This window comes from Dromiciops gliroides, chromosome 6 (assembly GCF_019393635.1).
Source record: "Dromiciops gliroides isolate mDroGli1 chromosome 6, mDroGli1.pri, whole genome shotgun sequence".
Taxonomy (NCBI): domain Eukaryota; kingdom Metazoa; phylum Chordata; class Mammalia; order Microbiotheria; family Microbiotheriidae; genus Dromiciops; species Dromiciops gliroides.
This window is the reverse complement of record NC_057866.1, coordinates 98,912,019-98,984,107: the sequence shown is the minus strand read 5'-3', so window position 1 is coordinate 98,984,107 and position 72,089 is coordinate 98,912,019. Positions and strand designations below refer to the sequence as shown.

Here is a 72,089-nt window from a genome sequence, read left to right as displayed (position 1 = left end):
TTGATGCTTACAAAAACCCTGGGAGATTGGTGTTATTATTATCCCTATTTTATAGATGAAACGAGATTAAGAGAGGATAAATGACTTGCTTAGGTTCACAGAGCTAAGAGTCTAACATAGGATCTGAACTTAAACTTCTCCTTTGCAACTATCATATTCCCTCTTATAGTTATTTGTATAAACGCCATATCTTTCACCTGCCCTATCCTCTCCCCACCTTTAGACTGTAAAAACTTTGAGTACAGGACTTGGTTGCATATTTATCTTGGCTCTAACACATAGTAGATACTTAGTAAATGGCTGCTGGGTTTGAAACGAAGCTTGGTTACCTGGTTTGTTAGTCCAAAGAAAATCATATGCAGTAAATCAGGAGTAGATGCAATTATTAGCAAAAACAAAACAAAAACCCTCAAACCCCGGAGCAGTATGAGAGGACACTTTACAGACTGCCAAAATATTGTCTAAATATAAAAAAGAAGGGGAAGCTAGATGGCGCAGTGGTTAAAGCACTGGCCCTGGATTCAGGAGTACCTGAGTTCAAATCCGGCCTCAGACACTCGACACTTACTAGCTGTGTGACCCTGGGCAAGTCGCTTAACCCCCATTGCCCTGCAAAAATAAATAAATAAATAAATAAAAAATAAATGTTAGCTATAAAAAAAAAAGAAATAGGAAAGTTTGAAGAGGGTGAAAGTTTTGAGAGGAACATAATGAGTTCAGTATGATCAAGCTAATGAACTCATCATCCTCCCCTCTAAACTTTCCTATTCCTGTAGAGGTCATTATCATCTTCCCAATTACCCAGTATCAAGTCCTTGGAGCCTCTTTTTATTCTTTTTTTCTCCTCTCCACATCCGACCCAATGCCAAGACCTTATTAATTCTGCCACTAACACCATTTCTGCATCCATCCCATTCTCTCTACTCATAAGGCTACTCTCCAAATTCAGTTCTTCATTTCTTGCAAGGAATGCTATAAAAGATGCTTTTTTTCTATGCTCAGAAATTCTGGGCAATTCTTCTCTATGATTTTCTTCATTATGGTATTAAAGTTTTTTTTGTCCTGTCATATTCTTCTGGGAGACCCAGGATCCTTAGGTTGTCTCTGCCTCAATTGACTCTTGGGTGGTCAGAACTGGTCCAGCTGGATGATGTGCACTTTCCCTTAGGTTTCATGGAGTGCTGCAGAGAATCAAGCTTCTCCCTCCATCCTGTCTTGAGGTTCTTCAAAGTATACTTTAGGGAGGATATTGAATTAATCTGACTTTTTCCACTATCCTTCTCTTTCTTTCAAAAAATTGATGCCCCTTTAAAAACATACTCATAAAAGGGCAGCTAGGTGGCAAAGTGGATAGAGCACGGGCCCTGGATTCAGGAGGACCTGAGTTCAAATCCGGCCTCAGACACTTGACACTTACTAGCTGTGTGACCCTGGGCAAGTCACTTAACCCCAATTGCCTCACCAAAAAAAACAACACCCAAAACATACTCATATGTCCCCCTTCCATTAAGTGCTTCCTTGTAATAAAGAAAAACAGTTAAGAAAACCAACCAATAAAGCAAGTCTAATAAAGTACTATTCCCTTTTCTTCTTATTATTAACAATAATAAAATGTGTTAGAAGAATATCTTACTACTAATAATTTCTTATCTGATATGAATGAATAATAATTGATGTTTCTCTAGTTCTTGATGGTCTGCAAAATACTTTGTATATATTTAATTTGATCTTCACAATAACCATTAGTACTGTATCTATTGTATCCATCTCCTACAAGAGGGGAAACTGAGGCTTAGTGACAATAAATTACTTTTTTTATGGTCACACAAATGGTGTGGGAGACTAGATTTAAACCTATTTCTCTACCGACTCCCAAGTCCAGGCATAAATTCATAGTTGGATGGAACCTGAATGACATGTTATTAATTATAGATCGACTATCTCCAAATCTAGGATTCTCTCTACAATCACCTAAGACTAGTCATGTAGGCTCGAAGGTCTCAAGAGACAGATGTCCCTTCTTTGTTAAATCCAAATTGCATGATTCATTTCCCCCTGACACATGCAGTCTGCCATGACTGAAATACCTTCTCATTTTCATCTTTCAGTGTCTTTCTGTTCCTTCAAGACTTAGCCCATGTGTCACATCTTTTGTAAAGTCTTCCACTATCTTCTTCCTCAATTTTTCCCATCTTCTTAAATTGTCTTAGAGAACTTAATCTTGTTTTTTCCTTTTTCCCCATTACAAATTTGCGTTATATGGATCTGTATATATCATTCCTAACCCTCCTTCCCCTTTGTAGAATGTAAACTTCTGGCGTGAAGGAAATGTATCATGAAAAAAAACAAACTTTGCATTTCTAGTGCCCTGAACAAAGTAGGAACACATCTTTAAAAAAATTATGTCTATTAATTTCATTAAATATTTCCCAATTACATGTAAAAACATTTAATACTCATTTAAAAATTTGCATTTCAACTTTCCTTTCTCCTTTCTACCCCTCCCCACTCACATTTTGAATGAATAATATGTTCACTTAGTGAAAATGCTAGATAAAATGAATCATCACCTGCCTGCGGCCACTGGGGTTAGAAGGGTAAAGTAAATAAAAAAACTGTTTCTGAAATAACTGAAGTAAAAATCCTGGATATATTAACATTGCCCAGAAGTAAGACGCGGTTTTTCATGTTTAAGTATTGATAGAGACAGTATTAAGTAATCAAAACAGCACTGGCCTTGGAGTCAGGAGAGAAATGGGTTTGAACTCAGATTCCAACACTAGCTGTGTGCCTATAAAAAAAGTCATTCATGGGGCAGCTAGGTGGAGCAGTGGATAGAGCACTGGCCCTGGAGTCAGGAGGGCCTGAGTTCAAATCCGGCCTCAATCACTTGACACTTACTAGCTGTGTGACCCTAGGTAAGTCACTTAACCCCAATTGCCTCACCAAAAAAAAAAAAAAGTCATTCATGTCATTAAGTCTCAGTTTCCTTATTTGTAGAATGAATACAATAATAACATACTTCTAGTACCAGTCTTACAAGGTACTGTGAAAATCAAATGAAATGGGTACAAAGCATTTTGAAGACCTTCAGGAACTTGAGAAATATCAGTTATTATTATTGATGCATCTAAAGTAAGAAAAAATTATTAATAACAGATTTTCCTAACACTTTTTATTATTGTTAATAATAAATAGAAAGGGGAATGGCACATTATTAGACATGTTTTGTTGTCTGGTTTTCTTCTTTTTGTTTTGTTTTGTTTTTGTAGGGTAATGGGGGTTAAGTGACTTGCCCAGGGTCACACAGCTAGTAAGTGTCAAGTGTCTGAGGCCAGATTTGAACTCAGGTCCTCCTGAATCCAGGGCGAGTGCTTTATCCACTGTGCCACCTAGCTGCCCCCGTCTGGTTTTCTTAATTGGGAAGATTCAATGGAAGGGGGTCATACCAGGAAATGACTATAATTTTTAAAGGGTTCCTGAAGTGTTCACCCACTTTTTCTTTAAACAGACTGGGATAGGAACAGATTGGAAAGAGCAATAGGGGTCAAAGAATCACAGCTTAAAGGGTGAGTCAGTTACTTGGGGAGCCTATCATAAAAATCACCCTCACTTCTTTTCTCTTGGTTGACAAATTTCTTTGGTCTTTGTAAATACAAGTTGAAAATAAAGGGGAATATTTTGTTTTCAATTGAGATGAATATTATAATTATTGTTATTTTGATTCTGGAAATAGTTAAACTAGCCTAAAGGAGGAACTTGAGGAAAACAGAGCTGATAAAAGAAAGCTGAGTGGCAGAGGGGAATGACTGCTAGGAAGCAATTTTTTTTCTTTTTGTACAAAAATAATACTGGATTCTAGCTACAAATGCATCTCTATGTATGAACAAAATACCTCATCTGCTTTTTTTTGGTATTCTCCAAAAAAAAATTCACACAAAAAAGCACAAATACTATTTGAGGCAGCTACAAGTATGTATGTGCTTTTCCTCTTAAAACTAAGATATTCAGCTCTTGTCATGTGAAGCATGAAAAGAAGTATTAAAATTATATTAAATACTCCTACATTGTATGGTTGACTCTAAAATTAAATACAAAAACAATATTGCCAAATAATCAAATTGGTGATCTTTTAAAAAGTAAGCAAAAACTGATAGATTTAAAATTTCAGAAGGGATTTAGTCTTTCAGCTTAGCCCATAGGTTTGAAACTGTCTCGGGTCACAGTGCCCTTATTGTCTAAGTAATTTTTTTCACACCATACCTAAGCTAAAGAAAAACCCAACAGTTCATTTTATTAAATAGTTAGATTCAAACAACTTTAGTAAGTATTTATGTCCTAACAATTTAGTAGTAGTATTTAAAAAAAATACACAAAATTTTTTAAAATTATATTTAAATCTTATTCTTAAATAACCACAATTACTTATTAATGGGATATGTGTGCCTTTGGGGCAATATACAATTTCTCAATCCTCGGAATCAGACTGGACACTGCCTCTTTCATTTCCTGTACCACAATGATTTTCTTGTGGTACATGGTTTTTATCATAGCAACTACTAAAAACCCAGCTCCACAAATATATTATATTATAAATGAAAAAGTTCAAGAAGTTACTAGAGTAGATGAAAGTACAAGTAAACAAAAACATCTCAAACATTCAAGAAATGTCACTGAAAGTAATGCTATGCAATTGAATATTGAAACTGGGAACTACCTGAAACTAGGAGTTTTCATGGTGTCTCCTTGTTGCCAAGTATCACTGCTTCCCTCTAAAATTTAAACTATTGTTTTACCGAGTTTGAAAAAATAATAACAAAATTCATTTGGAAGAACAAAAGGTTAAGAATATCAAATGGAACTAATAAAAAATGTAAAGGAAGGATGTTTGGCAATACCAGACCTTAAACTACATTATAAGGCAGTAATTATTAAAACTATTTGTTACTAGGGGGCAGCTAGATGGCGCAGTGGTTAAAGCGCTGGCCCTGGATTCAGGAGTACCTGAGTTCAAATCCAGCCTCAGACACTTAACACTTACTAGCTGTGTGGCCCTGGGCAAGTCACTTAACCCCCATTGCCCCGCAAAAAACAAACAAACAAAAAAAAAACTATTTGTTACTGGCTAAGAAGTAGAAAGGTAGATCAGTGGAACAGAATAGACATACAATTTACAACAGCAAAAGACTATAGTAATCTTGTGTTTGACAAGTGTAAAGACTTGAGTTTTAGGGGATAAGAATTCATTATATGGCAAAAATTGTTAGGAAAGCCGGAAAGCAGCCTGGCAGAAATTGGGCTTTGTAAAGAATTAATTGTTATTTGAGGTTTTTATGCCTCGGCGCACACTGGCCCAGGGCTCCACAAACCGCACAGTGCTCCACCCACTGGTTGTAGCCGTTGCCGTGGCGCTGGCACCTCATATCATCAACACTCACGGATGCCTACACGGGCCTTGCAAAATTATGATTGGAAGCCTAGTGAGGGCAGTCATGTGACTGTCAGAGAGGCCATCCAATTGGCTGGGGGCTGTGTGGAGTGTGCAGGGAGGAAGGAAGTTTGTTTTTTTTTTTTCCCCCTGGCATTCTGGCTGGAAGCTGGAAGGCGACAGGAGCTCTGCTGTGTATTCTCAGCTGATTCCTGGGCGGTGGTATTTTTCAGGTTGTATAATATCCCTTTCCCCATTTTATTTACTTTCACTTGATCCTACTGATCCTGTTTGTGTTTTTTTTTTTTTCAGTTCGTTCTTGTTAAAGTAAATCCTGTTCTGTTTTGAGGGAGGCTGCCAGTCTCCTTCCTTGCCGCAATACGAGCCGCTTACCTAACACTCCCCAGTTAAAAATTGGTCCCCACAGCTTAGACCTGTATCTTATACCATTTACCAATATAAGGTCAAAATGAATACATGACCTAAATATTTAAAAAGTTATTACAAGAAAATTTGAAGAACATGGAACATATTACCTATCAGACTTACCTTATCAGATAGGCAAACAATTCAAGAATAAAGAAGAGAGCAGAGTGAGAAATAAAATGGATAATTTCTATTACATTAAACAGGTTTTGCGCAAATAAAACAAATTTAGTCAAGATCAAAATGAAAGCAGAAAATTGGGGGAATATTATAGACAGTTACTTGCATAAAGGTCTCATATCTAAAATATATAAAGAACTTCATCAAATCTTTAAGAATTTGAGTTATTTCCCAAATTATAAATGGTCAAAATTATGAAAAGGTAGTTTTCCAATAAAGAAATCAAAACAATTTATAGTCATATGAAAAAGTGCTCTAAATCATTATTGATTAGAGAAATGTAAATAAAAACAACCTTGAGATATAAATTTCACAACTATCAGATTGGCCAAAATGATTGAAGGGGAAAGCAACAAATGTTTGAGGGGATGTGGAAAAACTGGGACACTTATTCAGTTTGTGGAACTGTGAACCATTTTTGAGAGCAATCTGGAATTATGCCCAAAGAGTTATTAAACTGCCTATTATATAGCCTTTAACCCAGTAATACCCCTACTAGGTCTGTTTCCAAAGATAATTAGGGGAAAAGAAAAATAACCCATATGTTTTAAAATATTTAGCAGCTCTTTTTGTGGTGGCCAAGAACTGGAAATTGTGGGGATGCCTGTCAATTGGGGAAAGGCTAAAAAAGTTGTATATGATTGTGAAGGGATACTACTGTGCTATAAGAAATGATGAACTTGATTATGTTAGAAAAACATGGATAGACTTGCACAAAATAATGAAGAACAAAATGAGGAAAAGCAAGAGAACATTGTATACAATAATGGCAATATTATTTTAAGAACAACTTTGAGAGACTAAGTCATTTTGACTATCATAAATACCCAAATTAACTACAAAGGACCTATGGAGGAAGATACTATCTGTATCTAGAGAAAGAAATCATAAATAGAAGTACAGAATGATTTTACCTAGTTATAAATATTTGTGTCTAATGGTAGCCATCTCTAGGGTGGGAGACGGAAGGAAGGGAAGGGGACAAAAAGGAAAAAAGAGAAAGTTACATGATAATCGTATTATGTATTTTAAATGGCAAGTTGCACACAATAGATTTACAGTTTCATGTGCAATCATCTTTTGTATGATACTATGTTTTGGAAATGCTTGTTTTATTTCTTAAGTTCAGAATAAGATAAATTTTTTAAATTGACAATAATAATAAAATATTCTGAGGCACTCCTGAGAGTTCCCTGTGGCACTATGCACTGTGGTTTGCAGTTTGGAAACCATGGTATTAGGCTCTCAAGTGCATTTAATTCAAATAAAAACACTTAAAATAAACACAAAAAGTTGACTTACACAGACTTTCTCTAGCAACTGTGTTGGACAATCAGTTTTGCTATGAATATTTTTAGACAAATGGGTCTTTTGATTACTGTCACTGACCTCCTTAGGGTATAATACTAGTACCGTAATCTATAAGTCAAAGGTTCTGAACAATTTAGAGGCTTTTCTTGTACAATTTCAAATCATTTTCCAGAATGGTTATACAATGACTATTAATAGTATAAATTTTTGTCAAATCCACACAGATTGTAGGTGTCAGGTTTTTAATTTGATTCAAAGACTTTTACAGCATTCAGGTCTTCATTGATTTCTACAAAAATTCTTTTTTGGAATCGTATTTATATAAATCCAGCATTTGTCTTAGTAATTTAATTCCCAGATATTGAATATATTTTGTTGATATCTTAAATAGAATTGATCTTTCTGCACCTTCTGCTCCTGTTTTGTTATTATTGTTGTCAGCAATAAATAGGCATATGATTTTTATTTATTTATTTTGTATCCTGATATTTTGCTGAAGCAATTGTTCTCAATTTTTTGTTAATTCACTGGGGTTTTCTCTATAAAGTTCTATTTGCAAATAAATATAATTTTATCTTTACTTTGACTACACTTATTCTCTCAAATGATTCTTCACATTTTATTGTTCATTTCTTGGCACTCTGCAAAATAATAGTGTATATACTGGTTATCTTCCTACTATCCATGATCTAGGTGGGGACATTTCCAGGTTTTTTCCATTATGAATAAGACTAACTATTGGTTCTGGATAAATCCTTTTTAAAGGTAATTAGCAAAAAAGTTCTTTTAAGCCATGATTTTTAGTAATTTTTACATAAATGTTGTATATAATTTAAAAATTGGCATCTATGGATATCATGTGGTTTTTGTTAGTATAATTCATGATGACGTTTGTTTTTTAATGAAGAATATCCTTGAATTCCTGGTACTACACTGGACATGCAACAGCTTGTCATTATCCTTCCTAAAATGTGATGTTCAGAATTGAAAACAATATTCCAGATATAGTCAGACTAAGGAAAGAGATAGAGACCATCTTCTTCAATAGCTTCCATTCTACATAAAAAAGGACAAAGTCTGGTAGAATTTAGTATCAATAAAATGTATTATTGGGTATGAAGAGGCTCTAAAGCCTATTAACTTTCAGAAATGTTATGATATTTCTGACATATTTGATAACTTCTAGTAAACCTATGTAAGCAAGTTTCAAAAACAGTAATAAGATATACAGTTTACTCTTCACCTCTTCCAGCATTCTGAAATGGAGAGTTAATGTAAGATGTAACTATACTATCTTCAAAAGCAGTGGCACATCAGTGAGTACTTCATTAATTAAAAGCTAGAAAAGGAAGTTTGCTAAATGAAGCAAATGTTCTTATCGCTTCTATCTATATTCATTAAAACTGACAGGAAACCAAATATCACCATCTGTCTACTTGCAATAAAGACACTAAAAACAGCTCTAGGCTAGCAGAGCCACATTAAAGACAAAAGTATAAAACTGCAGATTTTAAAGTTTCATTTGCAAATGGACATGGGAGAAATAAATTTCAAAATAAGAAAAAATGAAATGTTGAATTTTGCATGATGTCTAGAATAAAACAGTCTTCAAGGACATGTGTATATCTATATAAATATATACATCTATATGCATATTATATATAAAATCTATATCACTAGATCAAATACAAGTTTAGCAATTGTGTGTTGTGATTTATATCATCAATTTTCAAAAATGGAAAACTTTAAATATTATTGTGTTTAGCTAAAGAGAAACACTTGCTTACCAAAACATGCTTGCAATCAAAATCCATGTAACAGAATTACAAAAATTCATGCCTTCTTCCCCTCTCTACAACACAATTACATAGCATTATAGAAACATAGATGCCAGGTGGCAATTCCACATAGATATACAGGCTTAAAACTTAAAAATCAAAAGCTTCCCATTTTTTATGGATTATTGTATTCCTAATTTCACATAAGGTAAGTCAGTTTAGCCCTTTAGGAAAGGTAGGCAAGGAAAATCATATAGCCAAATATGACCCACTTCCCCCAGCTTCCCATTAGAATCTCAAAGGTCGCTGAAAAAGGCACTACTCTAAGTGATTTTGTGTACCCCTTGTCACTTCCTACAGTGATTATCTTATTTGTACTATAGAAGAGAGGGAGAAAAAAATTTAAGATTAATATATCAAAGGGAAAATTTTTTTAATGAAGTAGAATTATCTCCACAAACACAAAGATAGAAAAATGATTACAACAGAATTGAAATGCAAGGTAAGTGAGGAGATAGTAAGAAGGTGCTCTTAAGTAAATTCAAATCAAGTAGGCCTGGAATAATTTCAACCCAGAGTTGTGAAATATTTTGCATATATGATTTCTGAACTAATGCTGATGAGAACTTTGAGGAATCATGGATAAGAGAAAATATATTGTTGGACCAGAGACAAGCAAATGTTCCAATTTTCACAAAGAAAAGAACGTGGATTTTTCACACTAGGGGCTGGTGAGCCTGATAGCTATACTTGGATTTTAGGGAGGCGCTTGATAAAATTTTATCAGGCAAGATGGAGTTCTGGGCTGTATAATTAGTGTAGTTAGAAATGGTTTTGTAATTATTCAAATGCTTGTAATATAGAAATATTAATGTGTTGATGTAAACCTGGAGGGAAGTCTCAAGTTGTATGTCACAGGCATCTATCCTTGGCCTTATATTGAACTTTTTAAAACATCAGAGATGTGGTTGAAGATACAAATGACATCCTTATCAAGTCTATGGATACCTGAGAGGTGGGGAAAAAAGAAGTATGGTGTGGTAGATAGAGAGCTTGAAGCTAGGAAGATCCAGTCTGAAATTCTGATACATACTTCTATGATTCTGGAGCAAGTCTCATAGCTTGACAGGGCTAGGAATTATATGTAGCAATGAAATGATAAATCAAGTCCCCATCCCTTTAGAAGTAAAATACATAGTTAATAGGATGTATAGTAAAATCAGGATCCAAAAATAAGATAATAAGCAGAATCTAACATGGTGAAATTTAATAGGGAAAAAATGTAAAGTTCTGCACTTAGAATTGAAATGTCATCTGCAACATGAAGAATTTAGATAAGCATAGAAGATTTAATGATTTGACTCAAAGTAATATAAAGAGAACCAGAAGAATAATATCACACTATTACAGTATAAATGAAAAGATCACTAAAGGCAAGCCAAACTTAACAAGAATTAAAAAATCATTAATGGCTCTGAAGAATAGGTAATGAATCATACCTCCCTTTTCTCAGCCAAGACATAGAAAACTATGGGGACAAAACGTTGCATACATTGTTGGAAGTGGGCAAGGTATAGGTTTGTTTTTGCTTAATGTTTTTGTTACCAGAATGGGTTTATCCCTCAGGGTGAAGAGAGAAGTCTATTTTTAAATGACTATGATGTAAAATGAATAAATAAATCAATCAGTTATACAAGAACAGGATGGAAGAGATTTTTGCAATATAGTATTTCATGTCAAAAAGGCCAGGGCAACATGGTATTCCAAATTTTTTTTGAAGGTTAAATGATCTCAGATTGAATTAATATAATTCTAGTGTTCAAAACAAGGGAGGTGGTAATCCTACTTGTGGTACTTTATTCTAGTTAAACTACATGTGGTATATGTCCTGTGTGTTTGTTGACTGTGTACCATTATTCTGATAGGCATTCACAAACTATACCCCATTATTAGGCAAACAGGATTGTAGAGAGTCTGGAAACTGTCATCATAAATTCATCAGCTGAAGAAATTAAGAGTATTCATTCTGAAGGAGAGAAAAGGGGCTGGGGGGGGCAACATAATAGTAGCCTTTTAAGTTTCTGAAGGACTGTCATATAGAAAGATTAGACATATTTTACAAGGCAGAGAAATAGCCAATGGAGGAAAATCACAGGGAAGAAGATTTTGGTTTAATGTAAGGAAAAACTTTCAAAAAACTAGAGCCATCCTAAAGGGTAGGGCCCAGTCTCATGAGTTAGTGAGTTGATTTGTCACTGAAGGTCTTTCATATGCTGAATGACTTTTGCTACAGAAGTAGAAGGGATTTATGCTGCAGGCAACACTTTTAATTGATGAACTCTGAAGTCACTGCTAATATTAAGTTCCTAGGAGACTATAAAAATATAGTTTTACATTATTTAAAGGGAAACATTAAGTATCTTATACAGGAAAACTCCAGGTATTATAGATGGAAAAGCTGATAAATAAGATTTAACTCACTTTCTTTGGTGCTGAGGTATTACAACCAATTTTGTAACTATTTTAGTTTGGACCTGTCATTTCATCGGTGTAGGGAACTGTTACTATGAGTAAACGCATTAATACAGCTGTAGTCTTAGAAATCAGCTTTGGTCATATGGCTAGGATATAGAATGAGCAGGAACTTGAACCCAGTTCTTTTTGAGTCCAAGATCAACCCTCCATCCACTATGTGACACTCTTTTTGAACATACTATTTTCTGAATACACTATCTCTTTTTTATATACTATCATGCATTTTTTAGGTTTTGAAGTCATGAATGCTGATGAATAAGGGACACTATGGGAACAACAAAATTCCATGTTGATTTCCAGGTCAAACTTAGTTTCTTCAAAAATCCCTACTGTGATGAATTATCATCCTGTGGCAATAACTCTGAATTCTTGAGGGCAAGATGAGAGGCGTTAGGGTTTGGTTCTGAGTACGGTCAGCAATAGGCTGGCCCATGATGTACGCAAGGACCAGGTTAGCTAAGAATAGAGTATATATATGAAGACCAACAAGACCAGTTACTTGGTAATGATTTTTGGGGCCATCATAACCTATTATAAAAACAATTATTAGCTAGCTAATCTTAATCTGAAAAAATTTATAACTGTACTTATATGAAAAATTAGGATTATATGAAAAAGTATAACTTTAGAAAAATTATAATTGGGCCATAAGTCCCTTCGTGGTCGCCATTCAAATGTAGAAATATTTTAACTGACTTGGCCTAATCTGACTGGGGGCCTAATCTGGGACTTTTGACTGTCTGGCTATCTGACTGCTATTAATTTAGCATGGGCCATTTAAAAATTTCTCCACACTACTCCCAAATTGATAAGCAAATCAGAAGCCTCTTAATTAAATAATCAAAGCAGAATTTATTTATAAAAATCAACGTAAATGATAAGGGTAAAGAAATGCAAATTATACAACCTGTCTGCTTTTGATATAATAAGGGCCCTTGCCTCTTACCTTAGGGTATGCTCCAGCTTTCTCTTTCTTAGCTTTTTCTCCATCTTATTTCTGTCCTTCCTCTTCTCTCTACCTTCTAACTGGAAAGCTGTTTCTCCAACTCCTCTGTGTTGACCGCCCTCACTGAATAGCCCCCTGCTTCACTCTTTAACTTCTCTCTCACTACTGTCGCAATGAACCCCTGAAAAGCCCCTTACTCCGTTCTCACCTCTGTTGCCAACCCCCTGGCATCTCTAGCCGTAGCCCTTTCTCGCTTTCTCCAACCTCTTTGCACCATCCTGCTCTCTTACTTGTCTGGCCTCCTTGTATCCTCCTAGTCCTCAGGCGTCACCCCTTCACTATCTGGCTAGCTCCCTGTATATATGTTCCTTCTCTCCATTCCATCCTCCTGCTCCCTGTGCTGCCCCCCCCCCCCCGCCACGCCAAATTAATCTGCTACCCCAGCTATCCCTGCTGCCTGGCGGGGGCTTGAATGTCCAGTGCGTACCACACCCAGGGCTCCAGGGGCCATGCCCCCTGCTGCGCACCTGGGACCTCTGCACCAGCTACGCCAGAGCCTGGCCTGGACAAGCCCAGGATCTCTCAGGGAGATCCTCCCAGGACGGAGGGAGCTGGGGAATTTTCCCCCAGCTATCTGACCTGGCATCCTGTAAAACCCACGGGGCTTTTTGGATCAGCTGAAGCAGAGGGGGAGGGGCATCAGCCCCTCTTACACAGAAAAAAAACCCTGAGTGCCTAAGGCTTTTTAATCTCAGCTCAATGGCAGGGTCCCCAAATCAAAATAAATTCCCACATTATGAAACCAAGAAAAGTAGAAAATGTTACATCACATAGCTTCTAGTAGCTTTTGCAATGAGAATGGTATGGTAGAAAAGGAGGCAGATACCTCTAAGAAGCATAAAATCTTTAAACTATGAGTAAACGTTAATTTAACTGCTAGTACTCCTAATGTAAGATTCTTCATAGTAACAATAAGTGAACATACTACTGAAGGAAGAGAATCATATTAATAGTAACATTTTCCCTATAAAAGAAACTAGAAGATTTAAACAAGTTACAAGTAAACAAATAGATTAGAGGTTCTTGTTGGAGTAGAAAATAAAGGAGTTGCTAAACTAGCTTTTATAACCTGTAGAAAGGAAACAATAATCAGAATTTGATGGGACACTTTTACTTCAAGTCACCTCATACTAGAGTGCTCATGAAAAGCATTTGCAAAGTCTATAATGAAGCTAAATACAACAGATGCACTAACATCTCTTAAAAAGGATAATGAGGTGGAAAAATTTCACAAATAACTAGATAACTTCCAAATTAAATTACTTTAGTGGATCAGTAACTTCAATGCAAAGATAGGCATGGAGGAGGTGAAAGATGCCGGAAAGCATGATTCACAAGTAAGAAATGAAAGTAGCCAAAGGTTTATAGACATGGAAGTTTCATGTCTATAAAATATGAAGGGTTTTTTTTAAGAGCTATGAGGCATGAGAGATGGATAATACCAAGTAACATAACAAAAAATGAAAATAATTATGTTCTAACAAATAGGAAACAACTAGTTACTGAAGTGCTAGAAATCAATAACAAATGAGCCATATGTGTAGCCAGACCATCAAGCTGCTTGAGCAAAGATCAAATTCTATTTCAAATTAGGAAGAATAAAATTATGAGATGACATAGCTGTACAATTAAAAACAAATCCAAATTACTTTATCTTTAAAAAAAACCCAACAAACTGTTGATGCCAGATAACGAGAAATGGCTAAAAGAACAGGAATTAATGCAGATCAAAGAGGTTTAATTGAGAGAAGACAATTGAAACAAAAATTAAATTCAAGGAGTGTTTATTGAGTAGCTACTATTTTCTAGGCACTGTGCCAAGTGTTAAGGATACAAAGACAAAAATGAAAACAAGCGCTAGCTTCAAAAACCAAGCATCCTATTGGGTTGGGGAAGAACAACATGTAGAACATATATACAAAGAAAACAAATCAATTTTGTGGGGCAAGGACTATTAATAATTGGAGAGATTAGAAAAGGTCTTGTGTAGGCAGTAGCACTTGAGCTGAGCACTTAATAGAGCCAAATATTCCTAGAGAGAGACATGAGGAGGAAAAACTTTATAGCACTGGGAATTGCCTATGCAAAGACATGGAATAGATGACTGAAGCTGTGAACCTGAGAAGCACTCTCTTTTTCTTTTTCTTTTTTTTTTTTTTGCGGGGCAATGGAGGTTAAGTGACTTGCCCATGGTCACACAGCTAGTAAGTGTCAAGTGTCTGAGGCCGGATTTGAACTCAGGTACTCCTGAATCCAGGGCTGGTGCTTTATCCACTGCACCACCTAGCCATCCCTCCCCCCCCCCCCTCCGCCCAGGAGCACTCTCAACAGAAATAGGGATGTTAGGAAGAGTGATGGTTTTCTTTGGAGGGGAAGATAATGAGTTCCATTTTGGACACACTGAGCACATGATGTGCATGGGACAATCAGGTGGTAGAGCAGTTGCTAATGGTAGAATGGCAGATCAAAGGGCATAGAAACTACTTTACGAAGAAAATATTTAGTCAAGCAGAGAAATATGGCAGCCAATAGTGTTTGAAAATAAAAATTAATTTGTAAAATCTTACAAAGAAGGATGGTAGATTATGCCATGTTATATCATTAAAAAGCTAAAACAGTGAATGGAAAAACAATCTGTTTTGACTATGTAGAATTAAAAAGGCTTTACATGAATAACATCAGTGAAGACAGAATTAGAAGGGATAAGAGTGAATGAAAGAAAACATTTATAAAGTGCTTACTATATGCCAAGCTTTGTGCTAAGCTTTAGGGATACAAGTAAAAAAGTAAGATGGTCTCTATCCTCAAGGGGCTTACATTCTTGGAGGGAAGATACCCTAAATAAAAGAGTAGTGAGTAGGGAAGGATATTTTGGTTTTGGAAGGCAACTGACAACATCCTTTCTAGAAGCAAAGTATTGATATGATTATTGAAATCCTAGAAAGGGGAAAATATTTTCATCAAATGACTATGATAAAATGATATCCAAAATTTACAGGGAATTGGAACAAATTTATAACACCAAGAACTATTTCCCAAAAGATAAGTAGATAAAAAATACAAACAGCTTTCATGTTCTTCTAGGAGATCTATGTTCCTTAAGTTGCCCCTATAAATCTGGTAATTAAAAATCAATGGCTTTTGTTTATACAAAGATCATATGTTCTTTAAACCAATGGTGTCAAACTAAAATAAAAGTGGATCCCTGCAGGCAGTATATTGATCTATAAAACCACAAATTAACATTATGTACCTTGTTAAAATTTCCCAATTACATTTTTTGTTGTTGTTGTTGTTGTTGTTTGTTTTGGTTTTGTTTTGGTTTTTTGCGGGGCAATGGGGGTTAAGTGACTTGCCCAGGGTCACACAGCTAGTAAGTGTCAAGTGTCTGAGGCCGGATTTGAACTCAGGAACTCCTGAATCCAGAGCCGGTGCTTTATCCACTGCGCCACCTAGCTGCCCCCCAATTACATTTTAATCTGGCTCAGGCTTCAATCTAGTGGTCTGCTTTAAATGTTCTGGCCTTTTGCGTCTCCCATTTTGCCCTTTATTTTAGTATATTTGTATTTTAAATCTTCTGTTCCCTCACTTATTTGGAGAGATTAGCCATCATAAATTCAAGTTTTTCTATTCTACTCAATTGTTTCTACTGTGGAAACCATAAATTCTGCCATTTGTTCCCCTCTAACTTCTTTTTTTCCTTCAAAATTCCTATTTCTCTTTTTCTGGAATATTCTAGAATATCCTGTTCAGTGCTCTCCTGAGAATTAACATGGTTCTGATTCTGTGTTTCATCAAGTGTTGGTTCAATTTCCTTTTTTCATAAAATATTTATTTAGAGGTTTGTAATCTTTTGGATATTTCAGAGCTCATTCTTTCTTCCAACTGTATTATCTTCTCTGTCGATTTACTTGCTTTGTTTTATAGATTTTTAATTACATTTTTCTTTCTCTAGAAATCTTGAGTAATCTTAAGTTTTTTCATTATCTTCCTTGCTATACCCAAGGTCAAAGAAAACAGAAAAGGTGGAGGGCAAAAGTCAATTTTTATGGGCTCTGGGAAGACAAAAAAACTAACTTATTGTTTCAAATTATGTTGTGAATATCAATTTGGAACTATGAAAGAAAAGTGACTGAACTGTCCCTTCGCTTTGACCCTATAATCAGAGAAATAAAGTGAATGCCTATCAACTGGAAAAATAACTAAAAAAAATTTTAAGGTATATGAATATAGTATAATGGGGTATAACTGCATAGTAAAATAATAAACATGAGGAACTTGAAGAAACATGGAAAGAACTGTATGAACTGATTAGAAAGAAAATAAGCAGAAGTAAAAGTAAATTACTAAAAGTAATTTACATAATGAGTACAATAATGGAAGTTAAAAGAGCAGTAAAATAAAGTCAAATTCTAAGTAACTGAAATTAAGATTTGAGAGAAGAAATAGTTCATCTTATTTCCCAAACCCACTAGTTCCCATGATACTTAACACTACCTTACCATTTGTTATGAATGTAATGCTTTATGAACTAAAGTGCTACTACAATCTTTTATATTATTATTTTTTTTTGTATTTCTATTTAATTTTTAAAATTTTTTTTTTAGTGAGGCAATAGGGGTTAAGTGACTTGCCCAGGATCACACAGCTGGTAAGTGTCAAGTGTCCAAGGTCAAATTTGAACTCAGGTACTCCTGAATCCAGGGCTGGTGCTTTATCCACTCCACCATCTAGCTGCCCCCTACTACAATCTTAACAAGATTTTGGCTACAAAGTATAAAATCAAAACTCAAGATGACCAGCCATACTTAGATATACTTCCTTTCTCTACTTCCCTCTTTTCCAAATTTCTTTAACATTTTCTCAGAAAATTAAATTACTGAAAACACTAATATTTGGGGATTCAATCATCATTTATGGCCAAGTTTAAATTAAGCCTTGGATGACATCTGAGATTCCATTCTTCTTCTCTTTCATCATTCCTTTAAGGGTTTTGAAGTCAAAGAAACTGGTTTCAAACACTGGCCAGAGAGAACAAGTGATCCAGGTATGTTACTTAACTTCTCTGAGCTTCATCTATAAATGAGAGATTGGATTAGATAACCTCTGAAGTCCTTTCCAGCTCTAAAATTATAATCCTAAAAATCACAGAATCATAGAGTTTGAAAGTTGGAAAGGATTTCAGAGGAGGTGGCACAGTCTATAGAGTGCAGGACTTGGACTCAGGAAGACCAAAGTTCAAATTCTGCATCAGACACTAGCTATGTTACCCTGGGTAAGTCATTTAACCATCATTCTCATCTGTAAAATGGGGGTAACAACAGCACCATATCTCAAAAGATTGTTTTGAGGATCAAATAAGTTAACAAGTGTAAAGTGATTTGCAAAAAGCACTATATAAATGCTAGCTATTATTATTTTTATTAACCCATGCTCAAAAGGAATAGTCACTATAATATAGATCGAAAGTGATCATCCAGCTTCTGCTTGAAAATCTCCAAGATGGGGCGGGGGGAGACACAGCATTCTGCTTCTGGAGAGCTCTGGTTATTGGGGGACCCCACGCCTGAATTTGCCTCTGTAGTTTTTATCTGCTGTTCAGAATTTTGCTCTCAGGATCTAACCAGAACAAATCTAATTCCTCCTCTGTATGAAAACCCTTCAGACGGCTGTCATGTCCTCCCTGATATGTCTCTTCTCCAGGCTAAGCTCCAGTTCCTTCAACTAAACTTTTTATGATGTAGACCCAAGGCCCTTCACCATTCTGGATGCCCATCTCTAGACATTTAAATTAGCAATGTCCTTCTAAAACTGTGGCCCCAAGAACTCAACACAATACTCCAGAGGTGATCTGGCCAGAGCAGAGGCCAGAGGTACTATCTCCCTCTTCCTTCCTAAAAGCTATGCCTTTCTTAAGGAAAACCAGGATCACACAGCTTTTTTTTTTTTTGATACCACATCATACTGCAAGTTCATAAAATTTACAATCCACTAAAACCCCAAGCTTTTTCAGATAAACTGCTCTCTAACCAGGCCTCCTTGTTCTATACTTGTGAAGTTGATTTTTTAAAAATTTATTTATTTTTTAATTTTTTTCCATTATATGTAAAGATACTTCTCAACTTTTGTTTATACAAGCTTTCCAATTTCAGATTTTTCTTCCTCCCTCCCCTCCCTCCCCCCTCCCCTAGACAGCAGGTAATCTGATATAGGTTTTATATATATATATATACACACACATAATAACATTAATCCTATATCTGCATTAGTCATGTTATAAGAGAAAAATTAGAGCAATGATGAAAAACCTCAAAATAGAAAAAACAACAGCACCAACACCAAAGAAATAGTATGGTTCATTCAGCATCTATACTCCACAGTTTTTTTGTGTTTTTTTCCCCCTTGGATTTGGAGATCCTCTTCTATCATGAGTTCCCTGGAACTCTTCTGTACCATTGCATTGGTGAGAAGAATATAGTCCATCACAGTAGACCAACACTCAATGTTGATGATACTGTGTACAATGTTCTTCTGGTTCTGCTCATCTCACATCATCAGCCCACACAAGACCTTCCAGGTTTCTCTAAACTCCTCCTGCTCATCGTTTCTTACAGCACAATAGTATTCCATTGTATTCCTATACCACAACTTGTCCAGCCATTCCCCAATTGATGGGCATCCCCTCAACTTCCAATTCCTTGCCACTACATAAAGAGCAGCTATAAATATTTTAGTACATGTAGGTCCCTTTCCCCTTTCCATGATTTCTTTGGGAAAAAGACCCAAAAGTGGTATTGCTTGGTCAAAGGGTATGGACAGCTTTATCGCCCTTTGGGCATAATTCCAAATTGCTCTCCAGAATGGTTGGATCAGTTCATAGCTCCACCAACAATGCATTAGTGTTCCAATTTTCCCACAGCTTCTCCAACATTTATTATTTTCCTTTTTTGTCATTTTAGCCAATCTGTTGGTGTCAGGTGGTACCTCAGAGTTGTTTTAATTTGCATCTCTCTAATCAATAGTGATTTAGAGCATTTTTTCATATGGGAATAGATAGCTTTGGTTTCTTCATCAGAAAACTGCCTGTTCATATCCTGAAGTTGATTTTTTTGAACACAAGTAAAAACTTTACATTATCCCTATTTTATTTTAGCTTAGCAATCAGGTAAACTATATGGCATTCCCATAACCAGTTGGCCTGGCAATCCTACCAAAAAAGGAAATAAAGATTTGTTTAGAATGACCTGCTTTTGATGAAGCCACGGTGGTTCTTTGTGGTTCCTTGTCATTCTGGTTCTTTTTCAGATGCTCACTAACCATTCCCTAGGTAAAACACTCTAAAATCCTGACAAGTATTGAAATCAAGCTCAATTGATAGAAATCAAGCTGAATGGGAGTTTACAAATCTCCCTTTCTGGAGAGAGGGGAGTATGAGGGAAAATTAGAATATTTGCCCTCCTCTAGTTCTGTAGTGCCTCTCAGTCTCACATCTGCCTCATCCATATAATAATTTCTGATCTTTCATATGTCTAATTTAGTTAGATTATTGTTGCAAATTGATTTCTATGCATTTCCAAATGGAATATTAGTTTGATTTTTCCTGTGCTGACGTTAGGTAGTTAACATGAACATTTACTGTTTAGATTACACAAAGCCAAGGATGGCTAAGAAGCATACAACTGAATTATTCATTAAAAAATGTACAAGAGGGGCAGCTAGGTTGCACAGTGGATAGAGCACCGGCCCTGGAGTCAGGAGTACCTGAGTTCAAATCCGGCCTCAGACACTTAATACTTACTAGTTGTGTGACCCTGGGCAAGTCACTTAACCCCAATTGCCTCACTAAAAAAAAAAAATGTACAGGACAACTTTTCTGGTTCCTACTAAAGTAATAATTTCCTGAGATCTTGAATCTTAATCACAATGAGTAAATTAGAGCAGTTTGCTAAGACATGCTGAGCTCTCCTCTTTACTACTATAGTAAGTCACAGAATCTTAGAGGTTAAGCCAGTCAGATTGATCTTCCTCACATTGAACACAGGTTGCTTGCTGTTCACATTATACTCCTTTTTTGTTGGTTTTTGTTGGTTTGTTTGTTTTTGCAGGACAATGAGGGTTAAGTAACTTGCCCAGGGTCACACAGCTAATAAGTGTCAAGTGTCTGAGGCTGCGTTTGAACTCAGGTTCTCCTGAATCCAGGGCCGATGCTCTATCCACTGAGCCACCTAGCTGCTCCCTCGATGTTCACATTAGAGCCACCTGAATAACAGACAGGATGCAGAAATCTAAGAACTAATGGATCCCACAACACTTAGAGGAAGGGACATCGTCATTTGCCTAAGGAAAATGTCTCCTAACTCCTTGCAGTTAATAGTTCATTCTGGCCTTACTCTCTATTTTAATCAGTATTACAAAAGCAAAGAATACATGAAAACTGAGAAACTAAACCAAAAGGAACTCCTATCCAGGCTGGATTCCATATTCCCAAGATGTATCCCTTCCAAAATCTCTTTGGAAATCTTAATTGTCAAACTGCTATACCTTAGAGCTAATTTTGACTGGATGCAATAGAAGGGAGTATTACCGAATTTCCTAGTAGGGTATTAGGTGATAGCATGTGACTCCCAACAGAAGACTCCATCACTTTCATCTCTCATTGTCTTTTCACCATCCTCCAGGCTTGAAACTTAGGTGTCTTCTTCTAGTCCTCGTTGCTTCCTCTTGCCATAGTCAGTCACTAAGCCCTTTTGTTTCTATCAACAATAATCCATCATCTAATCAATCTTTGTAATTGTATCAATCAACCAATTTGTAATCATCAACCAATAAACATTTATTAAGTGCCTACCCTGTGCTGGGGATACACAAAAGCAGGCAAAAGACAGTTCCTGGCCTCAAAGTGCTCACAAGCTAAAGGGGGGAGACAAGCAAACAAATATATAGAAAGCAAGCTATGAACAGGACAAATAGGAACTCATTGACTTTGGGAAGGCACTTGAATTAAGAGGTGTTGGGGAGAGTATCTTATAGAAGAAGGAATTTTAGCTGGGACTTATTCCAAGCCAGGGAGGTCAGTACTTGGAGAAGAGGAGGTAAAGATTCCAGGAATAGCCAAGGGGCTCTAGATCAGAGTACCAGTCAAGGGGTAAGGTAGGAGGGGGCTAGGTTAGAAAGGGCTTTAGATGAGCTACTGGAGTTTATTGGGGGGGGGGGCGGGCAGAGCAATATGTATGATAAGATGTGACCTTGTGACATCTCTTCTACATGACCTTCTCTCCCCTGTAGTAACTTACTATTCCCATTCTGGTGTAAGCTCTCATTGCCTCAACACTCAGACTATTGCAAAAGCCTGCCAATCATTTTCCTTGATTCAAGTTTTTTGTTTCCCCACTCCAGTATACTCTACTCTGTAGTCAGACTGCTCTTCCTAATATGGAGTGAAGTTATTTATTGCAAGTCTTATCTTTTCTACTAGGTTCTAATCATCCCAAAGGTATTCTTATTCATCTTTATATCTACCATTAACATGTCCTCAAAAAATTGTTGAATAAATATCCCCACATTTTAAAATTCTCAGAAAAGAAAAATAGTCAATCTGTTGAGACTATTTTTCATTAGAATATTTAACATGCAATATTTGAGACCAGTAAGCCTTAACTCAAGAAGAAATTATGGGAGACTATACCATCAAATTGATTTTTCCCATTTTGTTTGAATATATTTGGTTAAAATGTACAACTACAAGAATTATAATTATTTTTGTTTATGTTAAGTAAATAAGCCAATAACTTATGAACACTAACTTGTCATATCCTTAGAATTTAAGGAGTTAAAATTTTAAACTGTAGGGGTCTAGATAAACAAGCATGCAGAGAAAGCAAAAAGAAAAAAAAAAGACCTAAAAAGCAAGATTGGTATCTCCACTAGTCCCTGTGATATAAGGATCATGAAATCCTAAACCACCCCTCAATGTTGATACACCTAGCACCAGAAATTCTGCTTATTAACTTGGTAGCCCAAGATCTGTGCAAGGTAACAGATTTAGTACATTGTTACTACCCTGAATGGCAAAAATTACAGATATTTAAACCCTCTTTATCACCTCAGCTTTTCCAGGTCAATAAAATAAGCTTTCCAAAAGACACAATTACAACCACTGGAAAGCATCTGTCTTCAAAGGGACAGATTTGCACATTTGCCATGTCCCTCTCAGTGTATCCGTAGCAAGAACAGATGGTACATGTTCCCTGCTGAAATCAAACATTTCAAAAACTGAGGAAACTTGACTCAGTTATAATCACAGAGATTTCTATCAGCAATGGCACACTTTTACTGTCTAAGGCAATTCTGAAAAATAAATATGATGAAGACACAGCCCTGGCTGAATGTTACAAAACTAAAACAAACGGAGCCTGGTTGTACTAGTGGCATCGGATATATAAACATAGAAAAGCAGGGATATGCTAGTATAATATTTATTACAGAACACCAAAAAAGTCCCCCTTGGTCAGCTGAATTTTTCCCCAAGAGGGTACTGTAACATTTGTTTAAATACTTCCAATAGCTCAAAGAACTGTCATTCATCAGTATGGGCTCTCCCTCCATTGATGCAGATTGCAACAGCTCTCTAACTTAGTAAGAATGACCTGAGGAGTTACTCTGGCCAAAAATCTCATTACCCTATAGCCTGCCTGGTGATGACTCAAACACTGGCTAAGTGGACGGGAGACAATCAGCATGCAATCAAACCATTACTGACCACACTGGAAGCCTTTCCAACTTGGTAGGCCAGTATTGTCTGTTACCCAGCTATAGCTTCAGAGAGCCCAGAGTCATCTCCACTCCATAATAAGGCATCAGAGTAGGGCATGTTTTAATGCCAGTTGCAAATTTCACACAAAACTTGGAAGAAAGTTTTATACCAAAGGCAAAACACATTGACAATGTAATTATAAAAACACTTGCAAGTTTAAAACTAAATAATGTTTTCTGAAATCACTCACAAAGAACAATGGCAGAGAAGGACTTTAAGGGAGGCTCTGAGGTTGGAACAGAGGAACAAACGAAAGAGGTGGGTTTCTTTTAATCTTCCATTTTATGTCCCTCTAATTGCTAAACTGAATTTTTGCAACAGGTCAGGGAGGAGCATCTCCAGACTCCCCTAACGGTTTCCAAATAAAAATCCAAAGTCCTGGGATTCATTCCTACCTTTAATGCTGTTGCTGCAGTTACAACGAAGTGTAAAATGTATTTTTTCTGTAAACCCGAAATAAATCTGCTGAATATATTTTGCTGCGACAGAAGGAAAACGATGAAACCCAGGCTTTGGATGGCATTTAATAGGACCACTTTGACAAATTTCTCTTTAGAATCTCACTGTTAGTCACTGATAATAGCTACCACAGTAGAAAGCAAATGCAAGTGACAAACCCCACCTAAAGAGTTACGAGCACCCAGGCCCACCCGCTGGCTCTGGAGGTGGGGAGGGAGAAGGGTGGGGGGAAGGTGGCAGCAGGAAGTCCAGGACTGGCTGCCATGCTGATCAGTCCACCTGAAGAGCAAGGCTGAGGGGCTGGCCTGGCTCAGAATGGCGCCAGCCCTGCTTGCCACTATCACTGTCACGCAGCAGAGAGCCGCTGGCATTGCCCATTTTAGGAAGGCACTCTCCCTTTCTTTCTCCAGGAAAGAGACTGGAAACAGGCACTGAAGCTCAAGTCCTGCCTAGAGGAAGGTTCTGGGCACAAACTTGGAACAATAGCCTTTGTATCTCCCCTCTGGGGTATTTACATAAAGGGTTTTTATTCTCACAACAAAGAATCCCTTCAGCAAGCAGAGCCTGACCACAGATCCGAGCAAATACTCCCGCATCCTAGTATCTCCAAGGAGCAAGCAAGGAGGCCTGGGTCATTTTGGGCAAAGCATCCCAAGCCCCCGAGTTCAGGGAGGCAGAAAGCAGCAGGCCGGTTGGGGACAGCTCAGCTCAGCGCCGACTCATCACATCTACCGGCCTCCCCTCTGCACAAGGCGCTCTCTGCTCTTGGCTTTCTCCTGGCCCCGCCGGCCGGTGCTGCTGCGGCTCCTGGGGCTCTAGGCTGCGGCTGCGGCTGTGCCCGGGGATGGCGGGGGTGTGTGGGGGGGGTGTGTGGGACGTGGTGGTCTGGCCCGCGCGGGGCCACCCCTGGCCCGCCCCCGGGCCTCTCCCAGCCCCGCAGCCAGCCCCCTACAGCAAGCGTGGGGCCCTGCGGGGAGCCAAGGCCAGCCTTCCAGCGCCTCATTTGGGGGAACAATTCAAGGAAAAGGAAAAAAGGATTACAAACCTTGCATCCCCACCTTCAGTTTTTCAACCAGAATATGATAGTGCTCAGGAAAATATGAAGCAGTGAGGCTATGGACCAATGAGGAGGTACAAGCATTCCAGGCTGGCCATTCATCAGGCGCTGCTGCTGGAAGCGGGCCAGCCACCTCCTACCTCACCACTAAGTCGGATAGCCCAAGGCATGGGGCGGGGCCTGAAACACACATGTTCCCAGCCTCCCCCACCCCACCCCACCCCACCCCAAACCCTATTGGAAAGGAGGGAGGGGACACTCTGGAAAGGGATGCAAGGCTCCTGGCCCCGCCCACCACAGGCTGTGAGTCCCGCCCCCCTTATCTCCCCAGGAAGGGGGGTGGGGGAGGTGGGAGTCCCGAGATAGGGGAAAGGAGTGGGAAGAGTAGGCTGGCTTCATGGGCCACAGCATGCACAGGTATGGAAAAAGCTCCTTATACACGTGTGAGGAGGACGCGGGCTGCTGTAAGTAGAGAGGCTCTGACTCAAAAATGAACCTTGTTTGTCCCTGTTTGTGGCAGAGAAAGATAAACATTGGTGGAAGTTCCCAAAGGCCATTCTTAGAGACCTTCACTCACCACAAAAAAACAACCAACCCCCCCCCCCCCCCAATTCAGGCAGAGGAAGACTTCATTAGAGTACAACCTAGTTTACTTCAGGCAGCTGCCTCTACTGTAATGAGGAACTATGTTAGGTACTGGGCAGTCCCTTAGGGATCTACTGTTTAGTGAGCCCAGTGCACACTTCGTTATCCATTTCATAATCAAAACATTAAGCATGTGAATAGTCGGTACTGGCACCTCTTACTGATTGTTACAAGTTCGATTTTCCTTTGAAATAACTATTACTTTTTAAAAATTTAATCCTATGGTTAATTTGTAAAACTAAATAATGATCTTGTGAAATAAAAGAATATATTACCTATCTTAACTTCATGTTAAGAAAGACAAGTAGTCTGAGATAAAATTATTTTATTTCAACACATTATATCCATGGCCTAGAAGTTAGGAATTAAGTTTCCGAAAGGAGTCTGCTTCTCTTTAAGAAATTCCATGGCTAATAGGTATCTCTAGAAAACCCATGAAGACATTTTTTCAAAGCTTGCCAGTTTAGAATAAACAAATCCAATCTGTATGTACAGATCTATATTACACATACACATACACATACACATATAAACCCCCTCACATATATAGTGCTCGAGCTTCTCACAATTTACTGGAGTTCTGAAAACAAAGGAGACCTAATATGTAACTCTATGCACAATTCTAGAAAATGTTCACAAATCCAATCCCTGATCTTTCCTCTATATGCCACTCATTACTGCAAAAACCAAGTTATCATACAGATATGCTACTGTACAAAGAAAAGAGTGACGATATCAACAGCCTTTTTATTAACAACTTACAATACAAAAGATTTTCCTTTGCACATCAAGACAGACATTTCTAAGAAGCCCCACAAGCCAAGTATTCTCTGGTGCTGACAGGCAACCAATAACTGTGACAAATGATACATTCGTGGCATTTGTGACAATCGATAGAGTGACTTGCCAAATTAATAAAATATAGATCACAAAGCATACATTTTTATTAAAGAATAATTTCATGATAACTAAGTAACATGGAAGCTTCCAAGCATAAGATTAAATTACATGCTGAGTAAATCTGGCATTTTGTGATAAACGGCAAAAATAGTCTTTGCAACAGCAACTGGGGAAGAACATTGCTGACACAGTCTATAAACATGTTTTACAAGCGTCAACCAAAACAACAAAAAAAGCCCGGAATGGGGGCTTAGAGAATCTGCTATTGGATCCACAGTAATTATTTTCTTGCCAGTCCTTTGTGTTGGAAATTACTTTTAATAACATCTTTGGATCTTAATGATAAAAGTAGATTTTCATTTATTATTCCCATCATTAGGAGTCACTACAGAGCAAATTATATTTTCAAATCATCTGACATTATCAATAGAGATCATCACTGACTGGTTTAAATATTTTTTTTCCTACTACAACTGTAATGAAAATTTGTATTAAAATGTACAGGATAAATATTTGTGCTTGAAAAGTATAACGCCTATTAGTTTGGAGATGTTTAAGAAAAAAATGCTATTATCATAAACATTTCCATAGCATAATTTGTTTGTTCTGGTCTCTCATATAATTTATCTGAATCCCTATCCCCCAAACCATACCCAGTTCCACTCCATCATCAGCCATACTACTCAGCAGTCCTTTGCGGCATGTATATATGAAGTACAGCAACAGTAACATTTTAGAGTCCTCCAGTCTACCAAAGGAGACATATAAGGGGTGTGTGTATGTGTGTGTTTAATGAAAATGGGTAAAGTACAATAATGTAAATATCTTACTTTAAATAGGTTAAGAAAATTTCCTTGGATGTTTCCAGGTATTACCAAGGATACTGCCCTGTAGTAGAACTCTCAGCTCTCTTGAACTGGATTGAAGTGGCTGATCCACTTTGTGACAATAACAGCCTTAAAAACCTCCCAGCATCCAAATTGGCAAAATGGTGACCTCCAAATCATAAAGGAAAACTATGAAACAGGATAAAATAGGTTATTTGAGAATACACTAGATAGGGTTTAGAATTTATCAGTGGAGAAAGGAGCTTTTCTAGATATACGATATAGGCAAAATATAAGGTGTGCACTCCTGTAAGGCAGGACTAGCTCTTAAAGGTCATTCTATCAACGTAGAAGGCCCCATTTGGAGAGCAGTTCACAAGAGCTATAACTATTGATTGTTGTCTCTAGTTGGTCCACCTCTTTTAATTCTATGATATGGATTTTCAAAAAGGCCTCTTTGTTCACAAAGAGAAATTATTATTACTATTTGGACCTCCCCTAAAATTGATCTAGAGAAACACTTTACAAAGTGGGGCTTCTGTGCCACAGAAAGGAGACTAGCCAGATCTTTGGTATTGCCTCATTCAAGCCACCAGTAGGTGGTAAAGAAAGAAATACATTTTTTTTTCTACAAACAACAAAAAGGCAGCTTTACCAAAAGAAATGATTGTAGAATAACCCTGAATGCATTAGCCCAGGTTACGGTTTCTCAGGTGACATTTTAGGGAAGTTGCTTCCTTCATTCTTTTTATGAACACATCTCCAAACCTCATTTCTAAGGAGCTATATCCTTAGCAGAGAAGACATCAGGGTCCTGGTCTGAGCTCTATGACCTCGGGTATATTTGCCAGCTCTTAGCTTTAGTTTTCTCATAAATAAAATACATAAAATGGAATAATTTAATCTCTGGTTCATTTTATCTAGGACTCAATAACTAGCTTAGAAACAGAAAGAGTTGCAAGTTGGTAATGAACCATATCTCCTTCCTCAATTGAAAGATGGGGAGGGGGCTGTCTACTATAACAGAATATTTTACCAATTGTCAGTGAATATATCAGATGTATTTGCTTTATTATTATTATTTTTTGTCACAAAGGAGGATTCAATCTGTAAGGTTAGAGAGGGTTTCCCATCGAGAAATGGATGTGATGCAAAGGTAAAATGAATCAAGCATTTTAAAGATAAATGAAAAATCAACAAATTTAATTGTTTTAAAAGAAGTGAATCTTGGGCTTCCAATTTTCTCTGGGAATGTTGTAAATATACCTATAGCATTTTGTAGTGAAAAGAAAACTAGGGGCAGCTAGGTGGCGCAGTGGATAGAGCACTGGCCCTGGAGTCAGGAGGACCTGAGTTCAAATCCGGCCTCAGACACGTAACACTTACTAGCTGTGTGACTGTGGGCAAGTCACTTAACCCCAACTCCCTCACCCCCCCCCAAAAAAAAAAGAAAGAAAGAAAAGAAAAATAGATTTGAAGTCTGGGTCCCTGGGTTCAAATCCTGGCTCTGTTACCCACTCCTTGTGTAACAATAAGCAAGTGAGTCCCTTTAATCTAAGGTTCTAGTTTTTCATCCAAAATGCTTACTCCTTGTGTGGCTTTGGGAAACTCGCGTAACTCGCTGGGCTTCAGCTTTCTCCTCTGTCCCTCCAGCTCAGCATTCTGGGGTCCCACCACTGCGTCAATCCCTTCTGTTGGAAGAGTTGCCCTGATACAGAGGAGGCAGCCCGGCCCAGCTGTTTGTTTGGTTTTTGGAGTTCTAACTATAGGAAGGCTTTTCCTTCTGTCAAACCCAAATCTGCTTCCTTGACTCACAATGACAACCTGAAAGGAATCTTCGAGATCACTTTGTCTAAGCCTGTCATTTTGAAAGGTAAGAGAAACGGAAGCCCAGAAAGGTAACAAGTAGTAGGCCAGGCATTACGCCCAGTTCTCTGACTAATATCCAGAGCTCTTGCCACTTCCTATTATGCTTATTTTTGTTGTTGTTTTTGGAGTTTTTTGTGGGGCAATGAAGGTTAAGTGACTTGCCCAGGGTCACACAACTAGTAAGTGTCAAGTGTCTGAGGCCAGATCTGAACTCAGGTCTTCCTGAATCCAAGGCCAGTGCTTTATCCACTGTGCTCAACATTATGCTTATTCTTTGAAACACCACATGGCAAACAAGTGATTCTTGTTGGTAAACTATGTTTTGACTTTGAAAGTAAAAGTATGAAACATATACGAATGCATATCTCAACGAGTTCAAACACTTACCTACCTTCCCCTGACCTTGGTATAAAATCCCAACTTCCCACCCACTCCTTTTAGCCATAAGCAGGTTTAAATCAGTCCTCAGAGTTCAAGGATGTGTCTATGCATTATATATTTGAAGTCGGGTTCTGTTTTGTGTTTTACCACATAGTATTTAGTTAACAGTACAGAAAGCTTCTAAGGTAAGTTAAGATACAATCTTAGCAAATGTGATTCCTATTTGGAAAGAGAATTCTGAAGAGGATCAAGGATACATATCACTTGAACTTCTGTAATATGGTAAATTCCAAAAAGGAAAGGGACTAAGAGAAGGTTGTAAATAGAGAATCATAGCTCCATTTCCAAGACCAAATACTGACATTAAGGAACCCCCACCAGAAATGAGAATGTTCTTCTATCTTGCCTTTATTAGTCCCATTTAAAATTCCTATTTAGAAAGAAAATTTTTAAATTATCTGTTTATAATAGTACCTTTGAGCCAAACTAATTTTTAAGCATTTTGCATGAGGAGTTACTACTTTACCTAACAATGAGATGGTGCTATGTCTCAGGAGGAAAATTCTGTCTATCTGAACCTTTCAGTCCAACCCTGATCATCAGCCCCCCAAAAATTATAGTACAGTAGGCACATGTAGTGGACTATATGTAACTATTACACTATATGTAACAATGAATATGATAAATATAGAAAATCCTGGAAAGATATATGAATAGAAGCAAAAGTGAAGTAAGTAGAACCAGGACAACTGCATACAAAAACTATAATAATGTAACTCAAAAGAACAACAAAACAATCAAAAATGGATGCTGTGATATTATAACAACCAAGATTGGCCCCAAAGAAAATCTATGAGAAAAAAAAGAAAAAGAAAATCTATGAGAAGATACCTCTTCCATCTCTTTGCAAATGAGGGGGACTATGGGTATGAAACATTGTATAGAATAGAATTTTTTGATGTGTTGGTTAATTTTGCTTAGCTAGTTTTCTTTTTTTATTATAAGGAATGGGTCTCTGGGAGAAGTAAGGGTGCATATAGTGGGAAATGTACATGAAAGACATAAATTGATGAACAAAAGATATCAATAAAATATATTTTTAAAGCATGGAATAACTAAACTAGGAAAATTTAAAGTTCTTATCTGGACTATTGTAACTGCCTTTTTTTTTTTTTTTTTTTTGGTGGGGTAATGAGGGTTAAGTAAGCCCAGGGCCCAGCTAGTAAATGTCAAGTGTCTGAGGCCAGATTTAAACTCAGGTCCTCCTGAATCCAGGGCCAGTGCTTTATCTACTGTACCACCTAGCTGCCCAGGTAACTGCCTTTTAATAATTAACCTCTCTGGTTCAAGTTTCCCCTCACTTCAATCCAACTGCCAATCAGCTGCCAAAGTGACTCCCAGACAGTGCTCTCTCCCACTTCTATTTCTTTGCACTGGTGACATTCCATGCCTGCTATGTTCTCCCTCCTCACTTTTGCCTATGCCTCTCAGGCTTCCATCACTACTCAGGTCAAATCCCACCCTGGGCAGGAGAGCTTTCCTAGTTCCCCAAGCTACTAATACATTCCCATTTCTCTTTCAGATTACCTTTTACGTACCCTTTTTTATCATTAGTATATACCTAGATATTTTCATGTCATCTTCTCCATTAAAATGTGAGCTCCAATTATATAGAAAACTGAGTCAAATTTATAAAAATACAGATCATTCCCTAATTGATAAATGGTCAAAGGATATGAACAGGCAGTTTTCTGACAAAGAAATCAGAGGTATCTATAATCATATGAAAAAATGCTCTAGATCACTATTGATCAGAGAAGTGCAAATTAAAACAACTCTGAGGTATCACCTCACACCCTATCAGAGAGGCAAATATAACAAAAATGGAAAATATTGGGTGTTGATGGGGATGTGGGAAAGTTGGCTCGCTAAATCACTGTTGGTGGAATTGTGAAAATATCCAACCATTTTGGAGAACAGTTTGGAACTATGTCCAAAGGGCTATAGAACTGTGCATAGCCTTTGATCTACCAATACCACTGCTAGGTTTATATCCCAAAGACATCCCCAATATATTTATAGCGGCTCTTTTTGTGGTGGCTAAGAATTGGAAATCAAAGGAATGTCCATCTGTTGGGGAATGGCTGAACAAGCTGTGGTATATGATAAAAAAAATGTGAGTTCCTTGAGAGCAAAGACTTGATTTTTGCCTTTCTGTGTATCCCCATCCCTTAGCACAGTTCCTGGTACATAGCTTGGTGACTGACTAAAACTGTCCTTGTCCTCAAGACACATTTTACAAGAAAAAGATAATGGGCAAAAATTGTTTTACATATATACATATATATCACATATATATGTATGAATATGTTATATATGTATATTGGTATGTATATATAGATATAGATATAAACATTATTATAAAGCCACCCTAAAGAGAACATGGTGCCCAGATTTCAGATTTTTTTTCTTTGATGTCTTCTATTATTGAATAATGCAGAATCTATCTTAGGGGACAAACATGCGAGAAAACACAGCAAAGATGCAAAATATCTAATGAGCGTACACCCTAGCTACCTGTCTTGATGATAGCATGACTCATTAGGTTCCATAGCATGCTGCAATCACGCCCCAAATGAGTAAAAAGATGAGGAATTTAAAATCAACTCTCTATTTTTCCCTCTGTTTAAAAAAATAAAACAAAAAATACATGGTAAGAAAGCAGCTTTTAAAGAATACAATGCTCTTTTTATTTGCTAATCCCTTAAAATAGGGGTGGGGAATGCATTAGAATACTCTCCCAACAGTGTACTTTTGAGGTTAGAAAAAAGATATACCGGACCATGAACAATATATATTTGGATAGAGGCAAAGAATATGAAAAGGAACTGGGGCAGCTAGGTGGTGCAGTGGATAAAGCACCGGCCCTGGATTCAGGAGGACCTGAGCTCAAATCCAGCTTCAGACACTTGACACTTACTAGCTGTGTAACCCTGGGCAAGTCACTTAACTCTCATTGCCCCTCAAAAAACAAACAAAAAAACAGAAAAGAAAAAAGAAAAGGAACCAATTCATACAGGTATTTTAATCCAGGACATACACAGATATATATAAAGGCTCAGAGACTTCTAGGCATTACAAATGGACGTATGACTCTATTTCCCAGGAAAGCCAGAGTTTTGGTTCCAAAACAATAAGGAGGAGGTCCATTAAGCCCTCTGGGTTTTAGTATTCCCAACAATAATCAATCTTTCTAGAAATTTGCACCATAGGAAAAAATATAGAAACATGATGGGGGACATAGACACAGTATGAGGTAAAATCTCATTACAAGGTAAGATTTTGTGTTTACAATCTTTACTCCTATGTCCTAAAGAATGACCCCTCCCAAAGAAATCATGGAAAGGGGAAAGGGACCCACATGTACAAAAATATTTATAGCTGCTCTTTACGTGGTAGCAAGGAATTGGAAGTTGAAGGGGTGCCCATCGATTGGGGAATGGCTGGACAAGTTGTGGTATATGAATACAATGGAATACTATTGTGCTGTAAGAAATGATGAGCAGGAGGAGTTCAGAGAAACCTGGAGGGTCTTGCGTGAGCTGATGATGAGTGAGATGAGCAGAACCAGAAGAACATTGTACACAGTATCATCAACATTGAGTGTTGATCTACTGTGATGGACTATATTTTTCTCACCAATGCAATGGTACAGAAGAGTTCCAGGGAACTCATGATAGAAGAGGATCTCCAAATCCAAGAAAAAAAAAAAGAACTGTGGAGTATAGATGCTGAATGAACCATACTATTTCTTTTGTTTATGGTGCTGTTGGTTTTTTTTTCTATTTTGAGGTTTTTCATCATTGCTCTGATTTTTTTCTCTTATAATAGGACTAATACAGAAATAGGATTAATGTTATTATGTGTGTATAGATATATATCTATATAGATGTATATGTATATAGATATATAGATATAACCTATATCAGATTACCTGCTGTCTAGGGGAGGGGGGAGGGAGGGGAGGGAGGGAGAAAAATCTGAAATTGTAAAGCTTGTATAAACAAAAGTTGAGAACTATCTTTACATGTAACGGGAAAAATAAAATACCTTATATCTAAAAAAAGAAAACAAAACAAAAAAAAAAGAATGGCCCCCAAGTAACAGTGTGTTGATAATGCTTTAGTTATAACCAATGACAAATGAGTTTCATTGTTCTTTCTATTCTTTTCCAAAGAACTTCCAAGAAAATCTCCTCCCTCCCTCATCTTCATTCTTATCTTCTTTACTAGCTTCTTTCCTTCAGATCCTTGTAGAGTCCTTGAGGGAAGAGACCCTGTCTTATCTCAACTTGGTTATCTCCCATAGGGCTTACAAAGGGGCCTTTCACACTAGATGCTTCCTGTGTGTTTCCATGAACTCAGCGTTCCTTTATCCTTTACCAAACAACCCAAACCCCCCAAAACCAAAAACCCCAACAACAAAAAAAAAAAAACACCCTTTCTGGGGCAGCTAGATGGTACAGTGGATAGAGCACCGGCCCTGGATTCAGGGGTACCTGAGTTCAAATCCGGCCTCAGACACTTAACACTTACTAGCTGTGTGACCCTGGGCAAGTCACTTAACCCCAATTGACTAACTAAAAAAAAAAAACAAAAAAACAAAACACCCTTTGACACCACCCTGCCAATCTGTTGTGCTCTCTGTTATCCCCATATACTGCCAAATATCTGCAATACTTCACTCATTCTTTAAGCCCCAACACCATGGCTTCTGACATGACTACTTATTGAAACTGCTCTGTCTAAAGTTACTAATGTTTTCTTTGATCCCTATGGCTTCAATAATATCTTCTTTTTGAATAACTCTTAAATCTATAATCCTAGGTCTGACCTGTCACTTGAGTTGTAGTCCTTCATTTCCAAGCACTTTCTGGACATTATCACCTGGTTAGTCTACTGGTCCCTTCAAATGAACAGCTAAGAGTTCCTTCCCAAATCCTCACCCTCCTTCCAAGTTCCCCACTTCTGTTAATGGTACCAACATTTTTCCTGAGGCTCAAAATCTTGGAGATATTTTGGTTCTTTCCCTCTCTCTCTTTTTCAAGTATTTTATTATTTTCCAGTTACATATAAGGATAGTTTTCAACATTTGTTTTCACAGGATTTTTAGTTCCAATTTTTTTTCTCCCACCCTCCCTTCACTCCCTCCTCCTCAAGACAGAAAGCAGTCTGATATAGGTTGTATATGTACGATCACGTTAAACATATTTCTACATTAGTCATCTTGTGAAAGTAGAATCAGAGCACAAGGGAAAAACCTCAAAAAAGAAGGGGAAAAAAACCCAGTCCAAAAGTAGAAACAATATGGTTCAATCTGCATTCATAATTCAGAGTTCTTTTTTCTGGATGTTGAGAACATTTTCTATCATGAGTTCTTTGAAACTGTTTTGGATCGTTGCACTGCTGAGAAGAGCCAAGTCTATTCCCATTGTTCATCACACAATGCTGCTGTTACTGTGTACAATGATCTCCTGGTTCTGCTCCTCTCACTCAGCATCAGTTCATATAAGTCCTTTCAGGTTTCTCTGAACTCCTCCTGCTCATCGTTTCTTACAGCACAATAGTATTCCATTACATTCATATACCACAACTTGTTTAGCCATTCCCCAACTGATGGGAATTTTCTCGATTTCCAATTCATTGCCACCACAAAGAGAGCTGCTATAAATATTTTTGTACATGTGGCTCCTTTTCCCTTTTCTATGGTCTCTTTGGGATACAGAACTAGCAGTGGTACCAGGGGGTCAAAAGATATGAACAGTCCCATAGCCCTTTGGGCATAGTTCCAAATTGTTCTCCAGAATGGTTGGATTAGTTCATAGCTCCACCACCAACGCATTAGTGTCCCAATTTTTCCACAGCTTCTCCAACACTTATTATTTTTCTTTTTTGTTATATTAGCCAATCTGATAGGGGTGAGGTGGTACCTCAGAGTTGTTTTAATTTGCATTTCTCTAGTCGATAGTGATTTAGAGTATTTTTTCATATGGCAATAGATAGCTTTAATTTCACCATCGGAAAACTGCCTGTTTATATCCTTTGACCATTTCTCAATTGGGAAATGACTTGGATTCTTATAAATTTGATTTAGTTCACTTTCTATTTTAGAATTGAGACCTTTATCAGAAATTCTCTTTCCCTCTCTCTTAACTCCCATGTGAAATGAGTTGACAAGACCTGCCAATTCTTCCTCTACAGTATTTTTCACATCAGCTCTCTCCTTCATATTCACCACTGTTGTCACCTAATCTTAGGCCTGCTGATTCAAATTTTCAGCCCTGGTACCCAACACAGTACCTGGTACATAAAAGGCACTTAATAAATACATGATGGTAGAGGGGCTGGTGGCGTAGATAATAATTGATGGCTTCCTAACTGTTCTTCCCGTCTCCAGTAGAGCCCATCTCCAACAGATCCTTTATAAGGCTGCCCAAGAATTTACGTAAGACATAGGCCTCACAAGTTCACTTTGCTTACTCAAAAATGCTTTTCATTAAATACAGAAATATACAATCTTCCGGTCTTGGTGTTAATGCCTTCACATGGCTCCACTTTACCTTTTTACCTATACTTCATCACACATGTGGGTTCAGAGTTTTTTAATTTTTCAGTTTCTTGGATATATCAACATGATAGCAGGCTAATCTAAAAATGTAAATTCCCTGGTCTAAATAGTTCCAAATTTGATGTTCTAATAGTAGAGACACAAAATTTGAGCTAATTCTCACTACTTGACCTAGTTATTGGCAAAACAAACTTAAAATTTTATTAAGATCTATTTTGTAAGAGATTTTAACAGAAAAGGAGATCTCTACAAGTGATCTTCTAGAAACTGCTATGAAGTCCCACGTATTCCAGAGTGCCTAAGAGGATAAGATCTCTAGAGCAAGGCTTCTTAAACTTTTTCCACTCAAACGTGAACAAAAAGAAAAAAGAAAACCCTCTTAACAGATATGCAGTCAGGCAAAACAAATTCCTTCATTAGCCATGTTGAAAAATTTATGTTTCATTCTGCACTTTGAGTCTATCAACTCTCTCCGAAGATGTGTAGCTGTCTTTATCATCAATCCTCTGTGGTTGGTCATTGCCTAGATCAGAGTTCTTATGCCTTTCAAAGGTTTTTTTCTTTATAATCACTGTGTAAATTATTCTCCTGGTTCTGCTTACTTCACTGTGCATCAGTTCATGCAGATTTTCTTAGTTATCCTTGAAACTATTTCATCAAAGAAACTTATTTTACCCAATTACTTGTTTCTCTTATAATTTTAATTGTATTTGTTTTGTTTAATGCAAAACCTTTTAAATTTTATATAATCAAAATTATTTTATCTTTTGTGATATTTTATCTTGTTTGGTCATGAACTTCCCCCTATCCAAAAATCTGAAAGGCAATTTCTTCTTTGCTTCCTAATTTGCTTATCATGTTAAGTATCAGTTTGTTTTATGATATGAGGTGATGGCTTATACCTACTTTCTGCTAGAATGCTTTTCCCTTTTCCCAGCAGTTTTTGTCAAATAGCAAATCTTTACCTCAGTAACTAGAGTATATTTGGTTTTATTGAATACCATGCTATTATATTAATTTGCTTCTGTTATACTATGTACTTCATCTCTATCCCTGATCTGTATTTTTTAATCAACACTAAATCATTTTGATGATTACTACTTTATGGTATAGTTTGAGATCTGGTACTGCAAGGTCTTTTCCTTTCCTACCTCTTGCCCCCACCCCCCACTCCCCCCCCACCCCGCCTTGAGATTCTTGACCTTTTGTTTCTCCAGATGTATTTTGTTATTTTTTATTTCTTTTAGCTTTATAAAATAATCTTTTTTTAGTTTTATTGGAATGGTACTGAATAAATAAATTAATTTAGGTAGTATTGTCATTTTTATTTATATTGGTATAAGCTAATCATAAGCAATTTCTCTAATTATTTAAATCTTTCTATTTCTGTAAAGAGTGTTTTGTAGTTGTATTAATATAGATCCTGTATGTGTCTTGGGAGATAATTTCCCAAACATTCTATAATTATTTTGAATGGAATTTCTATTTCTATCTTTCTTGTTGGGTTTTGTTGGCAAAATACAGAAATACTGAGGATTTATGTGGATCTACTTTACATCCTGCAACTTTGCTGAATTTATTCATATTTTCAACAAATTTTTAGTTGATTCTTTGGTACTGTCCAGATCATCATATCATTTGCAAAAGTAACTTTGTTTCCTCTTTGCCTGTGTTTACTCTCTCTCTTTTTTTTTTTTGCATAAATGTTCATTAAGCATAGTGGAAATAGTTTTCTTTCTCTTCTTTTTCTTTTCCTGATTTGGGTATTAAGATAATATTTGTACTATACAAAGGGATTGGAATACTCCCTTTTCTTTTTATTTGATACAAAGTTTATGTAATATTGGAATTGTTTTTGAATATCTGATAGAATTCATTTATGAATTTATTGGTCATGAATTTTGTTCTTTGAGAATTCATCACATTCACTTAAAAAATCTTTTGTTGATGCATTTTGTCATTATATCAGACATTTCTTAAATAGTCCTTTTTCTGTGCTCCTTCTCCCTCTACCATACTGAACCATCTCCCTTGTGACAAAGAATTACAGTTAAATAAGAACATCCAATATAGCAACTGCATCTAACAACTGCACACACACACACACACACACACATGCTTTCATGCATACACCGACGTGCACACAGATATATACCCACACACACATACTTATACATGCATGTTCCTGCCTTTCTCCTATCAGTATGGAATATGTATTCCTGTACCTGCACTGGTATTTCAGTTATTCAGAGTTTAATGTCCTTTCATAAGCAAAGAATATACTGTTCTCTTGGTGTGACTTCTTTCATTTTACATCAGTTCATAAAAAAACTTCCCATTTTCTCTTAATTCCTCACATTCATTATTTCTTATTGAACAATAATATCCATCACATTTAATATAATAGTTTTCCCCAAGGCATTCTTCATGTTATGACCACCCACTTTCTTTCTAGCACTTTACTAATACAAAAGAGTATTGCTATGAATATTTTGACATATGTGAGACCTTTATTTTTGACTTTGATTTCTTTGGGGTACAAGCCCACTAGCAGTATTGCTGAGTAAGGACAGGTTAGTCACTTTTCCTGCAGAATTCCAAATTGTCATAAAGAACAATTAGACTAACTCATAGTTCAACCAACAGAGTATTATTACACCTATCTTCCCATAGCTCCTCCACAACTTAATGTTTCCATTTAAAAAAATCATCTTCTAGGATTAAAAAAAATCATAAATTTAGAGCTGAAGAGGACTTATAAGGTCATTCTGTCCAGTCCCTTCATTTTGCAGATAAGAAAACTGAGACCCAAAGAGATTAAATTACTTATCCAAGGTCACATAGTAAATAGTAAAGCCAGGAGTTGAATGATAATTCTCTGACTTGAAAACCAAAATACTTTTCACTAATTATACTGTCTCTCATTTTTGCTAATGTTTATATTAAATTGTTTTAATTTGCATATCTTTTATTATTAGTAGGAACATATTTTCAAATGATTTGCAATTTTTCCTTTGAAAACTATTTGTTCATATTTTTTGACATTTATCTATAGGCACATTCACTTTTGTTCATGAGATCCCTGATATCTGGAAAGGACCACTTTAGGTCTTTCCTAGAAAGCAGCACATAATATAGTAGAAAGTACGCTGAATTTGGGTTCTAAGGCCCTGGATTCATATCCCAACATGGTGACTCATGTACTCCTAGTTGAGTAACTTTGGGCAAGTTATTTAACTTTCTCAGTGCCTCAGTTACTTCCGTGGAAATGGGGATAACAACATTTGTACTACTTAACTCATAGGATTGTTAAGAAAACACTTTTTAACCCATAAAGTGCTATAGAAATTTGTTTTTATTTTTATTGGCTAACTCTAGAAAGAATAAGTATCAGGTGTGAAACATCACAAGCCCCCTGTCCTACTCCCACAAATGAGTTTTACTATTGAATGAAAATTAGGCTGACCAGAATAACACACAGAAAGGTCACTATTGACTATTAGTTGATTTAAAGACTTGTCCCTGCTATGCCAACAGGAATAGATTGCTAATAAACCTGATTAGAGAAGTCATCTACAACTTATAATCTCTATATACTACCATTAAGCTGACTAATGTACACATTGCTACAGCTTTTAAGGCCTATGTTTCCAAGAAGACCCTGTGATTTAGTACCACTAGCTCTCTAATGAAAGGTTACATCCATCTGCCTTAGGCATCTTAAGGTTCTTGGAAGCTCTGAAAACCAGTTCTACTGAAAAGAATATCCTGGCTAAAAGGTTGTTAGAAGAACTGCCAATACTAGGGGCTTAACGACAGTGTTCTGCCTGTACCTGCCCTCCTCTTCCTAGGATGATCAAGCAGAATCTCTTTAAAGCAGTTAGAGAGCCCTAGAGGTTTAGGATCTAAGAACCAAAGTTCTGAGGGCAGTTACAATAGTCTTACCCTCACTTGCCTGCAGGGACATATTTGGGTCTGATTAGGCAACCAGTAAGACTTAGTACTATAATGCAATTTTCTTGGGATTTGGGATGAACTATTTTCAAGGTTCTGTAATAAAATAATAAGTATTACTACTTTAAAATATGCACTGGAGGCCCAAATATTAATTAGAAAATATGCTAGGATAACTAGGCAACCAGCAAATTAAAGGCTGTTCTCTTGGCAAGTTAAATATCCCTCCAGTGATAATAATCACAGAGCAAAAATTTAGTTTTTGAACAGAACAAATAAATGTAATATTTACAGAAAGTTTAAAGGTAAAACTGTATTTGTACTTTCATACAATCAAAAGATATTTACTGAGTGCCTACAATGTGCAAGGCACTGTGGAAAATTCAAAGAAGAGTAAAATACCTTCATACCCTATTGTTTTTTTTTTCTTTTTGGAGTTTAAAGATTAATACGAGTTAAAGATATGTAAAAATAACTATACTATAAAGTATTATGTTAGAAATGCCATAAAAGAGGAAAAATAAAAATTTAAAATAAAGGATGAAGACATTATTACTCGGGGGCAGCTAGGTGGCACAGTGGATAAAGCACCGGCCCTGGATTCAGGAGTACCTGAGTTCAAATCCAGCCTCAGACACTTGACACTTACTAGCTGTGTGACTCTGGGCAAGTTACTTAACCCCCATTGCCCTGCCAAAAAAAAAAAAAAAAGACATTATTACTGTCTTGAGGGAAGGCCGGGATGTAGAAGGATCAGGGAAAACTTTATGAAGACCAATAGGGGCCAAGGGAATGGCAAAAGCAGAGAAAGGGAAGGGCAAGTCTCTTTAATAGAGGAAGGAGTAATAGAGTTTCAGACTTCATACATACAGGAAGAAGAAAAAAGTCTAGAAGGGTCAGGTCATGGAAAGAGTTAAATGCCAAATTAAGGAGTTTGAATTTTACCCCTTGGCAATAGGGAGCCACTGATATTTTGTAACTTTTTTTGGGGGGGGAGCAATGAGGGTTAAGTGACTTCTCCAGGATCACACAGTCAGTAAGTATCAAGTGTCTGAGGCTAAATTTGAACTCAGGTCCTCCTGAATCCAGGGCCAGTGCTTTATCACTGCACCATCTAGCTGCCCCCATTGACATTTTCTAAGCAGTGGAGTGACACAATCAATTTGTTCTGAGATATTAATCTAGCAACATGTTCAAAAAGGATTGAAGGGTATAAAGATTAAAGACAGAGAAATCAATTTAGATCAGGGATTCTTAACCTGGAGTCCATGAACTGATTTAAATGTAGATATAGATATATTGATAACACTTTATTAAAATAAAGTTAAAAACCTGATTCTAAGAAGGGACCCAAAACCTTCAGCAGACTTGCCAAAGAGGTCTGTGACACAGAAAAAGGTTAAGAGCCCCTGAATTAGAGGCTTTTATACTAGTTTGGATAACAAGTAATGAGGGATTAAACTAAGGTGGTAGAAGTGAGAGTGTAGAGTAAGAGACTGATGAGAGAAGCATAAAGTCCAAACTCAGTGTCTTTGCAAAGTCCAAACTTCTTAGGCCACTGTCTGGCCTTAGAAACTCCTGCTCATCACTTTGTCCCAAGTATATAATAATCAATGTTGGAAAAGAAGAGAAGAATGCTGTCCCCTATATTTTTGATTTAAGTTGGTGAATGATAAATTAATCAGCTCAAATCAAGTTTCTCTGGCCCTCATCTCTAAGGTTAAGAGCAGATGTGGAACAATTCGAGACATGAGATTATTTAGACAGACACTTGGGACCTTAAGTCCCATTGGTTCCTGTGGGCATATACCAGAAAGGGACTAATCAGCGTAGGGGATTGAGCCTTAGACTGGAGGAGGAGACCTCAGTTCTAGGCCCAACTCCAGCACTCCCTGCTTCATGTCTTTGCCCTTGCCCTTCTTTCTGTCAGATTTTCCTCTGGAAGAGGAAGAGGCAGGACAAGATGGTCTCTAAGGTTGCTTTCAAGCTGTTAGACTCCAGATGACTCACAGAAGGCCTCACTTTCTGAATTTCATGACCCTCACTCACCAGTATTTAGCTTAGTGACTGGTATTTAACCAATACCTGTTGGATGGCTGACTGGTCACCAGTTTGGGAACATCATTTATAAGCAAGAATCCTCAGCCTTGTCCAGAATGAGTTTCTTTTCCTTTATCTTACAAAATGCTTCCTGTTATAATAACATTTGGGGTGGTTGTTGTTGTTTGTCCTTCATCCTTGAAGAGGACCATGGCATTGGGGTGATGTCATGGTTTGCAATGAATTGGATTGAAGTGAGGGAGGGCTGTGCAAGGTCACCAACCTCACTTTCTGCTCCAGAGCCATCTGGGTCCAGTAGCAAGATATACTTCAGGATGGCTGGTGATGGCCCCAGGTGTTTAAGGCAACTGGGATTAAGTGACTTGCCCAGGGTCACACACAAGTATCTGAGGTGAGATTTGAACTCAGGTGCTCCCAACTTAAGGGCCACTGCTCTATCCACTGCGCCGCCTAGCTGCCCTATTTTGGGGAATGGCAACCTTAACATTACTGGCATACTTTCTCACCTTAGAGAAGAGAGTCTGAAACTATAGGACTCTTAACTGATATCTGCCTTTGTACCTGGGGAGGGAAAAAGTAGGTAGCTAGAAATACTCATAAGCTGTGGGAAGGAAGAGCATGGTGGTAATAGTTGAACTGGCAATCAATCTACTTCAGGAACTCTGACTGATAGCAACAATTAATTATAAAAGGCTATGAATATGAATAAAATTATGGTGTTCTCACCTCTCAAAAATGAGGAGTGATGATGGCAATTTGAATGTGAACTCAGGTGGGACTGATGCGATGTAAAATTTGAGTTAATTCTGAACCCACTCTCCCCAGAGATCAAGGTGGTATAGGGAGGGCATGCCTCCAAAATGTTGGGGTGGGGGTGGGGCAGGCAGAGAAATGTTTATACTTCTATTCCTGCTCTATTTTCAAAGTCAGTATCCCTTTTAAAAAGCAAATCAATGTGGGGGCAGCTAGGTGGATCAGTGGATAGAACACCGGCCCTGGAGTCAGGAGGGCCTGAGTTCAAATCCGGCCTCAGACACTTAACACTTACTGGCTGTGTGACCTGGGGCAAGTCACTTAACCCCAATTGCCTCACAAAAAAAAAAAAAAAGCAAATAAATGTTAATTGGCTAAATGGAACTGGGGTCCAGTGACTAGAGATTAACAGTGGGGGAATGACACCAGAATGGGGTTTAAGTTGACAGCAGTAGAGAACAGACAGCCCAACCCATCAGTGGCAACCCTAGACCCCTGTAGTTATCCTGACTCTGGGATATGGAGCCCTGAAGTACCTGCTATGCTACACTGTTCCAACTAAAAGGACCTTTCTAAGTTACCTCATCCAACTCCTTCATTTTATGAGTGATGACAGGCCCAGAAAGTGAATGTGACTTGTCCAGTGTCACACAACTCTCATCAAACTAACACACAGAGATGCTGATATTTGTTTGTGTTTTTTTGTTTTTGTGGGGCAATGGGGGTTAAATGACTTGCCCAGGGTCACACAGCTAGTAAGTGTCAAGTGTCTGAGGTCAAATTTGAACTCAGGTCCTCCTGAATCCAGGGCCAGTGCTTTATCCACTGTGCCACCTAGCTGCCCCTGAGATGCTGATATTTGAAACTAAATGCTAACAAAAATATATTTCTAGGACAATGAAATGATTCTACACATGTATTCCATTCTATTGGGCCATTATGATAAATGAATTTATGAGGCTAAAAATAATGGCAAGAAAATAAACACACACACATACACACAGAGAGAAATGACAGCCTTTCCAAAATATTGCAGTGGGGGCAGCTAGGTGGCACAGTGGATAAAGCACTGACCCTGGATTCAGGAGGACCTGAGTTCAAATCCAGCCTCAGATACTTGATACTAGCTGTGTGACCCTGGGCAAGTCACTTAACCCTCATTGCCCTGCCCCCCCCAGCCCCCCAAAACAAAAAAACACAGAAAACAAATAAACAACAACAACAACAAAGTATTACAGTGCTAAGAAGGCACCATTAAAAACATTGTGGCAATAGCATAGCCTAAGAATGAGGGCCTACTAGGGGCAGCTAGATGGCGCAGTGGATAGAGCACCAGCCCTGGAGTTAGGAGGACCTGAGTTCAAATTCGACCTCAGACACTTAACACTTACTAGCTGTGTGACCCTAGGCAAGTCACTTAACCCCAATTGCCTCACAAAAAAAAAAAAAAAGAACGAGGGCCTACTATAATACAAGACGTCATAGATGTCTTGTGAAAAAAGGAACCTCATTGATAGAATTCAGTTTTCTCACATCTTGATCTACCACTTGTAGCATCAACCAACCAATCACCAAGCACTTATTTATTTTAAAAATAAATTTATTGACTTTTTGTTTCTATTTTGTCTATATTTCCCCAATATTCCTCGTCCCAGAGCTCCAACTCTTATAAAAACAAATGTTTTTAAAGATAAACAAGAGGACGAGTGAAAAAAGCAGCAAAACTAGTTCATCTATCAAACTGACATGATGAAAGTTATCAAATACTTTGGAAAAACAAGTTCAAATATATTGAAACAGTTATCCGAATATTTTTGAAAAATAAGTTGACAGAACCCAAGTTAAAACCCCCTGAAAGATTCAGCAGTTGACTGGCTATGTGGGAAGAGGGAGACCAGAAAGGCTATGAAACCAAGGGACTAGAAGAATGGCAGTGTGTGCAACAAAAATGGACAAGGATCCAAAACACCTATTGCTTGCTTTCTGTTTCCTAGCTGGTGTTCCAAATCAGGAATTCCTATATTCTGATGAGAAAGAGTGTTCCAAAGCCAACCCACCTTGGCCACTTTCTACTCAGACCCCAACAATACTGCCTCACCTCTTCTCTACAGGACATACTTCTTCCTGGCTACCCACTAGCCATAAGAAAGGAACCCAGGCCTTTTCCTTAAGATGGCACTGAAGGCAAAGAAGGCAGTATTGAAGGGTGTGCACAGCCACAGAAAGAAGAAGATCTGAACATCCCCACCTTCCGGCGACCCAAGACTCTAAGACTTGAAAGGCAGCCCAAGTACCCTTGGAAAAGTGCCCCGAGGAGAAACAAGCTTGCCCACTGTGCCGTCATTAAGTTTCCCTTGACCACCGAGTCTGCTCTGAAGAAGAGAGAGGACAACACCCTTCATTGTGGATGTCAAGGCCAACAAGCATCAGATCAAGCGAGCCATAAGAAGCTTTATGACATCGATGTGGCCAAGGTCAACACACTGATCAGGCCGGATGGAGAGAAGAAGGCCTGTGTCTAACTGGCTCCAGACTTAGGATGCTTTGGATGTTGCCGACAAAATTGGAATCATCTAAATGGTGTCCAGGGCAGCTAGGTGGTGCAGGAGGACCTCAGTTCAAATGTTACCTCAGACACTTGACCCTTATGGCTGTGTGATCATGAGCAACTCACTAAACCCGCATTGTCCTGCATACTATTCCTCTACAATAAAGAAAATTTCCAGTTAAAAAAAAAAAAGAAAGGAAGCGAGGGGCTCAAGAGCATGGCTTCACCCTTCCTCTCCCCAAACCACAGAGTATGAGGCTTATACTTGTCTCAGGTGAAACCACTATTTGTTACAACCATGGAAATATTGCTTATGTTCTTATCTATGCATAGTTGTGAAACTATTGCATTTGTCCTGCAGGCAGTCCCACTGCCCATCAGGGTGTGTGCTGTGATATTTCTATCACTAGGACCCAATTCCTGGGGCCTGGATAAAGCCAGAAAAGCCTTCTGACCTATAATTTACAAACACATCCAAGCCACACAAGATGTTTTAATCACAAGGAATGACACATAATGCTGAGGCTATCATACCAATTCAAAGGTACAAATAATTAGCAATATGTGAATTTAATCTAAACCTTAGGCCACTAATCCCCTCCTCTGAGGCCACATTGGGATAAAGAGGTCATAGTAAAGGTGAGACCAATTGGGCTCAAACTTTGGTAGTTCTATCTTGGTGAAAAAAATTCAATTACCACTCAATGACACCACTCCTGCTTCATAATGTCTTTGGAAATATTTAATTCACTGGGCAAGCATAATACTTCAATTGATTTTAAATAAGTCTTCTCCAGTATAGAACTTCATAGATATGATCCTTTCTGTTTGCAAAGATGTAAAAACAGAAAGCATCGAGATGACATTTTTTAAAAAAACTAAATCAGTTGAGATATGTAAAACAAACGAAAAAAAAAAAAAAAGCACTGGACTTAGAAACAAAAGGCCAAGAATTATGTGTAGCCTCTGCACTTCCTGGTTTTGTGACCTCAGATAAGTCCCTTAGATATGCTGTTCATTCAGCAGTCCAAATGTATAAAACATCAGAATTTTTTATTGGCATAGTATTCCTAAGGATCATGTGTGATTAAAAAAATGGCTTAGATACCCGAAATTCGGCTAAGAACTTTGAAAAATGTTAAAGTAGTACTGCCTCAATCTATTCTTAAATGTGACATCATAAACATTAATTAGCGGTAGCTCTGATCATTCAACAACTTCTAAAAACATTACTCACATGCTAAGCTAATGTTGGCATTAAACAAGGCCTGGAACTTATTCAATTCTTACCAATGGTAGCATAATCTTTGAAAAGCCAGGACTGTAATATTCAGTTTCCACTTCTAAGCATTAGGGAGGGAGGTAAGAACAAGCATTCATTCAGAGCCTAGTATGTGCCAGGGATTGTGTTAAGCATGTTACAAATATTATCCCGTTTGATCCTCACAACATCCCTGGGAGGTAGGTGCCGAGAAAACTGAGGCAGACGGAAGTTAAGTGACTTGCCTGTGGTCACACAGCTATAAATGTCTGAGGCTGGAGTTAAACTGAGGTCTTCTAAATCCAGGCCCAGTGATCTACTGACGGAGCCAGGACAGGTTTCGTTCATAAAACTATGAAATGTCATAGTTAAAATAAAATTTGAAGATGATCTATCTCCTCAACGTACTCCCTGAGTAGTAGGTATCTCACTTTGAGCTTCGTACTTCCAGCCAAGGAATTCATTACCTATTGAGGCATTACATTTCCTTTTTGGACAGTTCTACTTTTTTCAGAGTCTGAACTTGTACTCAGACAAATTCTGTCTCCATAATTCTGCCCTTTAGGGTCAAGAAGAAATCACTTTACTTGTACTTTTTCATGACAAGCCCTCAAATGCTTTGAAGATAGTGCCTACCTGAGCCTTCTCATCACTAAGCTAAACATTTCCAGTTTCTTTCATTAATTCTAATAGCAGATAGTTGTGAGCCTCCTGACCCCCATCATTCTTTTTCTTTTTACTCCCATCATTCTTTTGGTTTTGTTTTTGGTTTTTGCAGGGCAATGAGGGTTAAGTGACTTGCCCAAGGTCACACAGCTAGTTAAGTATCAAGTGTCTGAGGCTGGATTTCAGGTCCTCCTGAATCCAAGGCCAGTGCTTTATCCACTGCGCCACCTAGCTGCCTCTACCCCCATCATTCTTATAAAATCATTCTAGTTTGTCAAAATGTCCTTTAAAATGTGGTATCCAGAAATGACGTCAGATATACAATGCAGTTTATTCAGAAAAAAAATAGGGAATTGAATATAATGTGAGGTACTGCCTTGGTAACGCAGCTCCTTTTTGCTTCAATCACTCAAATATCAACGGCTCTGTAGAGCACATAAAGACAACCAACATGCCCAACATTTGCAGGCCCTTCTTCCTCCCTAGCAGTTGGACCCAATCCTTCAAACCACAGCTCCAGTCCTTTCTCTTCCATGAAGCTCTTACTGACTCCAGCCCACACTAATCTTTTCCCACTCTAACCTTCTATATCACAAAATTATCTCTGTGACTCATTTTGCCACCTAATCATATACTTTCTTATACTGGTTATTTTTATAGATATTTCTGTCTTTTTCTCCAATGAAACTATATGCTCCTTAACAGCTGGAATTATATCGTATGCCTCTTTTATAATTCCCACAGCACACAGTACACTGTTGGCACAAGGGAAGTACTCAATCACAGAAGCTACAGAATGTCACAGCTGGGAGGGGTCCCAGAAAAGATTTCCGCCTACCTTCCTCAATTTATAGGAGACTAAACTGAGACCCAGAGAAAGGGTGTTACTTAGGCACATTCACAAGCTGAAAAGAGTTCAGAGTTAGAACTAGAGCTAGGTCTTCTGACTGTCAACACCATGTTATGGTCTAGAAATATTAGACTGAATAGACCATTTAAGAATTACCTTTATAAATAAGGAGATCTTAAAATAAACACATAAAACATTTATGATGCTTTATTATAACAATCTGCTGTGTAGTAACACCACTAATTAGAAGACTTAGGAAATTTCCTCATGGTAGCCACCAATATCCAGAGTTTTCACCGTTGTTAAGACTAAAATGAATGTGAAAAGCAAACTGTAGCCATAAAGTGTTAAATAAATGCTGGATGTTATTTTTATTAGTCTGTTAAGCACATTGCATACAGGAAATGGTTTACACCTCCTTGACTAGAAAAGGCAGTATGGTGTAATGCAGGAAATGATGGATAGCACAATGCATGGTACATAGTAGGTGCTTAACCAATGTTGATTGATTTGAAGTCAGTAAACACCCAGGTTCAAATCCCACCTTCAGCACTTCCCAATTGTGTGACCAGGAGAAAGTGACAACCTTCCTGAAACTTAGTTACCTCAACAGTAAATAGAAGTAATAATCCCTCTAGGGTTTCTGTGAGGATCAAATGAAACAATGTGTGTCAGCACTTTGTGAACCTTAAAGTGCCACAGAAAAGCCAGTAATCATACATTCAAATAGGCGAGTACCATCATGCCCTGTGTACTAGAATCTGAATGTGAAAGTTATCTTCTACACAAATCCAGCAAAAATGCTGCCTCTGAGAGAGAGGAGTGCACATTGGCCCAAGATTTGCCCGAGTCTCTGCTCCTCTGTACCTCTCTCCTCCCAAATGAACTTGGCCTTTTTCTGATTCCTGCAGCTCTCCCTCTTTGACCTCTAGTCTGTGCCTTCATTCTGCCTCCTAACTTCATCCTATTGGCCACACCTACACTTGGGCAACTCAACCTCGGTCTTCCTCAGTTTCCTCAGTTGTAAAATGAGGATAATTCTAGGACCTACCTAAACTTTATAAAGTGCTTAGCACAAAGCCTGGAACATAGCAGGTATTTCATGAATGCTTGTTCCTTTCAATCCTTTCCCTCTTTTATCTCCATGAATGTTCAGACCGTCTATCCTTCCTTCCCTCCATTGTTCACTCATACCCTCGTCTGGTATTTCCTGCCACTACTGTACTTTTCTAGAACTCACACACTATATTGTGGTCATGTCAGAAAGCCACAACTCCTTCCTGTCATTTGCTTTACCTTCTAGCAAACAGCTATGCCAAGATTAAAACTGCTCTTATGACTCCTGGTCTGATTCTCATAAAATCCCACTCCACTCAGTTGCCGCCTATGTACAAGTTCCCAGCGTGGAGATAAAGGCAGCAACAATGCGCATCTTAAATTGATGTCAAAATTTGTATTTTACATGTAATTTGGAAAATAAAATTCTAAATATAAAATAACAATGTGCATCTTACCTTCTGGCCCTGACACCTCACCACCCTGTCTAACCTACACAGGCCACAACCAGGTGAAATGTTGAATATCTTTGAATTTTTCCAAACTGAACTTATACACCTATAAGATATATCAGATATATAACACAACACAAATATAATACACACAAATAGCTTTATTTAATGTTTAAACTTCCCACTCAAGGTGAATAATATTTATGTATTTATTGACCAATCAAATAAGATAGAAAAAAATACTATAAATGCAAAATCATCTCCCAGTCCCAGGACTGTGAATTCCATAAGCTACATTTCCCCTAGCCCCATCCTATGATTCACCAGCAAGATGGCTCACCTGTCCAAAGCTGTTGCTTCCTAGAGCCACCCCCCTCCACCTCCCAGTCCTCTAAGTCCTATCTCCCAGCAGATTCTCTTCTCCTCCCTCACAATAGGTCTCCAAGGTAAACAACCTCAGGCAGGCTGGAACAGAGTAGAAAAGGAAGTTAGCAAGGCTAGCCCATAACACTAGGATAAGTACTGCCTCTAAGGGCTGGGCGTTGGAACAATGTTGGGAGTTTGGCTGCCCCTAGAGCCCATCACTAGGGGTCTCCTCTAGTTCTTAAGGGAATCGGCATGCCAAGGCCAGTGGGGCTATAATAACGTAATATTCTTTATGGGAGATTAAGGGGTTTTTGAGAAGGCATTTTTGACTACATATGATTTTCCTCTTAAGCACTGACTTTATGACTCCACTATAAATTTATCCTTACCTCTTGAAACAAGGGGTTTTAAATGTTACTTTTTGGGGAAGTAAATTCTGGCTTAATCTTCATTGCCATCAATTATACTCTTCCACAATTCACTGAGTTCTAATCTAACTTCTCCCATGAACTATATGACATTGGGCAGGTCATTGGAACAATCTGGACCCATTTGCTTATCTGCAAAATTAGGGGTTTGGATAAAATGATCTGTAAGGTACCTTATAGTTCCACATTGTCTTTTCTTGTGGATTTACTTCATAGCAATAGCATATTATTCCTGCAAAATGCAAAAAAAAAAAAAAAAACATGGCTGGGGAAAACATCTTGAGAGCTTTAAAATAGTCCAACTCCTTCCTGAACACTGAGAATGTGCCAGCTTCTCACTGGTGTCATATACAATTGCAGAGAAGGAGATTAAAATGGAAGTTAAGAGGAGCTCTTTCCTTTTCACCTACTATGTAGATGGTCACATTATCCCACAAACCTCAGTTATGCTCCTTGAACACCCAATTAGAACAGACAACCTATCATTCCGTCTAACTTGTTATCCCTGACTCCAAAGACCTTTCCTGATTCCCCAGTCCAAATGCCCTAACACAGAACTGCGTTTTGTAATTGGAGTTCTTTACTCTGTACCTAAATCGGTCCTTATTTCGAATGGATGTATAAAAGGCATTTATTAAACAAAGTGCTGGCCCAGGCCTGGGGACACAAACTCAAGCAGGCTCTGCAGACGCTGTGTTATTATGAGCCGCACCTTCTAGATCTTCCTTTTGGATTCAGTCTAGTCTAAACTCGACCTTTTTCCCCATCAGCCAACAAAGTAACCGGCCTTTCATTCAGGGACAAGGCCCTGCAGAGCCCCAAGCAAGGCTTCCTAACTTTGACAGATCACAGAAGATACTTGTCTAAGAATTTGCTAAATTGAAAATGACATGTTTCTGCCTTTCCAAGTCACTGCCTGAAAATGATGCTCAATCACAAAACTGTCCTAGAATATGGTGATGCAGAGTTACAAGGGCAGCAGCGAGCGGACTCTGGAAATCAAAGACTCCCTGGCCTTCATGCCCAATAAACTAGTGATACAGCAAAATCATGTGACTGCAGGGTCCTTCCAGTGCAGCCTTCCCATGGCCACTGGTCCCATCCTGCCAGCTCATGAGCACTACATTAAGCCATTCAGCAAAAATCCTTTGCCCAAGACAAGCAACTGAACTGCTGATTCATGGCAAGTGCCTGTAAGCACCATCATCATCGCCTCCCTGGGCCTGCCTGTCCTGTGTTAGCTGTCCCTGCTGTCCATAGAAAAAGACTAACATGTACAGTCCCTTTCTACTACATGCCACAATGGAGATCTTGAGACCCTAAAATAGTAAACACTGTGCTTAGTCTGTCTTGCCTCTGAGAAAGCATGGGGAGGAACACCAGGGGTTGGTATCAGGAAGGCGGATAGCAACAGGGATGCTGTTACCCCACCCAAGTGCACATGATGCCGTGTGTTCTCATATTTAGCACAACTCTGGTACACAGGTCATTCTACTAAATTTTTAAAAACGGGGCAGCTAGGTGGCACAGTGGATAAAGCACCGGCCCTGGATTCAGGAGGACCTGAGTTCAAATCCGGCCTCACACACTTGACACTTACTAGCTGTGTGACCCTGGGTAAGTCACTTAACCCTCATTGCCCTGCAAAAATAAAATGAAATAAAATAAAAAATAAAAATAAATAAATTTTAAAATTTAAAAACAAAGACCACTGCTCCTTTATTTCCCCCTATGGCAGCTGTAAAGGGCAGTATGGTATACTAGGAAAAACAGAGGAGGAATCCAGCAATACTTGTTCTAGTTCTGACTCAGCCAGAAACTAGCCAAGTGACCTTGGGTAAGTCCCTTCCCCAACCGGGTCAAATGAGGTGATCTCCAAGCTCCATTCCAGCTCTGATCTTTTATGAGTCTATAATGTCAGACAATAAAATGCTTTAGAAGTCTTGTTAACCTCAGCAATGACCTTACCCCCCTCCTTGGAGCTAGGGCTGCAGCAAGACAGAAAGGCCAAAGGCTTCCTTTCTTTCCATAAGGAGCCAGTGCAGCAGCAGGCCTCAACTGAGAAGTGTGCAGCAATCTAAACTCTTTTTGATGTCTGGGCCAAGTGAAGAAAAGGTCCCTAAGATGGTCATCACTGGCTTTCCTGCAGGAAAATAAGTCACATAGGATAGATTCATCATCAGGTACCAGGACGAGAACAGGAGCTGATTTCTAGGCCCAGATCAAAGGATTAAAACTAGAAGGGATTTTCGAGGTTTTAAACATGAGGAAACCACACACAGAAAGAGTTAAATCACTTAATCACAGTTACACAGATTGTATTTGGCAAAGCCAGGATTTGAACCAGATCTTGCCAAGCCAGTTCTTTGCTCAAAAGATAAGTCAGTTCAGTAAACATTTACTAAATGCTCCCCATTGGCCCTCAGGTTAAGCTCAGATTCCTTTGCACAGCCTTCAAGTTTCAACTCCAACTGACATTACCCAACCTTTCAAGCCTTATCTGACTACTATTCTCCAGGGTACATTTCATGTGCCAGTTAAACCGGACTGCTCCATCCCTCCAGATGCTAGGAGACCACCTGACTCACTGTCTGCTCACGCCATTTCCTATGGCACAGCTTTTCTCCCTTTCTTCCCTTCTTGAATTCCTGCCAGGTCTATAAAGTCCATCTCCAAATGCACCTCCCTCCATGTCATTTCTCTGCTCTCCCTGCTTTAGCAATGAATTTCTCTTTCGATCTCAAATAGCACTTTGTTTTACCTCTTTCTAATGTACTTATCATATAATATTATGCATCATAGTTATCTTTGTGTGTGTGTGCATGCATTTTATCCCCTATGACATTGTGGGTCCCATGAATGAATTTTAAATGTACTTATTAAGTGCTTTCTATGTGCCAGACACTATACTGAGTGTTGGACATACCTATACAAAGAAAACAATTCCTGCCTTCAAGGAATTTGCATTCTGATAGGGGAAGACAACATATGTGGGGAAAGAATAGAAAGGGAAGAATGCTTTGGACAGGAAAGTCAGAAGGAATGGTGATGGAGTCATAGGATAATAGATGAATAAGTCCTTTCCAGGAATGGCAGTGTTGATCTGATTAGTGTTCTCTGAGCTAGAGTTAGAAAATAGGGGAAAGGGAGAGGGGAGAAAGGGAAATGGAGATGCCTGAGGCATGGCAACAAGTCTGAATCTGAGCAGAATAAAGTGAATGTTCAATCAGAAATCCAGGGTCCTATGTCTAGAAGCTTGAATTTGGGGTCTGAAGTAGGAGTGGGAGGGCATGTGGCATAACATGGAGCCAGCCAAGAAATGGTGCAGAAGGCAGAGGACAAGTCTCACCTAAACTTTCTCTCTCCCTCCAAATAATATTCTGGATATAGAAGGCATTTGACGAGTGTTTGCTGATTGAATTTCTCTACATAAACTGGTCAAGAATGGCATGGACTGGTATATGCACAGTGAGGGCTTCTCAAAGTCCAAGGTCATTAAGTTCTAGCCTAGAGGCAACAAATACACAGTCTGTAGGCCCCCTGTGCCTACAACAGTCCTGAGGGCAGCCTGAACCAGAGTAAGATATCACTGAGAAGTCTTGGACAAAATAAATGCATATACAATAAAACACAGATATTCCATCTTAAGACTAAGCCCCTATGTAGCCCATGGGGATTATGTATGGCTTAGTGGCCCTGTTTCTATTTGAGTTTGACAACACTGGTCTTTTAGGCTCTTTGGGGAGTTTTAGAATTGTTAAAAATGTGTTAGTGGACATTATCACCTTACATGTGTAAAGTAGGCAGGGATTCTTTGGGTTTATAGCAGGAATGACCAAAGGGCTACTACTAATCCTGCCCCTCCCCCGTGTTTCCAGCCTATCTCAGCTTGAGGCCTCAGTAGAAGTACTAGGCCCAGTAGTGTGCTGGTGGTGACAGTGGTGCTTTCTGCATCCCTGAGGTTGGAAAAAGAAACTGGGATTCAGCAGTTCAAACAGCCTCAGCAGAGATGTGTCCCTAAGGAAGGTAGCTAAGAAGCCTGAAGAACAAGGGCAGGTGGTGGTGAAGGATGGAGAGCAGCAGCCAAACAGAGCTTCAGTGGATGACATCCATGGCAGTAGAGCAGCCAGGTTTGATGAAAGAGGATGTGGAGTGGAACTGGGATGTAGCAGGTCCTTAGACCACAAGAGGGCCCGGGATAGGGGGAAGTATGTAGACTCAGGCACAAGTTTTCTCAGCAGCAACTCTAAGGCCTTCCCTCCCTCAGAGGTCTAATTTTTCAGGAATATTTCTTCTTCCCCAACCAGGGCATTTGTCTGAATGAGGGATGTATATGATACTGTGTAAAAGGCAAGAAACTTAATGAGAAAGCTGAAAGATCATAGAACTTAATGTGCATATTATAGAGCTACACTAAAGAGATCACTGTTAGGTGATCCTTCTGACTAAGAGAGAACATATATCTAAACATGGACACCTCTGGCAGGACCTGACATTCCTAATTATAAGAATTGTTCAACCTATAGCAGATTACTTGCTGTCTTGGGGCAGGGGGGATTTGAAACTAGAAATCTTATAAAAACAAATGTTGAAAACTATCTCTACATGTAACTGGAGAATAATAAAATACTTTTATAATTTAAAAAAAAAAGAATTGTTCTAATTTGTAGATGAGGGCTAAGAATAATCCTATTCCATGATTTTTACCCTACTCATTTGTGTTGCTTTCCTCTCATAAATACTTTGTATAAAATACTTTGATAATAAAATAACTAACATTTATATAGAGCTTAGAAGTTTAAAAATACTTTTACATATTTTATTTGGTTGGTTGGTTGGTACCAGTAAGCATTCATGAAGCCTCAAGGTATACTCCTCTCCAAATGAACTGGTGGCCAGACATAACTATGTTGCCTATGTTTCCCATGGTAACTGCATTAGACCAGAGTTGGCAATTTTATCCCTTCACTCATAAAGACAAGTAGTGTTATTCATTTCTGTTCTTATCTCAGATAACTCTTACTCATGTCTATTTTTAAAATACCCAATTAAATGACTAACCTTTGAATCCTAAAGCAATATATTCAAATGACTGATAGCATTTTGTATAATGTATAAAGTTCATTATCCAGGATAAATTAATTCATTTTACATCCACTGATGACTGGCCCTCAGTATACTATAATGTACCTTTTGTAAAATAGATTTCTCAATGTCAGCCCAATTCTCTATGCTCCTACTAGAGGCCTTTCTTTAGATTTCTAATTATTTTTACACATATTACCTAGTCAAAAAGTCAGAGATTGTTAGAACTGGGAAAGGACCTAAGAAATAGTCTAATAATCTAATTCAAACTTCCATTTTATAGATGAGAAAACAGGAAATGAGATGTAAAATTATAGTCCCACAGTCACGTGGTCATCAAGTGGTAGGGTTAAGACTCAAACTTGAGTCTTGTGACTCCAATTCCCATGTTATGTCTACTGTATCACTCTATTCCAATTATCTACAAATGAAAAAGAAAAATTATGAATTTTGACCCAAGGGTCTCTCAGTATCCCCCTAGCTACAAGTGACTCATCCCCCAAAAGTATCAAAAACCTCTGCCTGTATGCTTTCAGAAGAATATGGAAAGACAGATGAACTGATGCAAAGTGAATTGAATAACAATATTGTATGATGATCAACTGTGAATGACTTAGCTATTCTCAGTAATGCAATGATCTAAGACAATTCCAAAAGACTTATGATGAAAAATGCTATCCACCTCCAGAGAAAGAACTAATGACATCTGAGTGCAGATCAAATTGTGTTCATATAGTTCATGGGTTTGTACTTTAGTATACAACTTTAGCAAAGTGGCAGGATATAAAATAAATACACATAAATCATCAGCATTTCTATACATGACCAACAAATTCCAGCAGCAAGAAATAGAAAGAAAAATTCCATTTAAAGTAATGGTAGACAATATAAACTACTTGGGAGTCTACTTGCCAAGACAAACCCAGGAACTATATGAACACAATTACAAAACACTTTTTACACAAATAAAATCAGATCTAAATAATTGGAAAAATATCAATTGCTCATGGATAGGCTGAGCTAATATAATAAAAATTACAATTCTACCTAAATTAATTTATTTATTCAGTGCCATGCCAATCAGACTACCTAAAAATTATTTTATAGAACTAGAAAAAATAATAACAAAATTAATCTGGAAAAAGAAAAGGCCAAGAATATCAAGGGAACTAATGAAAAAAATGCACAGGAAGGTGGGCTAGCTATACCAAATCTGAAGCTTTACTATAAAGTGACAATCATCAAGACTATTTAGTACTGGCTAAGAAATAGAGTGGTGGATCAATGGAATAGGTTAGGCACAGGAGACACAGTAGTAAATGACTTTAGTAATATACTGTGTGATAAACCTAAAGACTCCAGCTTCTGGGATAGGAACTCAATATTTGACAAAAACTCCTGGGAAAATGAAAGATAGTATGGCAGAAACTAGGCATAGACCAATATCTTACACCTTATACTAAAATAAAGTCAAAATGGGTACATGATCTAGACATAAAAGGTGATACCACAGGTAAATGAGGAGCGGAAGGAATAGTTTACCTCTCAGATTTATAGAAAGGAGAACAGTTTATGACCAAACAAGAGATAGAGAATATTATAAAATGCAAAATGGATGATTTGGATTATATTCAATTAAACATTTTTGTACAAACAGAAGCAATGCATCCAAAATTAGAAGGGAGGCAGAAAGCTGGAAAACAATTTTATAGCCAGTATTTCTGATAAAGGCCTAATTTCTAAAATATATCAGGAACCAAATGAAATTTGTAAGAATCCAAGTCATTCCCCAATTGAGAAATGGTAAAAGGATATGAACAAGCAGTTTTCTGATGAAGAAATCAAAGCTATCTATTGCCATATGAAAAAGTGCTCTAAATGACTATTGACCAGAGAAATGCAAATGAAAACAACTCTCAGGTACCACCTCACCCCTATCAGATTGGCTAATATGACAAAAAAGAAAAATAATAAATGTTGGAGAAGCTGTAGAAAAATTGGGACACTAATGCGTTGTTGGTGGAGCTATGAACTGATCCAACCATTCTGGAGAACAATTTGGAACTATGCCCAAAGGGCTATGGGACTGTTCATATCTTTTGACCCTGTGGTACCACTGCTAGGTCTGTATCCTAAAGAGACCATAGAAAAGGGAAAAGGAGCCACATGTACAAAAATATTTGTAGCTGCTCTTTTTGTGGTGGCAAGGAATTGGAAATTGAGGGGATGCCCATCAATTGGGAAATGGCTGAACAAGTTGTGGTATATATGAATGTAATGGAATACTATTTTGCTATAAGAAACGATGAGCAGGAGAAGTTCAGAGAAACCTGGAAGGACTTACATGAACTGATGGGGAGCAGAGCCAGGAGAACATTGTAGACAGTATCAACAACATTGTGTGTTGATCAACTGTGATAGACTTAACTCTTCTCAGCAATACAATGGTCTAAGATAGTTCCAAAGGACTCATGATGGAAAATGCTCTCCAAATCCAGAAAAAAAGAACTGTGGAATCTAGATGCATATTGAACTATACTATTTCTGCTTTTTTGTTTTTCTTTTTTGAGGTCTTTCCCTTTTGCTCTGATTCTTCTTTCACAGCATGACTAATACATAAATGTGTTTAATGTGATTGTACATATATAACCTATATCAGATTACTTGTTATCTTGGAAAGGAGGGAGGGAGGGGAAGGAGGGGGAAAAATTTGAAACTAGAAATCTTATAAAAACAAATGTTGAAAACTATCTTTCCATGTAACTAGAAAATAATAAAATACTTTTATGATTAAAAAAATTAGAACTAGTTAAATGGAAGCTAATGACTACATGAGGCATTAAGAAACAATAAAACAAAGTAAAAAGAATTTCAAAAGTAGAAGAGAATGTGGAATATCTCAAAGAAAAAACAACTGACTTGGAAAATAGATTGAGAAGGGATAATTCAAGAATTATTGGACCACCTGAAAATTCCAGACATCTTATTTCAAGAAATTATAAAGGAAAACTGCCCAGATATCTTAGAACCAGGGGGCAAAGTCATCAGCCTCACTCTCTCCTCCAGAGTCATTGGAGTCTAATGGCAAGCATAAGTCAAGTTGACTGGCAATGGCCCAGGGTGCAGTAGGAGACCATTGATTTTTTAAGCTAAGGTCTTTCCCAAGTCTCAGTGTGTCTGAGGTAATGCCAATTCAGTGATTAAGAGGTATGTAAGAATTGAGACAAAAGATGGCCTAGTTTGCCATCACAAAAGAATAAATCAGGGAGGGGGAGACACTCAAAATTTCTGGCAAAAACAGAAAACAGTTGCCAGAGGGCAAAATAGAAATCCAAAGAATCTACAAATCTTTCACTACCTGAAAGAGACCCCAAAATGAAAACTCCCAGAAATAATTTAGCCAAATTCTAGAGTTCTTTGATCAAGGAGAAAATGCTGCAAATAGCCAGAAAGAAATAATTCAAATACCATGGAGCCATAGTCAGCATCACACAAGATTTAGCTGCCACCATGATAAAGGAACAGAGGCCTTGGGATATGGTATTCTGGAAGGCAAAGGAGCTAGGATATAATTTTACAAGGTAAAAAATGAATATTTAGCAAAATGGAGGCCTTTCAAGCATTCTTGATGAAAAGGCCAGAGCTAAATTACAATATTTACCATTCTAACACAAGGCTCAAGAGGAGCATAAAAAGGTAAACATGAGTGAGAAATCATAAGGGACTAAATAAGATTAAACTGTTTATATTACAAATGAGAAGATGATACATGTAATCCCTAAGAACTTTATCATTATTAGGGCAGTTAGAAGGACTCTACCTAGACAGAGGTCATGGGTGTGAGTCTATTATGTTGGTATGATTTCAAAAGAAAAATGGAAGGGTGAAAAGGAGGGATGTACTGCCATAAGGGAGAAGGAAAAGGAAGAATGGAAAAAAGTTAGCTCACATAAAAGAGGTATCTGAGGAAGAGGAATGGAGACAATACAATGGAGAGGAAAAATGGGGTGGGGGAGAAGGTAACACTGGAACCTCATTCTTATATGAACTTGTTCAAAGAGGAAAGAATAAATATACACACACAGGTGGGTATAGAAATTCATCTTATCCTAGAGGGAAGTAGGAGGAGAAGAGAAAAAAGAGGTGAGTGGTAAGAAGGAGGGTTCATTAAGGGTGGCAATGGTCAGAAGCGAAACAGACTTTTGAGGAGGGGTGGGGGGAGGGGGGAGAGAGAGAGAGAGAGAGAGAGAGAGAGAGAGAGAGAGAGAGAGAGAGAGAGAGAGAGAGAGAGAGAATTGAATGGAAAGTCAAATTGGCAATCGTAACTGTGAATGTGAAAGGAATAAACTCCCGCAGAAAATGGAAGCAGATAGCAGAATGGATTAAAAAGCAGAATCCAACAGTGTATTGTTTACAAGATACACATTTGAAATAGAAAGAGACACAGAATTAAAATAAGGAACTGGAGCAGAATCTACTATGCTTCAGCTAAAATAACCAATGACCCATAATGCACAAATTCAGGTGAGTTATTTTCATGAAGAACATGATGTGGGATTGTGTACATTCTCACAAAGGTCCACAAATTTGTTTCTGGAGCATACTATTCTTCCCCAATGCATATTTCCTACTCTTTCTGTAGGTTCAGACTAATCTCCTCCACTAAAGTTCTTCTTTGATTCATACTTTATTGTGCTACAAAATAACCTTGGCTTCCTGAAGGCTATTCTAAGGGAGCACAAGTTCCGGTACATCCTCCCAAGGTAGAAATGCTTCAAGTCCAGGCCAGGGATAGACTTTTTCTTTGGTCAAAGGGCCAGTGATAAGCTTCACCATGAGAGGGCTGATCATCAGGTGAGAAATTCTTTTGGTCACAGTAACTCATGAAACTTCAATCTTTATCAAAATTAAGCATACCCACACCAATGAGATTTTCTTTTTTAAGTAAGGCTCACACATTAAGAAATAGAAGGCATGGGCTAAGTGCTGGGCAAAAATGCAATTCCAGACTTAAAATGGATAATTAAAATACCTTTTGGGCTTCACAAAATAGTGAATTAGAGAACCCCCTTCATACTTGCATATGTGCAAACTGTATCCTGGATGTCTTACTTTAAAAGTAAAAAGTATTTCATGTTCATTTGTTGTTATTTTATGTTCATTTGTTGTTGCTTCTGTTTTTTCAGGATCCTTAAAAAGGCTTCATGTCTTAATATGGAATGTAAGCTAAGAATGTTTAAGGCAGCAAACATATATTAATTCCATGGAAGGGGGGGTTGGCTGTAGTCTCTGAAGCAGGAAGAATAAGACTGAAGAGACATTGAGCCATCACGCCACAGGCAGTAATCTAGGAAAACATCCACTTAAACTTCGGCCTTAGTGGAGCTACAAGGCTGCCAAGAGCTGTCAAGAAACAAATCCTACCCTTACAGCTTAAAACAACTCAACCACAGCACACAGGATGCATTTTGTCATTAAGAAACTAGGAACTCTGCAATGACAACATGTAAAATATTATGTCTCTCAGTTAAAAAAAAAAATTCTCTTCATGCCTTTCCAAATGAAGATGCATGCTTCTTCTTTAATCAGTTAGAAAATCAAATTAATTTTAATATGAATGAACAAAGCCACTCACACTTCATAACATGTAATTAAAATTCTTACGACTTCTATTTGTGCTCCTTCTATTCACTGCCCCACCAAATTATTAAAACAAAGTGTTACTATGACAACTAATTCATTCTCCACATTATTATATTGTTGCGAAACATCAAAGCCAGTCATTCTGACTTCCCTGCCCCAAATTCCAGTTGGAAAAATGGAACTTTTATGTTGTTTGTCAGAGCAGCCTTTTAAAAGCCATGCATTCATACAGATAAGGCGAGCTGCCTGCATGCAGCTGCTTTTGTTTATTGCAGGCAGAAATAACGGTTACCATATTATCTGAGTTTGATAAATGAATGAATTGGGCTTTCTATGCAAGTGGAAGCTAGTAGAGCATAGCACAGAAAGAGGCAAATAGGATCATCTGTAGGTTAGCTCAACTACACAAAACCAAAAAAAAAAAAAAACCTGCTGGCAGATGTAGAAACTAGGCAACACCTGCCAAAATAGGAGCTCATATCCAGCAATCACAGATGTTTGCCAACAAATGGATTTTCTCACTGAGTCACTGAGGTGAACCTATGGAAATTATAAAGCCTTGTATAGTATAAGTCAAACTATGGTGGAGCAGCACCAGAGAATGGCAGAACTGGAAGGAGTTTCAGAGATTGTCACGGGTCATCTGGCTTGTGATGGAAGATCTCCAGTGGTGGGAAGTAGTGAATGGAGAACCAGAAGACTGAGTTTGAAAACTAGCTTTATTAATTACTATCTACATGTTCAGAGTAGTATTCAACAGCTGAAGTGAGCATAGTTCTAATGAGGTGACTTGATAAATCCTGTGTGCAGTGACAACTCTTACAAACGAAGGATATGTTTATATTACACATCACACAAAGCAAATATAAGAATAGTCCCATTTATTCATTGTCCATTATGGGGGCTAGCAACCCCAACCATCAGTGATACAGCCTCAAACCCAAATACAGGCTGATGAATGGCTATGAAAAAATAGTTGTTACAAAGTCATGTACTTTACTCACTGGAAAGGAACGGAACTGAATTAAAGCAAAAGGCTACCAAATACTGAGTATCACATTAAAGCCATTCATTTACTAAACTTAGTTGTCTCATTTCATCTTCCGTTTTGTCTTAGTTCATAGCAGACAGCAGATTAGAAGCAACAATAGGGGATGCCTGAAGCAATGCCAGTGATAGCAGCAAGAATTGACTTCTGACAGCAAGGAGAAAAAAGAATCTCTAATCAAATGAACACTGCTGTATGGGGCAAATAGCCCTACATACATGTGTATATGTGCACATGTACATACACACACACATACATCTGCCCAAGAGCATCACTGTGTTACTGAACAGTACCAGGGCAACTCAAAATAATGTCCTTGAAATATTACAAAAAACAAAAAAAAACCCCAACGACAAAAAACTCCAACCTGTGTGTGTGTGTGTGTGTGTGTGTGTGTGTATGCTATTTACCAAGGCAGAACAATATTTTAGAAAGATTTCCATTAAAATGGTTATAATAAAAATTTTTGTCGGCTAAAAAGGAAAGCTTCAGTCATGTGGAAAATTCACTAATCCAGAATCCCTCATTTTGCCAACAAATGTACAAGTGAGAGATGTTACCGTACTGTAGTATAAGAAGAGTTGGGTAGGGACTGCCTATAGGCAAAATTATATAATTAGAGAGAGAGAGTCAAAGAAATTTAGCTATGGAAGGGAACCTTACAGATTATTTGGTTCATTCTTATTATTTGATCAAACATCCACCTAAAACTCAGGGATTAAATTACTTGGCCAAGGTAACATAGATTATTATGCTCTGTATTAGAAGCCAGGTTTTATGGTTTCTACCTCATTATACACCACACTATTAAGAATCCACCTTGGGAGCACCTAGGCGGTGCAGTGGATAAAGCACTGGCCCTGGATTCAGAAGGAACTGAGTTCAAATCCAGCCTCAGACACTTGACACTTACTAGCTGTGTGACCCTGGGCAAGTCACTTAACCCTCATTGCCCACCCCCACCCCCAAAATCCACCTTGTATTTCTATTTAATTTTTTTTTTTTAGTGAGGCAATTGGGGTTAAGTGACTTGCCCAGGGTCACACAGCTAGTAAGTGTTAAGTGTCTGAGGCCAGATTTGAACTCAGGTACTCCTGACTCCAGGGCTGGTGCTCTATCCACGGCCACCTAGCTGCCCCTCCACCTTGTATTTCTAAAAGTACAAAAGAATATTTTACAAGCCTCTTCAACAAAAAGCTGCCTTTTCCTGTGTTCATAGAATCAAAGATTATCAGGGATGAGGTCACCTATGGGGCTTAATATTTATCCTAATTAAATGGCTTCTTAATTCAAATCAAGAATAATTCACAAGTTCCTACTATGTGCAAGACACTATGCTAAGTGCTAGTGATTAAACAATGAAAATGAATACAGTCCTTTTCTTTTAAAAGTCTGTGATTCAATGGGGAACATCACAGGCATATAAATGAAGTGTCACAAGAAAGAATGCAACAGGAACAAAGAAAAGATTCTGACAGGAAACTGTAGAGGGAGAAATGATTTTTGATTGTGGGGACAGGGCAATTTTCACAAAGACTTGTCTTTGAGGTAAGACTAGAAGGAACAGAAGGATTCCAAGAGGAGTTGATGAAGCAGGTGTGCGTTTCAGATCCTGGGGGTGTTTAATTGGGTGTTAAACAAGTTCTCTGCAGAGGGTTCCTCACAATGAAGTATACGCCCCCTCTCTTCTTTGCCCTGTCTTTAAACAGTCATGACGCTTGGCCTGCCATCGGAAGTGTTCCAGAGACAGGCCCACATCTGGGGATCTGGAGAGTGGTAGCACTCTCTAGACCACGATTCCTGTCTCCATTCTGACCTCACAGCTGTCATCTGGGGAAACAACTCCAGTGGAGAAGCTTCACCATCCAACTGCCACACACAGAGTATTCAAACCAGGGTAGCTGGAGCAGCGAGTCACCCAAGAGACAGAAGCAGCACGTTCCAGGCAATTCAAACCACCACTATCACCATGACCACCATGTCCCCTCAGGTACCGATAGACCAGGACCCGGAACTCAAGAGCCCTTGAGAACAGTGACATTAAAGGAGAGGCAATAATATGCTTTGCCACTGCACCCTATTTAATTATGGGACTTCTCCATATTTTCCAAATATGTTACTTTTCGATTTGTATCAGCAGTGCTTTGCACATAATTCTGCTTCACTCATTCAATAATATTTCTATATGCCTTTTCCTTACTCCTGTCAACTCTGAAAAAATAAACCCAAAACACTAGAGTTAACCTAGAGTAAAGGTGAGTTAAGTAAATGCTGAAACTAGTAACTACGAGTAAACTCAGAGCCAGGCCAGATTCTAGGATCCAGAGCTAGAAGGGTCCACAGAGATCAAAGTTCAACCCAAATCTGAAACAGGAATCCCCTCTATGATAACAACACTGATGATTTATAAAGAAGGTTTCTTCCAAGAGCCCTATAAAGTTTTAATAAGATGTCTGTTTCAGAAGCATCTGACAGGAATCCCAAGGGGAAACAGACCTAAGAATAATCAGGGATTCCATTTAAGCATTTTACATTTGAGGTGACAGAAGTCCAGCAAGAAAAGTGACCAGTCACTAAGTAAGCATTTATTAAGTGCTGACTCTGCCAGGCAATGTGCTAAGGATGAGGGATACAAAAAGAAAGGCAAAAGACAGTCCCTGCCGTCAAGGAGTTCACAATCTTTTTTTTTTTCGTTTAAATAATATTATATTTTTTCCAATTAAAAACAATTTTTTTGTTTGGTTTGTTTGTAGGGCAATGAGGGTTAAATGACTTGCCCAGGGTCACACAGCTAGTAAGTGTCAAGTGTCTGGGGTTGGATTTGAACTCAGATCTTCCTGAATCCAGGGCTGGTGCTTTATCTACTGTACCACCTAGCTGCCCCTTAAAGACAATTTTTAACATTCATTTCTAAATAAAATTTAAATAAATAAATTTTAAATGTAAATAAATTTTAAATAAAATTCTGAGTTACAAATTTTCTCTCTCCTTTCCTCTTCTCTAAGATGGTAATCAATTTGATATAAGTTACATATGTGCAATTATATAAAACATATTTCCATATTAGTCATGTTGTGAAAAATGAAATAGAACAAAAGCAAAAACCCATGCAAACAAAAGTGAAATTAGTGTGTTTCAATATGCATTCAGACTCCCTCAGTTCTTTCTTGGATGGAGATAGAATTTTCCATCATGAGTCCTTTAGAATTGTCTTGGATCACTGTATTGCTGCAAAGAGTGTAGTTGATCATAGTTGATCACTACACAATATTGTTGAGATCAGATACAAGATCAGTGACATAAGCCTGGAGAGCAACAATTAAATGGCTTTCTGAAGAGTGGATCCCATTTCATTTCCTTTTGAAGCATAGTTCAGCCTAATACAGGTGGAATTTTTTTTTTGCAAGGCAATGAGGGTTAAGTGACTTGCCCAAGGTCACACAGCTAGTAAGTATCAAGTGTCTAAAGCTAGATTTGAACTTAGGTCCTCCTGAATCCTGGGCCGGTGCTCTATCCACTGCACCACCTAGCTGCCCCTACAGGTGGGATTTAAAGAGCTCCTAACAGTATCACACTAGTAATATTGCCTTTTTCCCCCTCACTGGCTTAACTATTAATGACATACTTGACATGAATTAAAAAAAATATTTGTTAAGCCTTTAACTGATAACTTTAAAAAAGCTATCTGCCAATATAAGAAAGAAAATAAGGAATCGTGGGGCATGAGGGCACAAAGGTAGAGGACAACATACACAGCCTCTCATTACATATGAAGAATCCCTTGGGCTGAACCAGAGATACAAGAAACAGCTGAAGTAAATGACATTTGGCTATACTAACACACCAGTGAAAGGGGCTGGTGCATTTGGGCTCAAGCTATTCTCTACCTAGTAGAGAGAGCTAATGGGGCGAGGGTAAGAGAGACAAGCTGAGTTACTGCCACGACATTTGGTTCGGTCTGCTCTCTTGTCCTCAGTATGGAGAACTAAGTGACTTCAGCTTGTGGGGTCCATCTAGAGTCATCCATAGTTCAGGCTGTTCCAGAGTCCACATGCACCATGTAACAGAACTGTGACAGGCAGCAAAGCTAGAAGCTGTGGACAGGTGGAGCCATGACTCACTGCCTCTCTCAATGACAACGGCTGAGCTTACTGCTGATAGCCCAACTAAGACAAGGGTGCTGATTGCAACACTCGGTTGGTAAAAGTGCTCCTAGAGTGACAGAGGCTGCAGTTCATAGAACATACCAACTCTCTCTTTCCCACTTCAGTTGCTTTGCACTGTTCTTCTCTCTTGGCCATTGTGGGATGAATGTGATGCTTTTCAAAGGGCCAGATGGCATCTTGGCATGTTAGGACCACATGGAGCATGTTCTCTCTGCTGCCTTCCACGCTTGAGGGCAGATGTTACATGCTCTTAAATTGGCCTACAGAGAATCTTTAGGTCATCTACTAAAAGAGCCAATGGCATGTTTTGCACCACAGAACTAACATGAGGATGAATCCTAAGATATAATTTTGGGCTGCTGCATTCAGAATCTTACTTATCGATTTCACACACATTTATTCTTAAACAGCACAAGGCACTGGTCAAATTTCCTAATATGATGATTTTCAGACTGCAAATTACAGTCACAGAGAAAACAGCAAGGCTCTGAGATACTATATAACACACATCTTGGATAAATAATGACAAGAATAATAATATTAACTACTATTTATATAGAGCTTAAGGTTTACAAAGTAGTTGTGACATATGCTATATCACCCTTATTTCCATCAATCCAACAATTATCTTAGTCTCCTTGAAAAAGATTCTATTGAGGTAATGAAGTGTCCTAGGTCAGTCAGTTTTTTCTTTTGGGGAGTCAGACAGTTTTTTCAGGGTGACACATGTAGCTTTGTAATGTATATTACAATGTTTAGGCAATAGTACTGGAACATGAATGTCTTCTGAGCCTAGAAAATCAGACCAAAGGGGAGCAGGTTTCCAATGCTATTTAGAAACCATTGTGTGACTTATGAGTCACAAGTGTGCATCAGCAGCATACATCTCAGATGCATGTGGACGTAGGTGGAAAAATGCATTTTCAAACATACATTTTCATCTTTTCAGTTACATTTTCTAATAAAGAAAGAGCTTTACATTTTAAGTGTTCGATTTAAAAGGTTTTTTTTAAGCATCAGAGTAATCAAGATTTTTTGGATATCTTCTTACTAAACAACACTTTTCATTATGTAGATGCTGTGAAGTAGGATTAGATTAAAATAGTTGTAAGCCAATTTTCTTTGAAACAAGTTGCAAAGCAACTGGAATAAGTTTGTACCACTGTAATGGATTCAAAATTGTTTTGGTAGCACTTAAAGAGGATTCAAATTAAAGAGAAAAATCGATTCACAAAAGCAGCAATCTGACTCACAATGAGAAAGAACTCTCCTATTCACGAAAATCCACCACAATACCAAAGGGTATATTCTGCACTGTGCTCAGGAGGCATTATAGCACAATTCACAGGGACTGGGGATCATTAGTGGTGGGAATGATGACAAATAATTACCACTGAAGAGAAATATTTTTCTATTCTCTCTGACTCAAACTGAAAACATTCCTGCATGTTACAGGTACACTTTATATTTCAAATGTGTTTCTAAATCTTATCTGATAAAATATTGAGAATTCAGAAGAAATAAAAAAAACAGGAAGAATTCAGTGAAGGATAACACATAGTTTTCAAAGAAGCCTCCTTTTCCTAAATGGTAGCATCAAAAAAAAAAAAATAGTTCCTGATTATATTTGATTTACCAAGCAAATTCTCCTCATGCAGCCAGAACTTAAAATTGGGTCATTTGCAGAAAATTCAGGCTGCCTCAAATATCTTCATTAGTTACAGCTGAAAAATTTGATGGCTACCCTGCAGGGAGTGCTTTTTGTATCTTTTACTGCTGGAAATCCAATTTAATTTGCCTTGGACTGCTGGGGGAAATGGGAATTTTTCCAGTATAGAATCTTTATTTATTTATTTATTTATTTGGGGAAGGCACTGAAGTTCACCCAATGGCATTCTTGGGCACGTATGGCATTAGTGGGGGGGGAAAAGAACCTTTGCTATGCAGCAAGTGAAAATGTCGAGGATCTTCTGGCGCCCTCTGCTGCCACAACATTGAAAGAAATGTCTTCACGAAGATTGATGGACTCCTACATTCATTCAGCAAACAATGAGAAAATTATCATGAACAAGGCCCGATAATCCCTGCTGGAGGAGACACAAAGATGACCAGGACATGGCCCCAATCCAGAAAATGTTGACAATCAAGTAAAGCAAGATAAACCTAAACCCTTGCCAATCCCTTTTGCCACTGGATAAACGTTCCATAAAAGCTATCCAAAATGAAAAATATCTTTCCCCCAATCCCACCACTCTTTCAAAGTTCCCTATTTCCTGTTGAAGGTACCACCATCCTTCTAGTCACTCAGATTCACAAACTGGGGACATCCTCAGCTCTTCATTGTCCCTCAAAAGGACAAAATAAAATAATATTTGTAAAGTGCTTAGCTCAGTGCCTGACACATAGTAGCTGATTAATAAATGTTTATTACCATGGCACCCTCCCCACCTTCCCCTCATCTCCTCTGTATCCAGTCAGTTGCCAAGTTTTGCTAATTCTACCCCCACATTATCTCCTGTATCCATCCTCCTCTTTTTGGTCTTGTGACACAACTCTCGTATAGAGCATGGACTTACCTCCCACTTGGACTTCGTTCTTTCCATCTAAGACATTTTCTTTTCCAGATTTCTTTATCTCTTTCTCTATCTTCCTCACCTGTCTAGTCCCCCAGATTTATAACCTCAGCATTATCCTCAGCTTCACAGTGTCCCTCACCCCACTTATCTAATCAGTTACCAAATCTTACCAATTCTACCTTCATAGCATCTCTCCCATCCTAGTCCCTTCTCTCCATTCACAATAACCAGTTTAGATGAGGCCCACATCATCTCTCACCTAGATTATTATAATAGATTTCTTTTTTAATTAGTATTTTATTTTTCAATTACATGTGAAAATAGTTTTCCACATTCACTTTTTGTTGTTTTTGTTGTTGTTGTTGTTTTTGGTTTTTGTTTTTGGTGAGGCAATTGCCCAGGGTCACACAGCTAGTAAATGTTAAGTGTCTGAGGTCACATTTGAACTCAGGTCCTCCTGACTCCAGGGCCGGTGCTCTATCTACTGCGCCACCTAGCTGCCCCCACATTCACTTTTTTTTTTTTTTTTTGCAGGGCAATGGGGGTTAAGTGACTTGCCCAGGGTCACACAGCTAGTAAGTGTCAAGTGTCTGATGCCGGATTTGAACTCAGGTCCTCCTGAATCCAGGGCCGGTGCTTTATCCATTGAACACCTAGCTGTCCGCACATTCACTTTTTATAAAATTTTGAGTTCCAAAATTTTCTCTCTTCCATCCTCTTCTCCCCCCTCCCCAAGATGGCAAATAATCCAATATAGGTTATACATGTGCAATCATGTCAAACATATTTCCACATTGGTCATGTCATTGAAGAAGAAACAGAACAAATGGGGGAAAACATGAAAAAGCTCCAAAAAAAAAAAAAAAAGTAAAAATAGTACACTTTGATCTGTATTCAGACTGCACCCAGTTCTTTTTCTGGATATAGATGCCATTTTCCATGATGAGTCTTTTGGAATTGTCTTGAATCATTATATTGCTGGGATGAGCTAAGTCTATCATAGTTGATCATTGTACAATGTTACTGTTACTGTGTACAATGTTCTCCTTGTTCTGCTCACTTCACTCAGCATCAGATCATATAAGTCGTTCCAGGTTTTTTTCTGAAATCTGCCTTATCATTATTTCTTATAGAACAAAAACTATTCCATTCCATTCATATGCCACAACTTGTTCAGCCATTCCCCAATTGATGGGCATTCCCTCAATTTCCAATGATTTTACACCACAAAAAAGAGCTACTATATACATTTTTATACATGTAGGTACTTCCCCCTTTTTTATGATCTCTTTGGGTTACAGACCTAGTAGTAGTGTTGTTAGATCAAAGGGTATGCACAGTTTGATTGGCCTTTGGGCATGGTTCCAAATTGTTCTCCAGAATGATTGGATCAGTTCGCAACTCCACTGCAGTCATGTCCCAATTTTCCCCATCATATCCAACATTTATCATTTTCCTTTTCTGTCATTATAATAGACTTCTAATTAGTCCCCATGCCTCAAGTCTCTCACCACTCCAGCCCATCCTACATATTGATCTCAAAGTGATTTTCTAAGTGCAGATCTGATTTCTACTCAACCAATTCTAATGGCTCCCATAGCTTTTAGGATAAAATAAAAGCTCCAGGGGCAGCTAGGTGGCGCAGTGGATAGAGCACCGGCCCTGGAGTCAGGAAGTACCTGAGTTCAAATCTGGCCTCAGACACTTAACACTTACTAGCTGTGTGACCCTGGGCAAGTCACTTAACCCCAATTGCCTCACTAAAAATTAGATAAATAAATAGATAAATAGATAAATAAATAAATAAAAGCTCCTTACTTTAATTTTAAAGCTCTTCATGATCTATGTTACCAGACTCTTTGAATATTGCCTCCCAACCCTATACTTTGTGATCCAGTTGAACAGGTCTTCCCTCTGTTTCTCACACAGGACACATCATCCCCTGTATTTGTGCCTTGATACTGGTAGTCCTACTTGTTTGGAAGGCCTTCCTTCCTCCCTTCTCACTCATAGAGGCAGCATCTTTTTATGTCATTACCCAACAGCCAGTGCCCTCCCTCCCAAATTACTATTTTGCATATGTTTTCACTTATTCACTTTATTTTTTTAATTTCAAAATAAGATATATCTTCTCTCCCTCCCACTTCCCTCTATCCCCAATTGAGAAAGCAATAAAAACAAAACCACTGTTACAAATACATATATATGTATATTTGGTCAAGCAAAATAACCATGCACATGTGCCCCCCACCTCAAAAAAAATGGTTTTAATCTACATTCTGAAGCCATCATTTTTCTATTAGGAGGTTGATACCTTGTTTCATCTTGAGTCTGCCAGAATCAGGTTTGGTCAACTTTCAAAGCTGTTTTTATAATCATATTGTTCTTATTATATAAATTGTTTTCTTGGCTCCCTCACTTCCCTTTGCGTCATTTCATTCAAGTCTTCCTATGCTTCTCTAAAACTATTCCCTTCACCATTTCTTACAAGTATGGAATACAAGAATGTATTGTATTCCATACATTCATATACCATAATTTGCTCTGCCATTCCCCAAAGAAATTACTCTCTCTAAGTTTCCAAAACTTTGCCACCACCAAATGTTGCTATAACTATTTTTGTATATTTGGGTTCTTTTCTTTTCTTTGGTCTTTTTGGGATATAATCAGTAAGGGTATCGATGAGTCAAAGGCCATACATAGCTTAATGGATTTTAGTTTCATATTGCTTTCCAAGATGACTGAACTAGTTGACAGCTCCACCAACAGTGCATTTTCCACAGACCTTCCAGCATTTGTCACTTTCCTTTTTAATAAATCTTGCCAATCTTATGGGTATGAGCTAGATCCTCCAAGTTGTTTAAGTTTGCATTTCTCTAATTATTAGTGGTTTAGAGCATTTTCCCATATAGTTATCAGTAACTTGGATTTCTC

The 72,089-nt window shown here is 38.0% G+C and overlaps 1 protein-coding gene across 1 annotated transcript; it reads left to right on the top strand.

The window, feature by feature from the left end:
* The first annotated feature begins 25,059 nt into the window (after positions 1 to 25,059).
* Positions 25,060 to 45,532, top strand: LOC122732038 (60S ribosomal protein L23a-like). The gene is made up of 2 exons (XM_043972233.1): positions 25,060 to 25,159; positions 45,183 to 45,532. Exons 1-2 carry the CDS (start codon positions 25,060 to 25,062, stop codon positions 45,530 to 45,532), a joined length of 450 nt encoding a protein of 149 aa, XP_043828168.1.
* Positions 45,533 to 72,089: the final 26,557 nt, after the last annotated feature.

Bases quoted from the DNA above. Each gene is read 5' to 3' on its own strand.
- LOC122732038 (XM_043972233.1), top strand. From the start codon at position 25,060: ATGAGGAGGTACAAGCATTCCAGGCTGGCCATTCATCAGGCGCTGCTG. The intron at 25,160-45,182 runs GCATGGGGCGGG...CTTTTCCTTAAG, and splicing joins ACTAAGTCGGATAGCCCAAG to ATGGCACTGAAGGCAAAGAA.